Below are 60,948 nucleotides of genomic sequence, written 5' to 3'. Positions count from 1 at the left end.
TTGATCACTTGACAACTACTAATTATAAATTGCACACTACTAGATTAATTTATAGCATGTTATGGCAAGTAGTTATGATTTTCTGGCCATGTGATGGACATACAAATGTTCTAAAGATGAATCTGAACTGGAGGACTACTGCAAAAATGGCACCTCAACACAAAACATTCTGTAGTCTGTTGGACACAAAAATGAATTCATTACAATAGTTGGAATCTATGCAAGTTAACACCTTTATTTAATGTTTTTGCCTTTTCCTAGAAATAAAACAGTAGAGTCTTGGCCAATCTCTTGGCATCTCTTCAATATAAGGTGCAACTATTTACAGAGACTATCCCAACCTTTTTGCAATATGCAGTCATACTGCAATTGCATTCAGCAACAGCCTCCGGGACAGTACATACCCAGCAGTGCAGCTTTCCAGTTTCACAAGTTATTCTACTCTGAGATTGCTGATTAACCAGCCATATGCAATTTTACCTTAAAAAACATCAGTTTGTAGCCATACATGTCATCCTCACTCAGAGAAACCCAGTAAAACTCCTGGTGTATTTAACAGCATTCTTACTATCATGGCAAAGGGGCAGGCTGATCAATAAACATTTTCTGCCATAACAGTACTGTAACAGGTCACTCCCGCCATATTTGCTGAGAGGCAGTTTGGTGTAATGGTTAAGGCAGTAGGCTAGGAACCAGAATTCTAGTCCTGCCTTAGTCATAAGGCAGTTGGGTTAGCTAATCACTTTCTCTCAATCCAGGGAAGGGCATAATGCCAAACTATTTCTGAAAAACCTTGCCAGAAAAACTATAGGAACTTCAGTTCCAGGTAATCTCCAAGAATCAGACATGATCGAATGACAGAAGAAAACATTATAGTACCATTACTTATCTGTTTATTGCATGGGCACATGAACATGTGTACATGCTATTTGCGTGAATATGATTCAAGTTACATAAGTCAAACTACAGACCATTCTTAATAAATACTGATTATTAAACACTGAATTTGCTTTATCCTAGCCTCAGCCTGATGAGGAAATTGGTATATTTTATAGACTAGGTCAGAGATCCGCAACCTTTTGAGCACTAGGGACCAGTTCTGTGGAGAGGTTTTTCTGTGGACTTGTGGGGACATGGTTTCATGTACTGCCTGCATCCCGCAGATGGGGTTTGCTTATTTGCACGGACTGGTGTCGGTCCACAGACCGGGGGTTGGGGATCCTTGGACTTGGATATCTCTATTATCATTACAGTTTAAAACTTTCTAAAGGACATAGTCCATAAAAATGGCAGCATCAAACAATTTGTATGTATTACTCCAGCCAAAGGAAAATTTGAACAAGCAAAGATGCAAAGCATAAATGGGAAGTGAATTGACTCTTTGCACCCAACTGCTTAACTGTAAAGCAGAGATAACTTGGAAGTGGCAAGAAAGAGGGAACATTATGTAATGCCGCTCTGAAAAGAAACCAGGCTATTGAATCTAGGTTATAAGGTAACTACAAAGAGATGATGGGTAGTTAAGCTAGCCTTTGGGTACTGAACAGACCATCTCTGGAGAAGACCCATGCTACTCTGGATAATGGGAGGGGGCTGCCCAGTCCAATCTTGATGTTTGTAGGGTTCTCATAGCTAAATATCATGTTACTCAGAACTGTGCGTACATGCCCCATTTTGGATCATTTGCCTGTAACGTTTATGACCTGTATCTCTGCAAGAAGCCCATATATGTCCTGCTTACTATGGCAAATTGTAACCTTTCTAAGAGATCTCTTAGATAAAATGTGATAAAAAATAAATTGTATCAGTCTCTAAGGGAGAAAAGAAGGTTTATAATTTTATCCTGATCAAACCATCTCCTCATCTTTCACAGACACACTCCTTCCAATAGCACAAGTCCTTTGCGCTTCAGAATAGCAAACAAAAACTTCCGGGATTATTATGTAGCATCTATATTTCTACAGTTACTGACCTTATGATGTTAAATGTGATTGCCAATGGACTTGACATTTGGCACCAAAGTAAGCATTACCATACCAATACACATTGCAATGAGCTGTCACCCACATAAAAGGTATTTCTCAGACCTGTGAAATCTTCCTTGGCCGTAAGAAAAAAACACAACTTGCTGTAGTTGATTTTTGCAACTAAAATGGAAAATTGGGTAGTCATGTGGAAGTTCTTGCCAATAAATACTACAAGTCTTCTATGTCTTTCAGAGGGTGCTATTGCTGTGCTAAAATGGCAACACTCTTTGAAACTGTGGGCCTAGTAAAATGCAGAGCTTCACAAATGCATGATGTTTGATGCTCTGAAGCACATCTACTCAGGGTCCAGAAAACATGCTAGCACCAGTTACATACACAATCCGGGAAGAAGCAAGATTATGCGGAGCTGTCTATTTTAAAACTTTGATCTGTGAGATTATGAACAGGATAGATATAGAGCACAGGAAAAGATGGCTCTTGGGGCTTTATAGAACCTTTGCCTATGTCCCATCCTCCTATTATCCCACACCTTTAATAAAATATTCTATAGCTTAACTATATCTGGAGTGTATCCCAACTCTCATCAACACTACTATTAAAAATAAGCATAACTTTCAGTGTTTGCCCATTCCTATAATAATTGTAATTGCATAGCATATGCTCAGCGTCAAAGAAACTATTCATACTTTCACATTTCATGCTAAGAATAGGCTTTCATAACTCTCAGCAAATAACAAATAAGTATACCTGTTAATCTTGCAAGCACATATTCAGTACTATTGTATGCCGATGGTTTCATTTTTGTTCTATACTTGTCCATATCATTTCCATGCAATATGTGTTCCTCTGTATCCTAGCTTAACAGGGAACAATATTCCTAAAAACGATTTGGTAATTATTCTGAGCCATTCCTATTCAGAGACAATGCAAGAATATGAGAAGAACATGGTTTTTATCAGCAATTTAACTTTGAAAAATTTGATCTAAGAGCTGATCAGCTTGCCTGCATAATATTGTAGACCAGGAGGTCCCCAACCTCCAGGCTGTGGCTAGGCCACAGCTTCTTTGGAACCAGGCCGAGGAAGCAGTCAGTGAGTGAGTGCACGCACACGTGAAGCTGCATTTCTGAAAGTGGCACACGCAGGAAACTATCCCTTCACCCACTCCGTCATCTCTGCTGGTCCACTAAGCCAGAAAGGTTGGGAGACTGTTGTAGACCTTCCAAAATTGAAAGCTATTTTGTGATACAAAATTCTCCAAACCTAAAGGGATTCAGTATTGACCAAAAACACATTTTAAAATTTAATGATCTTTTTAAACTAGGGAAAAAAGACCAACTAAGAGAAAACTTTTCTCTTTTCTTTGGCAATGGATAAACTGGGACTGAAGCTGTTTCTGTAAGAATGAATAACCCCCAAATATTTTATAAGTAATTATGTAAGTTATGAGAATACCAGGTTGTATCCAAACTCATTAAAAATATTGGGTAAACTGAGAAACTTTCCCCCAGTTCCAAATTTAAAATGTTCACCATCGAAAAGTAATGATCATCCAAGAACAGCACAACAGTTATATTGGTGTATCATACATATGTTGATTTCCTCTATAGCATGGAAACATTCTCCCAGAAAAGGATATCTCATTAAGTTCAATTAACAATTGAAGAAATTCTCCCTGCTACAAACTTATTATCTCCCGGTGGCTTCTGATATTTACATTGGATCCAGACCCTGTACATGGTGATTTGTTTTCCTCTGTTCACCTGGAGGCGGCGGTCAACAATATTTTGAATTTTCTCTAAGCCAGCAGTAGAGAATAGTAAATCCAACTCATCTACGATACAAAGGAAAGCATTTGATTTACCTAAGTTTTATTATTTATAGCTGTAAAAAACAAGTTCCAATTAGTTATTAATTGCTACATGGCAATGAAATCTAAAAATATTAATAAAGCTAAGTCATTAAAATTACACCTTTTATGGAAACCACTGTTCCTCAAGACAATTTAGAAGGAATTCCACAGACTATTGAAAGGCTTTTAGAGAGATTGTTGTAGATATTTGGTACCACAGAAATTCCCCTATTTGTCATGGGAAATCATTCAGAAATATGGCCTCAGAAAATAAGAAAATCTGTCAAGCAGTCATGATGGAAAACAAAGGAAGTCATGTAGTTCCATAACTAGGAAGACCAGCTAATTTTAAAGATGACAACTAGTACCCTAACTGATTCTGTAACTGATTCTGTAATGATTCAGAATTATTGTACTGCTCCAATGAGAATGAGCTGTCTATGGGGATTCTCAATTAAAGCTATAAGATCATCCCCTCATCAGGAATGCCTCTCAGTTGCAAGCCTTCCTACCCCATTCTGTACCCTGCACATATTTTATGGATGAAGACTAAAATTTGACCTCAGGAAAAAGATAGCAGAAAAGTAAGTAAAAGTGCATTCATGCAGAGAGCTCCTGACACTACTTTGGCATTGGGCAATTATTCTTTTTTTAAAAATTATTGTTAGTTTGTGAAAAAAAGACAAAAGCAGTGGGATAATATGGAGAAGATACTATTGTCTGGTTGTAACATTTGGGGAACAGGACAGTCTACTTGTATGATAAAAGGTCTGGTAAGAAATACCCTAGATATTTACAGTTGTTCTGCTCTAAAATGCTAATTTAGAGTAATAGTGATCACAGTTTGTCCAATTGGGATATCATGATAAATTAATTACAAAGAAGCAGAGCCTGCTGCATTTTCCTAATGGCTAAACTTACATCTTTTTTTCTGTGAACCAAGACTATGTAAATTAGACTGTTATTTTTAGGAGGTTTTTTTTGTATTTATCTCTTTAATTTTGAGTCTTGTGTATTAGTACTATGATGTCAGCATTTAAAAATATCTAATAGCTAGCTTTTATGGTTGGGTTAGGGTTAGACGTCCTCGGACAAGCGCTGGCTCTTCAGCTTTGAAACGGAGATGAGCACCGGCCCCTAGAGTTGGAAACGACTAGCACGCGTGTGCGGGGGAAGCTTTATTTATTATTTATTTATTTATTTATTTATTTATTTATTTATTTATTTATTTATTTATTTATTTTATTGGATTTGTATACCGCCCTATTCCCATAGGACTCAGGGCGGTTTACAGGGCAGTTAAAACCATGAATACGAAAAATTAAAAACAAATAAAACAATTAAATTAAATTCAAGCCCCAAGAGTAAATCTAAAACCCAGTTAAATTAACAACCCCACAGTCTGGACCAAACAGATCGAAGAGCCAAGTTTTCAGGTCCCGGCGAAATGAGCGAAGGTCGGGGGCAGTCCTAAGTTCTGTGGGTAGTTGGTTCCATAGGGCAGGTGCACCCACAGAGAACGCCCTTCCCCTGGGAATAACCCGCCGGCATTCATTAACCGGCGGTACCCTGAGAAGGCCCTCCCTGTGGGGGCGCACAGGACGATGGGAAGATGATGCCGGCAGCAGGTGTTCCCTTAGATAGTCCGGACCCAAGCCATTTAGGGCTTTATAGGTCATTACCAGCACCTTGAATCTCACCCGGAGGGCAACCGGAAGCCAATGCAGCTCACGGAGAAGAGGTGTTACACGGGAGTATCGGGAAGCTCCCATCAAAACTCGTGCGGCTGAATTCTGCACCAGTTGAAGCCTTCGGATGGTCCTCAAGGGCAGCCCCATGTAGAGGGCATTGCAGTAGTCTAACCGGGAGGTCACGAGCGCATGAGTGACTGTACGTAGAGCATCTCGGTCCAAATAGGGATGCAACTGGCGCACCAGGCGAATCTGGACAAAAGCCCCCCTGATCACGGCTCCTATATGATCTTCAAAACTGAGCCGTGAATCCAGGAGGACGCCCAAGTAGCGAGCCCTATCAACGGGGGGTAATACCTCATCCCCTATTGTTAATGATGGAGAAGGCTGGTCAGCCCGAGATGCCGGTATGAACAGCCACTCAGTCTTGTCAGGATTGAGACGAAGCCTGTTTCTCCCCATCCAAACCCGGACTGCCTCCAGGCAACGGGACATCACAGTGAGGGCATCACTGGGTTGGGTCGGGGTGGAAAGAAAAAGTTGGGTATCATCAGCGTACTGGTGATACCCCACCCCGAAACCACGAATGAGCTCACCCAGCGGCTTCATGTAGATGTTGAACAGGAGGGGAGAGAGGACCGACCCCTGAGGGACTCCACAAACGAGAGATCTTGGGGTGGACCTCTGTCCTTCCGTCAACACCGACTGCGAGCGGCCCAGGAGGTAGGAGAACCACTGTAAAATGGTGCCTCCCACTCCCAGCCCCCTGAGACACCGCAGTAGGATACCATGGTCGATGGTATCAAAAGCTGCTGAGAGGTCTAATAGGACTAGGATAGAGGAACAACCCCTGTCCCGAGCCCGCCAGAGATCATTCACCAGTGCGACCAATGCCGTCTCTGTGCTATGCCCAGGTCTGAAACCCGATTGGTACGGGTCGAGATAATCAGTTTCCTCCAGAAACAGAGGAAGCTGATGCGCTACCACACTCTCAACAACCTTCGCCAAAAAGCGAAGGTTGGAGACAGGACGATAGTTATTCGAAATCGCCGAGTCCAGGGTGGGCTTCTTGAGGAATGGCTTCACCACTGCCTCTTTCAAGGCAGAAGGGAAAACACCCTTGCTCAAAGAAGCAGTTATTACTGCCTGGAACCAGCAGTACCTTTACCTTTATGGTTGGGGACCACACGCTGTAGTTCTATGGAAATATAAGTGTGGTAATATAAATGCTATTTTGAGGCTTTATCGTTTTCAGTTTTTCAAGAAATAAAAAGCTGGAGAGCAAATAAAATGCTTCAGACTTTAGGGCCTAACCTCATACTGATATTTAAGCCTCATTACTGTGTAAAACTGCCATTTGATTACCTTGTGTGAAGAAATAAACTCTGGTTCCATCTCCTTTCACATAGAAATTATCAGCCAGACACTGACCTGAAGAGAGGAATGAGATTTCACTGCAAATGCATTTGTTCCAATTTCCTTCTTTCTCCCACTACCTCCCCACAAAAATTAAAGGCAACAATAACCCATTCACTGTCAAAATACTTCAGCAAAGACAATAGTTTTTTTCTACACTTAGTACACAGTGGTACTTCAGTTCTTGCTGAAGCATTCTTAAATTTATGAACCATATGCAGAAATCTAGTAGCAACAACTAGACAGTGGTCTTTGGATAAAAAAGAGCTCACACAATCTACAACTTATTTCTGATTTCTTTACCCTCAGAAATGCTTGTATGTCTGTCAAATATTGAAAATAACATTAAGCAACTGTTCCTAATTTACTTTCCCACATTGTCAGAAATATTCTGATATGCATTTTGCCAAAGACATAACTTGCTTATTATTATTGGAACAAGACAACCACTTCCTGCATGGCTATAAGTAATTCCTGGTTAAAAGCTAAAAACGTTGCCCATGAAAGAACAAGAAAAGGCAGTTTTTATCAACTAGGACATAGATTTTGATGTTTACTTTGTGTGAATTACTAAATCACTTTCTGAACTTTTTGAAGATCATCACACGTTAGGATTTTGCAGTGCAGTGTCTGTGATTATATCTGCACATATGACATCTATAATTGCATTCATAAAACCTCAAAATTAAATTAAAACTTTCTTTTTTAAAATGTGAAATCTCACAATGGAATATCACAAAATATCAGGGTACACATCTGAAATTCCATGAAATGTTAAAACAGAACACCAGATTTCACTGGACCTGATGATTATAGATTATAGGATTTAATCCCTTTAAAAAAATAGTGCTCATATCACATACTTCTTGCAATCATCATCATGAATCACCATTGGTGCACAAACCATAGAAGTCACTGATATTGGAAACTCCAAAAAAAATGTCATTCATTTGCATACAATAATATCTTTTGAAGAAATTGTTATGCTGCTTTTGTTAATAGAGCAGAGCAAACAGTCCTGTACCTACTCAAACCACTTCGATATTTAGTTTCATGAAAATGGCTAGTATTTCCTTTTAGCAAGATGCAGAGTGATTACAATTTTTAAATATCATATTTTTACCTTTACCCTACCTTTCTTAAAGCGAAGCTGGGCTAGATCAAAACGGCCATAATCTCGCAATAAAATAATTCCACCAGGTTTTAGAAGTTGGCTAAGCCTATTGATCACACATTGCATTCTGGGAAAAAGAGAAAAGACTCAATGCCAATTGAGGCTCAGTACAAAAATTTTATTTAGGAATAGGCTATTGTATCTCTACCCTCCCCAATGCATATTTCTCTGTTAGACAAATACAATGTAACATCATTGTTACATTGGTGGAGCAGTGGGCTAATGCCTCCTTAAGTAACACCAGCTGCCTGCAATTAGTGCAGGTTCGCATCCCACCAGGCTCAAGGTTGACTCAGCCTTCCATCCTTCCGAGGTAGGTAAAATGAGGACCCAGATTGTTGGGGGCAATTAAGCTGACTTTGTAATAATGCCGCTTGGGGTGTGTGTGAAAGCCCTAATAAGCAGGCATATACATAGAATGAAGGCTACTGCTAAGCTTGTAAGCCGCCCTGAGTCTTTGGAGAAGGGCGGGATATAAATGGAATTAAAATAAAAAAAAATCAGTATTTCATACTTTTCTGGAAGAATAGATGAAAGGACGAAGATAAGAACTACCACATCAAGGCTCTCATCTGGCATTGGAAAAGGAATCTGATTCTTGGTCAGGTCATGAACGAAGGCAAAGCAACGAGAGGCATCATATTCTGGATGGGCCTGTATGTTCACACAATTATCTTTCTTATAGCGGTTCTTATTTCACAGAAACCTGTGGAGTAAATTAAGCTAAGAGACAGCAACTTGCCCAAATCCCACCCAGGCAGCTTCAAAGCTGTATCAGGGACTTTCCAGATGTTCCAATCCACACATAAACTTGCTATAGCAAACCACACACACACACACACACACACACACACACACACACAGACTTAACAGGATAAATAGTTCTATTTCACACAGATGCTTATTTTCACAAATGAACAGCATTTTTTTAAAGGGGCTTTTTAAATGAAGAGTTGATGTTCTATGAGAGGAGTCATGAGACAGTAATAAATGGAGCTCACCCTTCTCCTCACTGTTCTTGTTTTTTGTTTACAGGGGTGATGTATTGTTTAAATTTCTCTACTCTTAATATTCAACATAATTATGTTAGGTGACAATAAACATTACACACTTTCATAAATAAAGGAGACTAGCTAAGAAAATTTTAAACAATGACTTCATTTTTTAAAATTACCAGGACAAGATCCACTGCTGTAGTAGAGAAGTCACAACAATACACAAAAAGGCCTGGATCACTGAAATGAAACAGAAGTTTTATCAGGAACACTTTGTTTATAAGGGACAAGCTGCTGCAGAGTATCCAAGATAGCATCTAGAGCACTATTTTCCATTAGAAAGCTGCTAAATATGGCATAAATGAAGATGCCATAACAATTAGGCCCAGCAGGAAGATGAACTTTCAGTTCAAAACTTTACTCCCCAGTCAAGCAGAATTAAATTTTAGCCAGGTCAAATCAAATGACTAGAAACATAACAAAGATGGAGCAAAATGTCCACTGTTGTTGCAAGGACAATTTTTATTTAAATACAGTGATTGGCTTTCCTGCTTTCAGATATATACAAATTATTTCTATTATACAGATATAAACTGTACATAATTTCAGAAGATTAGTCTTCATGTTTGGGAAAAATCTCCTGAACTGGAATTGGATTACTTCAAAATGGATTACTTCAAAATAAGGATATGCATCTAAGTGATCACACAATGCTAGTGATCACACTATGCAATCTATAGGTTTGCATTATTTGTAATTTTTCTTACCTGTTGGTTTGAAGGATAGGAAAGACAGTGTTTCCTGTACCACATCCCACCTGTCAATAAAAGAAACAGGTTTGAATTATTTTGCTGTGATAAAATTAATGTAATAATAAAATTGTTAGCTTTGCGATATTCAAAGACTTTTGTTACTTTCATTTCAAGAGATTACTGTGTTTTCCTTTCTGGAAATAATTTTTATTATCTTCATGTATTGCCATAAACATCTTATTTCTGTGGTCAGCAATTAGGCCTATTTTTTTTAAAGGACTGCACTTGTAAATCAAATGCAACAGATAAAAGCATCTTAATACTCTTTGGAAAAGTCATGCAGTTTCCTTTAAGAACCATCTTTAGTTTAAAAAGTTGCCAGTTATTCATTCCTAAAACTTTTTTCATTCATATTGTACTTTTCAAATGCAAAACACACTATCTGGCAAGGCTCACAGGCAGCACGAATGAAGGCATATAGTAAGTTTTGGAGTAATTATGACTTTGGAAACAAAGAAATACAGGCTTGATCTCTCTCTTAACAGTTACTTAGTGACATCTAACACAAGGAACACACCATCATAATCACTGTCTGATGTTATTGTCTTAGGGCACCTGCAACAGTTAGAAGGTCTATGCAAATTGATGTTGCATTGCATTAAAAGCTATTGTAGAGAGACTAAAGATAGAATTCAAGGTGACATTTTGATTCAAAAGTGAAGGATTATGCTTCAATGCCTTCAGCAATGGACAAACAACTTCACTTTGTCTGGGAAGTAATTAGAAAGGCTAGCAGAAAGCAGAAGTATGTTCTGTGCATGTGCAGAATAAATGTAGACCCTTACAGCAGCCACTTTAATGTGGCTTGGCTGGACTGAGCTTTTAATTAACCACATGGACCTGCTTTAGTTGAAATAAAGTGCCTCTTTGATGCTTTGCATAATAGTAGTAGCCATTCCTCCTGAACAGGGTGCTGAGTTAATTAGGATTGTGCACTGAATGCAGCCTGCCCATCCTTAAATTATGATTTGCAGTGTTGTTACCTCTAATATTCTGTATGTGGCAGATGATCCTGGGAAGTCACTGTTTTTTATTACTTTCTCTTCCTGCAGCTGTGATGCCGTTTTATCTTCTGACTGCAGCTGATAAGTAATGTTGCTATTATCCTTTCTTTCTGTATCCAGCAAGCCTTTATTATTTCCTGTACAAAGTTTATTGTCAGAGTAGCTTCCAAGACTTGAATTTTTGATGTTTTTCACAGTTTCCTTATGCATGCCAGTCTGACCTTGATGATGATTTGGAGCTAGTTCAGGAAATTCAGTGAACAACCAGTGTCGATCTTTAAAAAATCCATTTTCATGGGTTTTATAGAAATCATCCCAATACATGTTGGCATTGATTTCATAAGCATCTTTGAAGAAAGGCAGAGGATAATAAGTCAACAATTCCATTTACAAAAAGAGTCTCACAAATTACATAGCATAATTTAGCAATATCTTAAGTGTAGCAGGAACTCTGCTTTAAATTGCTGCCCTTTCATTTAAGACATTTGCTGTTGTAACTAGTTTCTCATACACCCAAGAAGCACATCCTTCGAAATCAGATAATATCTGAATCTGTTCTCTGAAGTTAAGAGACACTTATGCTAGGAGCTTGCATATTTTTTAAAAATGATATTCTAACTAGGAAACCTGTAATTAATACATTTGTGTCAATCATGGATATCATGAAGTGTTAAGCTACTAATCTGTCCTAATGATTTCACTGGAACTAAAACCAAAATTTTAGATTGAGATCAATATATTTATTACTATCCTTTGTTTTTTACTATATTGTTTCATGTTTGTCTTAATTTTATTAAAAAATCATTTGATAGAAATATATATGGTTCTGTTGAATATATATATTGTATTGTTAGGGTTGTCAGATATAAAAAGAAGCATTTCATTATATAGTCTGAAGTACCTTGCTGATCTTGTGGTACTAACTGCATGCTCTGTTCTTGGACCTTTGATTGTGCAGCAGCTTCCTGCTCTTCAGACCATTCCACATTATCCCTACAAAAAAGAAATGTTAATTCACCACAGTTAATTGTTAAGTATTAAAATCCAATTCTTTAGTACAAAGATAGAAGGCTACAGAAACATCAATAATAGAGGAATGGATTGTAAAGATAGCCTAGTTTGCAGAAATGGCTACATTGACTTGTTTAAGGACGGAACTAGAATTACATTTATAAATTACTGGAAACCCTTTATAGTCATTTTGCTGAAAATGGATAAAAATTAAATTGTTTCAATTGATTAGAAAGGTTTGTTTATGGGACGAAAGGAAGTATATTTTCAATATGGGAGAGTGGAAATGGTAATTTCTAAGAATAACCAATGCAAATAAGACAAAGCTGCTTTAAATACTTTTCTTGCTTTTCTTACTTTTTATTTTTCTTTTACCCTTATATAATTCTTTTCTTTTTTCTAATTCTTCTGTTTCTGCAGTTTTTAAAATCTTGTAAAATCTTTTTAATAAAAACTTCATTAAAAAAATTAAAACTAATTCAGGCCTAATTTTGCATACAGTTGCCATCAAACAAAATAACCAAACATACAAAGGACAAATATTTTTGTACATGTGATGTAGGGAAAGTGGCCAGCGATATCCAAGGCAAAATTTAATGTCACCAGCAATTATATCATGTAAGTATAGCTAATTAAATACAGGTAGACTTTGCTCACATTTAGTGACCACATGAGGTTATAGCAGGATATTAAAAAAGGCTTGCAACCAATCTTTGCATTTACAACAGTTGCAGAATCTTGGGGTCACATAATTGCCATTTATGCTCTCTGCAACTGGCTTGTGACAAGCAGAGTTAATGGGAGACCAAGCAAGTAAAATTGTAAGTTGCAGTTATATAATATTTGCTTAATGATCAAAATGGCAGTGAAGTAGTAAACCCAGGGCTTTTTTTGTCATAGAATGTCCAGAACGGAGTTCCGGCACCTTTTTTGGATGGAACCTTGTAGGGTAGGCAAGGCAGGTTGTATGACCTTTGTGAGTTCCGGCACTTTTTTTTTTCTCGGTAAAACCATCACAATCACATGATTTTCTGCTTAGTGACTGTGACCCTTCACAACAGAGTTACCGTACTGTACTTGTGTTCTGAAATAAGATGTGGCACTGTGTCATGACATCATCTTTTATGTGTCCTCACTTTCACGCCATAAGGAGTAACGGAGTTTTCAGTGAAAGATAAAAATCAGAGCTAAAATAGCTGGTGGCTTGGTGTAGTCATAAGGCTTGATAAAGATGAGAAAAAACAATTAAATACTGTGTATTCATCCCCCCCCCCATTTTTCTCTCATGGAGTCCTTATTCTTGATTACTACTGAAACTAATTCAGCTGAACGTCATGTTCATAAACATAAACTGAACATCATCTCTTTATTTACCATTTCATCTTCCTTTGTTAACTAAGCTTAATATTTCATCCTTTCGATCTGTAGCATTAATATAATAAGGGTGGAGAATAAAACCGATATGCGGTTTTGTTTTACTTTGTGAGATCCTGCGTAGGGAGCTGGCACAGACTATGGAGTAGCTAAAAGGATAAGAAAAGAGATTGCAGAAAGAAGCAGCGCAATCGTTACTTACCAGGCGTTGTGTTGAAAAATCCGAGCCGCATCAGTGAGAAAACGATTCCCAAACTGCTTCCTTTTCTTTTCATCCTGGCTGGGCGCAGCCATAATGTAAAGCTAACACGGCAGACGGGTCAAGAGAATGAACATCTGACCCGGAAGAAGAAGGAGAGGAATTGATTTCTTGTGCTTTCTATAGCTTTTGAAGTTCACGGGAAGGAGAAACGAGATCGCCCAATGCGCGTGCGTGAGATGTTAAGGCTTGGTTTACTTGCTTCCGAAGCGTGCCTTTACTTTAATGCGGAGATTGCCTGCTTCCAGGATTTCTTATTTCAAGTTTTCTTCGAAAATGAATCTTGAGACAGCTTGTCTCCCTAGAGTTTTGTTCCTTTCTAGAAGGAAGGGATATCTGCCCATAGATATTAATGGATCCCGTCTTCTAAAAAGTACTGTATTGGGTTGCAAATAACACTTCCGCAAAACCCGAAAATTGATTTTAACTAAACATCTGACATCTTTACAAGTCAACGAAGAACAACATTTCTGCATACAGCTGAGGTCTAGAAGTCACGAACAAAGTACCAAAAGATCTTGTTTACAACCCAAATGAGAGCATTTTCGTTGGAAATGAATGACAAGTCCATACTTAATCTTTAACTGGCATGGAGGTTTGATCACTCAGAAGTAATAAATATTATTCCTTATGCACAATTTCTATCTTGTCATATGTTTTAAAAAGAATTAAGACACTTGAAGGAGCTGTACACAGATGGTACTACTTAGTCAAATATAATTAATTTTGAAAAAGTTAAGCAGGATTGATTAAATTAGTATTTTGATGAGGAATCCTAGAGACTAGACTGGGAAGTTTTAAAAACAAAACCACCTCTACATTATTGTCCTCCCCCCACCCCCAAAAAAATCCAACATGGAGATATGTTGGATTTTTTTGTGTAAGACTTTACAAGCACAACTGTTCTGTGCACAGAACATGACAACTGGGATAGATGGTCTGTGCCCAAATCAAAACACCCAAGAACTGTTTGACCCCTTTATGAACCAAAACTCAGTTGTTCTGGCAGAACTGATACATACATGGATTGGGATTGTTAGGTAAGAATAGAAAATATCCAGTGATATTGCTGGCAGCTGTAGCAAGGAAAGGCCCTGAGAAAATTGGGGGCCAGAGGAGTATGGTGTGCTGGAAGCTAAATACAGTGATGATATAAAAGAACTTTGATTTTATTTAACTCATAAAAGGAAAGGAAACTCACAATAATAATTTTTGTTTCTGATGAAATTGTTTGAAACTTGCAGAATTTCTGGAACGCAATAGATTGTCCCATAGATTCCTAAAATTGTACATGAAATTATCAAAAGTCCCAACCTTAAAAATGCAGATTGTGCCCTTTGGCTGGATAATGGTCTTGAGTGTTATTCCCCCCCCACCCCATGTGTATGTAAAAATATAAGAAACTCTAATTACACTGTTGGGTTATTATGGCTAGTCACACTCCCTCAACCCAACCTATGTGACACATTTATTGTATTGAAATAAGCAGGACTCCTATATGGGCTACCTCAAGTTGTACAAAAATAAGGATATAAACTTAAACAATCAGCAGATAATTTTATTTTTCAGCTTGAGGGCCCAAGATACATAATGCTTTATCTGACAGCATTCTCAGTCTGCAGTTAACATACAGTAAAATTTCCTTCAATTCAATCATAATTTCTGATAACTTCATGGTCTTCATATAGTTTTTCTGGCAATAATTCAGGTATGTCATTGCCTTCTTGCAGGATTTTTAACCTTTTTATGTTTCTATTTTCCATTCATTTAAAATCATGGTATGCTGCTTCATAACTGCTGATTAAGCCCAACCTTTGTTAGTTGACTAGGGCTGGGGACCTGAGTGAATAAGCCTGTAATAAGGTCAGCTGGATGTCCCAGTTTGCAATGTAGAAATAACTTCATTGGTAAGGTGATTTTGTTGCAAACTTAAAAACAGCACAACTGTCATAAAATTGGATAGGGGTTTTGATCCCAATTTTTCCACTGATTTGTGCACGAATTTCTTCCATTCAGAATCATTATTTTTTTCTTTTTTCCCAGTTGAAACCCAGATTTACCTGTTCAGTAATAATAATAATAATAATAATAATAATAATAATAATAATAATAATAATAATAATAATAATAATAATAATAATAATAATTTAGAAGGGACCTTGGAGGTCATCTAGTCCAACCCCCTGCTCAGGCAGGAAACCTTATACCATTTCAGGCAAATGGCTGTCCAGTCTTTTCTTAAAAACCTCCAGTGTTGGAGCATTCACCACCTCTGTAGGCAGGTTGTTGCTTCTTGTCCTGCTTTCAGGTGCTTTGGAGAATAGAATAGTAAGAATAGAATAGAATAGAATAGAATAGAGAATAGAATGGAGAATAGAATAGAGAATAGTAAGTGTGATCTAGTTATTATTCTTGGTTAAGCATTTAGATCATGTGTTCATAGAGTAGCCAGTATGCCATTCAATAGAATCTACATGCAGTTCAAAAATGACCATTTAATCTACAGCTGCATACTCTAATAATTAATGCTAAATGAATTCAATGGAACATTGTAACAAATAATGGATTAAGCACTGAAGGAGGATATTCTAATTATGACTAATAGCTTTGTAGATGGAGAGGAATCTGTATTGCAAACAGAAAAATTGGATCTAGAAACCTGCAGTGATGCAGGATAATAGCTGATACTTTTCTGTAGAAAATGGTACGGTATTTCAATAACACAATCTACATGTAGAGTACCTGTAGATCTCAAAATGGACAACACTGTAATCACATAGATTATATTTTCTATAGTAGTGGATGGAAAGTTTTGTGCTGACTTGCTGAAACATCAGTTACTAATCACCAAAAATGCATCTGACTGAAAAGAATTACAAAGAGTCCAATTCCAATGAGACGTAAGTTTGAATGTGCCTGAAGAAAATAGATTGAGGTTAGCAACAAATTAAAACCTGGACCTTGTGGACAAGGGAATTGTGAGAGAATTATTGTTAAAAGAGGAAGCTGGAAATTGCATAAGAACAGCCAGAAAGAAATGAATATATTGACTATCAAACAAAACCACAGAAATAGTAAAAGAAAGGAGAGGAGATGTTGGAAAAACTACAAAATTTAATGAAAACTTCCAACAGACAGTACGAGATAAAAATATATATCTGAACTTGGCATGTAGATACACAGAAAATAACAAAATGACAAGAAGCAATATATAGTATTTAGAAAAATTAGGGAAATTATGGAAGCATTTCAACATGAAAACATGCAAGGAATACACAGAAAAACTGCACAAGAAGACCAAGTCAGATGAGATTGTATTCAAGAGGAAAGAATTCTAGGATGAGCTAATAATGCTGAGGAGGAGGTCAGCTGGGCTGTAAACCACCTGACAAAAAGGAAAGTCCAAGAAATAATTCAAATTTCTGAAAAGTACTTAAAAAGAGGCTGGCAAGGAAACAAGATTATAACCCCCCTCTGTCACCAAATAACAAAAGAAAAAAAAGCAGCATGGTCACATATGATGCCTGGATGCAGTGAATGGATTCTGGGCAAAAAGCTGAAAAAGATTGACTCTTGAGTTATAATGGGGAGGAAATTGCTTTATGTTTTTTTGATAATTAAGATCAATATTCAGTACTAGAGGAACTTAAAAGTTAATTGGAACCAATGATGAAACAAAAACATTTCTACTTTGGACACATCATGCTGATGCAACTACGAGCAATATGGTAATGCTGGGGAAGGTGGATAGAAGGAAAAGAGGCTGACAGTGCATGCCCTGCCAAAGTAAAGTAAGCAGACTCTGGTATATGAAAGATTAAATAGAGTTTAGGAAAGATGAATAAAAGGAAAATGCCTTTAAGATATCCTTTTCCGATAATTACAACTGTCTCTGCTTCTAGCTTTGGATTTACTATGGGAGGGATTCTTCCAGATCAGAATTGTAGCTTCTCATCTATGAAAAACTTTACTACATGGTGATAGATTTCTACAAATTCTACATCCAACTAGATTAAAAGACAGAAAAAAGTATGAGTGGTTTCACCTTGGTGGAAGAATTGAAACTGAAATAACACAATGTATCTTTTCTTGCTACCTCCTTGCTCTTTTGAAAATGACACCTAATTTAGGCATTGTTTGCATTAAAAAATTGTACCTTGCAGCACTTAAATTATAAATACATAAAAGCAAGTTTCTAAACCTTAAGTTGTGAAGGAGGCACTAGTGTCTCTGAACTCCAAAGCCAACCTCTCAGATTCCTTCCACATTCAAAAGTGAGGCATGCCACATGGCAGACCTTCCGAGGATCTAGCAATTAAAAATAGCTAGGAAAAGGGTAGAGGAGTGACATAAACCTCTTCCTTCCTACCATTACCATAATAGCTGGCTTTAATTCTGTGGGGGTCCTGCAGTTGCCCAAAGAATCCTCATTCCCTTCCTGCTTGGCCTTCACTATTTATGCTCCTCCCAACTTGGCTGCTTCATGGGTATCCCATACCTGGATGGTATTGTTTTGCTGCCATTTAGTGATGTTTTGCAGCCAAATTTGGGACCCCCAGGCCTAGTTTTTCCCCCCACACTCCTTTACAAGACAGACAAGTGAGAGATGTGCCACCCCATCCTATAACCCTGCTTCCAGTTGAGGGGAAGGCAGGGGAAAGGCTCCTCATCGTTCGTTGATTTTAACTTCTATAGCCTATTCCGCTACACTTTTGACTGGGGCCTTGAGCTGGCGCTAGCATATCTCCTTTGTAAAGATCCAGACGGGCAGTACAATAGTTTGGGAAAAATGTAACTGCCAATAGCTGCCATTTAGTCCCATGAAATTTTGCAGCTCAGAAATGGTACCCCTCTACATCAACTGGGCGGGCTTAAGCTGGAGGGCAAGGGCTGAGCAGCAAGGGAAAAAACCCAGTGATTCCTTGTCCCTTGACTGCCAATGTTACTGCTACCAGAAATGAGGTGCAGAAATATGTAATCAGAAAAGAATGAGCAAAAACCACTGAGCAAGAATTAGCAGATGTAAATTATACGAAAAGGAGCGTGTATTTGTCTTTATTTAAGACAGTGTTTCTCAACTTCAGTAAGTTTTAAATAGAAACATTTTTGGCTCCTAGAATTCTCTAACCAGCAGGGCTGGCTGGGGAATTCTAGGTGTTGAAATCTATTTATCTTAAATTTGCCAAGGTTTAGAAACCCTGACGTAACTACAGATGGCATATATTTGGTGGTACTTAGATTTATATACCACTTCATAGTGCTTTACAGCACTTTCCAAGCAGTTTATAGAGTCAGCATATTCTCAAAGTGTAATCTGGGGTCCTCTAGGGGTCAACAAGACCTTTCAGCAGGGAGTGTGCAAAATCTAAGAAATAATTTAAAATTTCTCAATTATTTCTCATAAATAAACTTGAACTCTTTTAAGATCCACAATATTTTTAAGAATTTAAAGCTTTTTATAGTTAAATTGCTGCTCTATCTCCTCCTTGTTTTAAGTTGGTGATTCTTCCTAAAATAGTTATTCTGTTTCTAAAATTTCTGGGATGGTGTTCTATCCTGATTATAAAAATATTTTATCAGAGAAATTAACAATCCCTGGTATAAGTGCCAATTTGTCCTTCAGAATTGCATCATAATTTGGATAAGATCACACTCTTCATTTTATACGGATATTTCTGGAATGAAGTTTAAATATATATCCAAATATAGAATCTTTTCTATTTGCATCTGTTTTGTTGAATCACCTAGAATAAACGGAATGATGTGCCCTAATTAATGCTGTTTCATAACACACTGTATTTTCAAATATAATATCCTCTATCCATTCATAGTTAGTTCCTTTCCGGATATAATTGCATTGTTACAAACTAAACGTTAACAGTCCTAGCAGTTGAGGGGAAAGAGGGAGGGATAGAAAAGTTCTGGGAAGTCAGGATAGGAAGAGGGTAGTGGAACATGCCAGTCTGGGAGTCCTTTCCTTACTGTAGAGCAGAGGCCTCCAACCTTTTGGGCACCAGGGACCGGTTCTGTGGAGAAAGATTTTTCTGCGGACCAGAGGGAGCGTGGTTTTGTGTACTGCCTGCATCCAGCGGATAGGGCTTCACTTCTTTGCGCAGCCCGGTTGCTGGTATGCCGTGGCCTGGTGCCGATCCACGGACCTGGGGTTGGGGACCCCTGCTGTAGAGAACATTGTGATTAAGGCCCATTGCTGTGGGAACTAAGAAAATGGGCTATTGGACAATGTCATGTTGCTTTATTGGCAGTGGTGGCAGAATTGGCTGAGAAGAGACAGGGAAAGAAAAGCTCTGGGAAGACTGAGGGAGCAAAACAAACTAGCATGGTTATATTTGCTCTGTGAAATCCTTCCCACTGGGTTTTAACTAAAACCTGGAATAATAAAAAGGTTGAGAGTTTAAAACAAAACACATTTCTCATTTATGCGCTCCCTTGAACAAGACATGAATACATTGTTGGCTTTGCACATTGAATGAAGCCATAATATAATTAACTTCTTTTTTCCTTTTTCTTTTTTGCAGAACTTGCTAAATGCCCTTCATGCAACGTGCAAACTTTGTTTCTCTTCTAACAACTTATCTCCTGATGGAACTTATTCCTAGAGAAAGATGGTTATTGAGAGTTGCTTTAAGTTAACTGTTAAAGCTGGGAAAAGAAAGAAGAGAAAAAAGATTGTTAGGAGAATGGAATCTCCTTAAATGTGGATGATAAAGACTTGGGTGCTATCCCAAATCTTTCTTGATTTTCAAGATTGAATACTTTTCACCTGTTTACCTTCCTTGTGCCTGTTAGTGGCACTCAGTAAAAATGAGAATAGAAAGATGACAAGAGAGATGCTTTGCCTCTTCAAGCTTAATTTTTCATTGTATTAGCCAGGGTACAAAGTTGAAACCTTGCACTATGTCTCATAGAAAGTGTGACCTGCATACCAGCCTGAGACTGATCGAGGGAATGCATTCACATAAAAGGAGGAGCGCTGGTTGCAACATCTGGTGTTACTTCTGACTTCTTTTTGATTTCCCACTAGTAGTGATCAGTTTATCTACAGGAGTGGCTGGCTGGACGACTCGTTGGCAAAGTTTCTTATCATATTCCTGAAGTTCTTGGGGTGACACCAGATCCTGCAAGACATTCCATGACCAGGTGTATGTGGAGAAGATCTGGTAGAAGCTGGGGTTGTTTGTCTCCAGCCCAATCTCTCCACCACGTAATCTCTTCCACAACTTCAGAACTTTGTTGCGTTCACGAAGAGCCATAGCTTTCCGATAGGAGCCTGTCACTTTCTTGACCTGAATAGGAAAGCCAGAGAGTATGGATGAGAGATAAATCATCAGAGTAACCTTGGAAAACTTTAAAAATTCCAATTCCCAGTCAAACTGTTGAATTTGGAAAAAGGAGGGTAACTTGAAAGATAATTCTTAGAAATTTTGTTTGAATCCTTTCTAAGTCATATGGTCCTAACTGAGCCCCAGATAGCAATAGTGCTGGGGCATTAGCTGCAAATGCCTTAAGTGCAGGAGGGATAAAGTGTACTTTTCTGGAAAAAATATTTTTAGATAACTGATGCAGATCTTTTTGCACTGTGGAATATGTAGTTCAGGTGGGCATTTCTTCTTCCTGAGCTTGAAAAAAATATTCCTAGATATCTAAAAATCTTAACCTGCCCAAAGCACTACCCTCCTAAGTTTCAGCTTCTCTGTTTTGGCCATTAGAAAAAGTTAGCATGTCTTTTAAATTCAAAAGATTATTCAGGGAGACAGTAAGTAAGAAATTCAGGTAGGCTAATTGTATTGATTTTAGTTCAAATTCTCATTCCTTTTCCTAATAAATTCCTCTATAGATGTGGAAATTTAGCTTTATTGGTTTAAAAAGGCAATTTCTCATTAAAATGTTTTCCAATTAAATGTCTTTCATGGTTTTCTTCCTACAAGGATTGGCTTTTATGTTCTCCAAGTTCTAAATGATCTCCTTTTCTGGTCTTCCTAGAAATGAGCCTAAGGGACAAATCACGGGAAAATAGACTCCCCACCTGCAGAGATTTCAGTGTGTCAGGAGATTCAGCCTGAGTGGTGGTTGACTATCATTATGATCTTTTATTGGGAGTTGAATCCACCAGGATTAGCCTAAGTAACCAGCAGAGATTTCTCATGTATTGAAACAATCCACTTGTATATTTAGTCACTCATATAGTGAAATTTTGACACTAAGGAGAAAACTGCTCATTCAGATTATAATTTATTAAACAAGACTCTTTTCTTAATGTGCTATTTCAACAGCAGTGGGATAATGCCTCCTTAAGTAACACCAGCTGCCTGCAATTAGTGCAGGTTTGCATCCCACCAGGCTCAAGGTTGACTCAGCCTTCCATCAATAAGTTGACTTTGTAAAAATGCTGCTTGGGGCCCCCCGAAAGCCCTAATAAGCAGGTATATACATAGAATGAAGGCTATTGCTAAGCACATTGTGCTTTAGATTGTAAGCCGCCCTGAGTCTTTGGAGAAGGGCGGGATATAAATGGGATTAAAAAAACTCAGTCTTTTACAGTGATATATTAAGCATAACATGATTTACTTAATTTTGGTGTACTGAGTAACAGCAGCCACACAACCACATGCATACAGTTGCAAGAAAAAGTATGTGAACCCTTTGGGATTACGTGGAGTTTTGCATGAATTGGCCATAAAATGCACTCTAAACGTCATGTAAGTCACAACAATAGAAAAACACAGTCTGCTTAAAATAATACTACACAAATATTAGCTGTTGTCATGTTTTAATTGAACATAAGATGGAAACATTCACAGTGCAGGGTGGAAAAAGTATGTGAACCCCTAGCCTAATGACTTCTCCAAGAGCTACTTGGAGCCAGGAGTGAGCCAACCTTGACTCCAATCAGTGTGATGATATTGGATGTGTTGCTGACAGCTGTCCTGCCCTTTAAAAACACCTGTTTTGGGTTTACTGGTCTCAAGAAGCACTGTCTGATGTGAACCATGCCTCGCAGAAAAGAGCTCTCAGAAGACCTACGATCAAGAATTGTTGACTTGCATGAAGCTGGAAAGGGTTACAAAAGTATCTCCAAAAGCCTTGATGTTCATGTGTCCACAGTAAGACAGACTGTCTACAAATGGAGAAAGTTTAGCCCTGTTGCTACTCTCCCTAGGCGTGGTCGTCCTGTAAAAATGACTGCAAGAGCACAGCGCATAATGCTTAATGAGGTAAAGAAGAATCCTAGAATGTCAGCTAAAGACCTACAGAAATCTCTGGCACATGCTAACATTTTTGATGACACATCTACAATAAGGAAAACATTAAACAAGAATGGAGTACATGGGAGGACACCACGGAGGAAGCCATTGCTGTCCAAAAAAATATTGCAGCACGTTTGAAGTTTGCAAAAGAGCACCTGGATGTTCCACAGCACTACTGGCAAAATATACTGTGGACAGATGAAACCAAAATTGAGTTGTTTGGGGAAAACACACAACACTATGTGTGGAGAAAAAAAGGCACAGCACACCAACATCAAAACCTCATCCCCACTGTAAAACATGGCGGAGGGAGCATCATGGTTTGGGGCTGCTTTGCTGCCTGGACGGATTGTTGTCATTGATGGGAAAATGAATTCCAGAGTTTATCAGGACATTTTGCAGGAAAATGACCATCTGTCCGCCAACTGAAGCTCCGCAGAGGATGGGTGATGCAACAGGATAATGACCCAAAGCATACAAGTAATTCAACAAAACAATGGCTTCAACAGAACAGAATACACCTTCTGGAGTGGCCCAGTCAGAGTCCTGACCTCAACCCGATTGAAATGCTGTGGCATGACCTTAAGAGAGCGATTCACACCAGACATCCCAAGAATATTGCTACACTGAAACAGTTTTGTGAAGAGGAGTGGTTCAAAATTACTCCAGATCATTGTGCAGATCTGATCTGCAACTACAGGAAACATTTGGTTGAGGTTATTGCTGCCAAAGGAGGGTCAACCAGTTATTAAGTCCAAAGGTTCACATACGGTACTTTTTCCACCCTGCACTGTGAATGTTTCCATCTTATGTTCAATTAAAACATGACAACAGCTAATGCTTGTGTAGTATTATTTTAAGCAGACTGTGTTTTTCTATTTTTGTGACTTACATGACGTTTAGAGCGCATTTTATGGTCAATTCATGCAAAACTCCACATAATCCCAAAGGGTTCACATACTTTTTCTTGCAACTGTAGCTATTGTGATCTGCTGATCAGGGTTTATAGTTTAGTAACTTACATGTACTTAGTTAATATTTATTCAGTAAACAATGGTTTATTTTATTTGTTAAATTTATTTGCTGCCTATTTTACTATAGGCCTACGCTAGGCAGCTTGCAATAATAAAAAGAAGACAATGAAAGAGTGTAAACAGAACAGAAGTAAAATAATAAAACAATAAAATAAACAGTGAAAAAGAATCATATCAAGAATGCATCAATATGGGTGGAGAGAAAAGCACAAGCAATGATTAAGTGAACTATGCTATATGTGAATTTGACATACAAGATCAGCGCAGATGGATGTATCCTTTAGAAATATGTGAAACTCGAAAAGCTCATACTATATTCCAATTCATATTGTCATTAGAGAGCAATTACTCATTCCTTAAGTCAAAGGCCGCATTGATTTTAATTATAAAATAAGACCAACTAATTTAACTTGGTCCAGCCCAATAAATAGTACCTGTCTCAAAAGAGCTTACCTCTTGTCGGATTCTACTCACGTCATCCATAGTCAAACGCTTCTGACTTAGCTCTGGAGAGAGAGAGAGGGATGGTTTGGAAGCTTTGGCAGATTTTGGCTATGTATAAAACAAAACAAAACAAAACAAAATGTATAACAAAGGTTTCTCAAATCTGAGCAGATCAGTATCACATAAACATACGGAAAAGCTACCAGAAGGATTTAATCATTAAATGAAAATAGGCAATATTTTTGATGTTAGCAGAAATGGAATTGTATACTCACTATTTGCTTTATCCACCTCTTTTTATGGAGGAAATGGTCTTCAAAGGTGGAGATGGGTTCCATCTTCCTTTGCATGTCTAGCTTCTGGACATCCTTTTTTGGCTTCCCTTTCACCAAGACATCCCGATTAGGGATCAAGGGAAAGATAGGCACTTGACTATAGGGACTCTCTGAAGGATTAATGTTTGCTAGGTAAAGCAAAACACAGTCAAATGTCAGGATGCTCTTAGCTGTTGATATCAGTACTCATCAATATCCAAGCCACACTCTAGTGAAAAGCAGAGAAATTGAAGCAGAACACAGCAGAGCACAAGAGAAGCAGATAGCCATTGTAAAAGGCGTAAAAGGAAGCAAGACAGCAAATTTAGCCTTTCCCCCAAAAGCTAATTGGAAATGATTGTATTTCTTTTTCTTTGTGCTTTTCTTCCATACTGTGGCTTTGATTGAAATCACTTCTTACCCAGCTCTTACTAGCTTTTGGAGGAAAAGCTTTGTAAGCACAAGCACAAGTATTCAGTATAAATTATAACAATGCAAAAATGACAAAATGTGCATTTCACAATGCAAATTCAGCTTTTATATGTATGCCCAACATTGTACATGAGAAGGTAAATTATTCCTGCAGATATTATTTTTGTTTACTAGCTAACTGAAGTCCTAGGAATTTGGAAAACCCATAGCAAATGCCCCTCCAACCTGCAGTCCAAAAGGGTGGTGGGAGTACTATAACTTGTATTTGCAGCAATAGAGAAGATTGCATTTGTCCTATTTAATCTGGGCATATATGTTCGACAACTAATAAATTAATTGGTACAAGAAATTTACTGATACAAATCAGTGCAAAAGTATAAAGTCAATATATTTCCCATCCCCTTATTCTATCACATCACTATAATTATTTAGAAAAGTAGAAATTCTTTTTAGCACTAAAATAACTTTTAACAGGCATGTCTAAAACCTTATGAAATATCAGAATGGTTATTTTCCATTAGAATTAATTCCTTTTGTGGAAACAGAAAATAGAGCACAGACTTCTTCCTAATCAAATGCTTTGTGCTTTCCCTTCATTCCTAATCTGGAAAAAAATCTCAGGGAATGTGGTCTCCAATTGTGATATTCTGGGCATTGTCACCACATGAGCGAAATAAATCCAACCAATGGATTTTTTGCTGGCTTCCTGCTTCTATTACACAAATGCTCACCCTTAGGAGAAAAAGGAGAGATGGACAAACCCACTGTTGGACTAATGCAATGCAAAATCTCTAGCACAGTCTGTAATAAAAAGAGTCTTGAAAAGGAAAAGTGTTACTCTCTCGCAATGTCACTCATAAGATACCTAATGTGCCTGGAACTATTTATCAAAGCAGTTTTATAATACCATCCTCTGCATCTACTTTTTTTAATCTCCCCCGCCCCTCAATCATCACCTTTTTTCTAGAGTGCTTTTGCACTAATACATCAATTCTTATATGTATTGTAATTAAGCTTAAATACACATAACTGAGTGGGACATGTATGCTGTTCTCTTCGTTGATCTCCTTGGTGTAGTGGTTAGAATGAGTACTGCAAGCTAGTGGCGTAGTGTGGGTTGTCAGCACCCCGGGCAAGGCAAGTAATTTGCGCCCCCTAACCCGTGGATTTTAGCACTCTCTCCGCACCGCACCGCACGCCTGGCACCCCCCCCTCCACAGTGGGCAGCGACCCGGCGGCTCGGATCGGATTCGCACAGCCAGCACTTCAGTGAGAGAGAGTGAGTGAGCCAGGCAGGGGCAGAGAGCTGCAAGTGCGAGCGTGCCCCCCCAGATGTTGCGCCCGGTGCGGCCGGCCCCCCCTGCACCCCCCACGCTATGCCACTGCTGCAAGCTACTTCTGCTGACTGAAGTTCGGCAGTTCAAATCTCATCAGCTCAAGGTGGAGTCAACCTTCCATCCTTCCAGGGTCGGTAAAATGAGGACCCCGATTTTTGGGGGCAATATGCTGATTCTGTAAACTGCTTAGAGAGGGCTGTAAAGCACTGTGAAGCGGTATATAAGTCTAAGTGCTATTGCTAAGCGCTATTGCTATAACTTATAATTCTTTCAAAGCATGTCTTCTGTGCTATTATATGTAATAAAGCAGTACAAACATACAAGATCAGCGCAGATTATGCTATGTGAACCATTAATAGCAATGAAACAAACCACCAGCTGTGCCTAGGTGTTTCAAGGTAGGAACATGGTGAAGGGCATGATTCCTGCCAAAGTATTTTGCTCCTTGAAAGTTCCACTAAGTTACTCAAGCTCTTGCCTGCCTACTTGGACTTGAGCTTCAATTAAGGCAGAGTGATTGATCAAAACTTAATTATAGTAACAGAGCAGCAAGGCATGCTTTTGTGCAAAAACCCTGAGATTATTAGATATGTTCAATGCATTTTCTCAACTCCACTACAAGATAAAACCAGGGAAATTCCGTGGCTCAGCTTAGAGATTTTTTCCCCAGTGTATGCTCCATCAGATTCTTAACAAGATATAGTTCAACCCTGAAGTTTGCTGCAGTGTGAGTGCTTACCTTGGAGATTTGCCACATACGATTCCAGTTCCTTTTCGTTCATAATGCAGATGCGGGCAGCACCAGCAAAAGCAGCTATCGGGGAAGACTGGCTTTTGGCCAACCTTTCTTTATCAGAATGGTGTTGATCCTGTTTGGCTGACCTGCTATCAGGTGGCCAAGCTCTCTTGCCTGTACAGTCTAGGAACTTTTGGCGATAATAGCTAGAAAACAAGCCAAGGAAAAATTAAAGTGAGCATTGAATAAAACTAAGTAAGACGGTTAAACCATTTGCTTTTTTCCTTGTTGGCTTTATAATCAGAGTTTTTCTCCCTGTCTTTTTAAATCTTGGCCCTCCCTCATTCTCTTTAATGATATTCTGTGCAACTAACCTTTTCTCTTTTGCACATTATACAATATTTTCCTCTCATCTTTTGCAGGACTTTTTTTTTAAAAAATCCAGTCTCTTCATCCTGCAACCATCCTTTTCATATATTTATATATATATCCAATCAGCAAGATTGCATGCATTTTACAGATAGTTCTCAGCATACAACCACAACTGAGACCAGAATTTTCATTGTTAAGCAAGGCAGTTGTTAAATGAGTTAATCTTATGACCTTTTTGCCATGGTTGTTAAGCAAATCACTTGCAGTTGTTAATAACGTGATTGTTAAGGGAATCTAGCTTCCCCAATTGACTGCTTGCCGGAAACCATGTAGAGAGGTCGCAGATCTCAATCACATGATCCTAGGACTCTGCTACTGTTGTAAATATATATTGGTTGCTAATGTATAAGTGAATATTAATTTGACCATGAAGATGTTGCAGCGGTTGTAAGTGCAAGTACCAATTGTACATCATTTTTCCCAGTGCCGTTGTAACTTCAAATAGTCACTAAACGAATGGTTGTAAGTCAAGGGCTATCTGTATAACATAATACTGTTCATCAGATTCATTGCTATTATAGCATAACTTTCTTTATTTGTAAGACAAATGTTCTGCCTCGTGCTTTCTTGTTAAGCTGTGTGGATTTAACTTATTTCATGCTTGAGAAGTTTTCTTTAGTAGCAGCTGTTTTGTATTGCTGCAACAGAAATAAAGCAGAAGATGGTACAGGAATAACTTTATTGAGTTTTTTCCACCTTTAATTTCATTGTATTAAAGTTTTGTAGATTGCAGCTATATTGTTAAAATACGACCCAAAACATGGTCTCTAGAACCTGGGAGTCCCTGGACTCTGGCTGCTGGTGCTGCTGCTGAATGCTAAGTTGGCCTGTAATGAAGCTCACCTCACCCATGATCAGATTATGGATGATAAGGCTGCCCTGGATAGGCACAGGATGAGGGTATTTCCTCTCTCAGAAATATGCCCCCTCCAGGTGTTGAATGTGGCAGAAGTCAATATGAAGTAGGAGTGGTGGTGTGGCTGCTGTTACTCAAAAGTCTCTAGTGGCCTACTACATGCGTAGCTGGACGTAAAGCTCTTTGTAAAGCAGGGACATAGGGATCAGTTGAGCTTGCTGCTTATCTACTTTTCTCCCTGCGGGACAGCTGTGGCCTTGCCTGAGTTCCTGGATTCATGGTGGTGATATTCTCCAGACTGATGGTGCTTCAAATAGCCTTCTGGGCTCAGAGATGGCCTGAAATTCATGGCCACCATGGGAGCCATGGGTTGAGCCCAGCTTATTCATAGAAGGGGCAACACATTGGATCTGGTGTTTGTTGCAGGACAATGGCAATGTGCCCAGGATCCTCGTGTATAGAGGTGGGGGCATGGCAAATGAATCCCTGCAGAGTTGCTATGAAGACTATTCTAGGCATCTGTTAGATTAGGGCCACATCCAGAGCCACATTCAGCCAGGGTGTCATTGCAGCCCAGCCTGTGGCATTAGCGGTGGGATGGTGGGGCATTGACAGTGGTAATGGCAGGGCATTGATGGTGGGGGCAGGACATCAGTGTGATTTTGGCAGAGGGGCAGGTGAGCATCAGTGGAGGCTGGGAAATCGGTGAGAGGAGGTGGGGCAGTGTCAGCAGGGGCGGGGCAGTGGCAACAGTCATCCACAACAGTCTCAGTTTCTCAAGTGGCCTTTGGGAAAATTAGAATATATTAGATAGAGTTGCTCAACTTTAGAGCGGGCAGGTCCAGTGAAGTGACTGAGGCACAATGTAGCTTAATTATTTCAAGATTTTGAGCCAGTCACTTATCGGGTCCTTTTTCTGTAAGCTTGGCCACCTGCAGTCTGGATCTATGCTCTTTCTAGTTAATTAAGTTAATTAAGACCTCTTGAGAAGTGGCATTTGATTGGATCCAAGTGGTGGTAAATGGCTCTTTTGGGGAGGGGTATGGTTCTGCTATCCTTGAAAGAGGTGGTAGTTCACTACCTCACGAAGAAACCATCCATGGACCCTACAGTCTTGGATAACTTTTGCCTGTTCTCTAACCTTTCCTTTTTAGGCAAGATTATTTAGTGGGTGTGGGAAGCCAATGAAGTAGACTATCTAGACCTTTTGCAGTCAGAATTCAAATCAGACCATAGTACTGAGACACCAGTGGTTGTTCTAGAATCTAGATTAAATGTTAATATACAGTATATTGCTAGTTCATGTATGATATGCCGTATGGTAAATAATCACTGGTTGCACTTGTGGATGACCTTGGGAGGTCTTGGCTTAGGGTGATGTGTCCATCTTGGCCCTTCTTGACCTCTTGGCTGCTTCTTGACCATGGAGTATTGCTGAACGGGCTGTAGGGTTTGGGAGTGGCACTGTTTTGCAACATTCTCCTTTCTCTATTGCTGGAACCAGCCGGTGCTGGTGGGGGGAGAAAAGATTCAGCTCTAAGGTCTCAGGGTTGAAGTCTCTCTTGCCTCCTATTTAATATCTATATGAAACTGCTGGGAGAACTCATCTGGCAGCACCAGGTTTCAATATTATCAGCATGACACCTTTTCATTCCTAATTAAACCTAATTCTTTAGTTCGCTGTATATTTTTATCAGTTCTACTCTATAAGATCAGACTACTTTTATTAAACTTATAAATGAGGCCTCCTTTTACTTAGTTTTATAGATACACATTTATTTTTCTTTCTTTCATTTTGTTAGTTAATTCTTAGTGTTCTCACATTCCAGCTTGCATTCTTTCATATATCATGGATGTCCCCATCAAATTATCACTGCCATTCATCAAACTTTGGTTAACTGAGATTTTCACATAATACACAGCAGTAAGTGGAAAGGGAGGAATCTTTAGAAAGGTGAAGAATAATTTGGAAAATGCAAGTGACATTTCAGTGAAGAACATGAATGAAATAGGAATTTCATACTAAATACCTGATGGAGAAGTATGCATTGTCTTTTTTTAACTAATATTTTTACATTTAATAAATAGATTTACGGTATATTGATAACCAATCCTTCTAAGAACAAAAAATAAACCCTCCTAAATTATTATTATTTAGTTATTCATTAACCTTTTCTAATACAAAGAATGCTAGATAATTTACATTAGCTGTAATTGTAAAAAAAGATTCCTCTTGAAATAGTCTTGTATAATTGAGAAGATTTCCAAATTACTGTGAATAAAATGTGATTTAAAACATTTTTCCAAATATTGTCATTGCAGAGAACTCTAAATCTAAATTCTTGTTTATTAAAGTTGTTAGTGACTAAAGTATTATTCCATGCTCTTAAAATTTAAAGACTTCTGAACCCTTTTGTAAGAAGAAACGAGTCTCTGGGTTCATATAAACATGCAAGGAAACATGATTAAGCATAATATATGAATTAGTCTATATGTTTTTGTGCACATGCAGTATGCTTAGGATCTCCTCTTTCTCACCTGACAATAGCCGTAGTACTATGCCTTGGCAGTTTAGATGTTTCCACCAGCTTTGACAAGAGCTCAAAGAACAAGATTCCACGGGCATCAACAGTCTCTGTGTCATCTTTCTTAGGGGCTGTTGGGAAATAGAAGATTTACATCAAGAAATTGCCAGAGTGAGAAAAGAGAAGGCCAACAGCTATGCAGAAGGGCTGGTGGCATAAGACTACCCTCATCTGGGACCACAAATCTGTGTCTTTTTTCCAGAGAAGCATGGAAAGTCCTAACTCCGGGAGTCAATTCACAAGGTTTATTTGACTCTCTAAGAAAGCTAAAGGGAATCTTTTTTTCATTCATCCCAGGATAATTACTGGGTATAAAAGTAAACTACGAAGCAGTTTCCATCATTAGTTCCTTTAATAGATATTGAAGAGCCTGATTTCCTAATCTGAAGTTTAATTTTAGACCTTATCTAAAATGAAATGGAAACCACACTTTCAGCAGGGGGTTGCTTCCATTTTGTAATGAGTGTTTGACTACCTGCATTGCCTCTCTGCTCTCTCTTTTGCTTTCTGCAGTTCAGAGAGAGGACTATGCATTCCAGGTAATGGCAACTGTCAATGATATGGAAAAGGAGAAACCTCTGGTTAAAGGCAGTCAGTGGGTTAGGATGCTGAGCTTGTCGATCAGAAGGTCGGCAGTTTGGCGGGTCGAATCCCGAGTGCCGCGTAACAGAGTGAGCGCCTGTTACGCGTCCCAGCTTCTGCCAACCTAGCAGTTCGAAAGCACGTAAAACTGCAAGTAGAAAAATAGGGACCACTACGGTGGGAAGGTAACAGCGCTCCGTGCGCCTTTGGCGTCTAGTCATGCCGGCCACATGACCACGGAGACGTCCTTGGACAAGCACTGGCTCTTCGGCTTTGAAACGGAGATGAGCACCGGCCCCTAGAGTCGGAAACGACTAGCACGCCTGTGCGGGGGAACCTTTACCTTTACCTTTTAGAGAATACAGGCACCTTATAGCCAATTACACTGGGTGAGAAATGGCAAATTTAGACTGGCTGGAAGATAGCATAGGAAAGTGACAGAGTAAAAGTACTTTTATCAGTCAGTGATATGTAGCTAGGCACTAATCTACCTGCGGAACTTAGTTATGTGTTGATTCCTTAAAAAGTGCTGCTTTCTTGGTTGATTCCTTAGTTACTGTAAGTTCTGCTACTTAGTTTGTGTTTGTGTCAGAAGCACCAAGGTATTTCTGGGTTGAAAGGTTTATCCAGTGACATCACTGTTGCATGAGAAATGCCCAGTTGGGCTCCTTTCATGTCCCTGTATCTAATTTCTGAAAGGGCCTGACAGTGATGAAACATCATCATCCCTAAAAGACGGAGAGCTTGAAGATCAAATATTCTGATGTTCCATGTGGCTAAGCTAGACACTATATCACAGATATTGTCAGGTGCCAAAATTCAGAACCTCATATTAAATTCTAATTAAGAGGATTTGTTGCTCACACATATTTGCAAGAATCTAGTCAACTATCAGCACCAGGCTGGCATTATATAAAAGAGTCAACGGAATTCAAGGGGAGATGGACTTGGATCACTTGTGAGAAGTAATGACTCCAGACTGATTTCTCTTTCAATTCTGCCCCCAGAGTCTGCCTCTTCTTCTCCTATAGATATAAAAGGAGCCAGTTTGTAATTGTGTGTTAAACGGAGAGTGTGAGTTTTAGTCCTCTCTTAGGCATGAAAACCAGCTACTTAACTTTGGCCAGTTATTCTTTCTAATTCCAGCTTACTCACAGCGTTGTGGGAAAAACAGGAGGAGGAAAGTATATTATGTATGTTCTCTATTTTCAGTTATTTGTAAAACATCTAATATGTAAATATTTCTGACCCACACCCACATCCCACATCCCTTCCACCCTTTTACAGAGAGAGAGAGAGGGAGAGGGAGAGGGAGAGAGGGAGAGAGGGAGAGAGGGAGAGAGAGAGAGAGGGGGGGGGGAGAGAGAGATCCCAATTGTATTAAATACTACAGGTTAATTTCTCATGAAAAACCCAAAATGCAGAATCTATATGGGAAATAGGGATCTGTCCTACTAGGTTTTCTTTCTTTCTTCTCACCTACGGCCTGGATGAATCGCTTGGTATCTGTGATGATGTTGAGGAAATCTGTGAAATTTACTTTTCCGTCTCCTGAAAAACAGTTCCCACAAAAGAAAAAAAATCAACAACAAGCAGTTAATAAGCTAAACTGAAAAGGAGCTACTTCCAATTATTCTTACTTCTGGTGGCAACTCAACAATCTTGCCTGAACTATAAAGGTGGTCTTTCAGTTACGACTACCCATTCCAAGTGATCATTCAAAGTTACGATGGCACTGAAAATAGTGATGATCGTTGCAGTGTCTTTGAGGTCACATCTATGACTATCTATGCACTTGGCAACCAGCTCACACTTATGATGGTTGCAGCATCCCGGGGTCATGTGATCACTATATAAGACCTTCCCAGCTGGCTTCTGACAAGCAAGGTCAATGGAGAAGCCAATAGGAATTGTAAATCATGATCACATGATGTCTTGCTCAGCGATTCATTTAATGATCGTGGCAAAAATGGTCATGAAATTGGAGTGTGGTCACATGATGCTTTACTTAATAACTGTATCACTTAATGTGAAATTTTCCAGTCCCCATTGTGTTTATAAATTGAGGATTATCTGTACACTTCACTAATTAGCATGTTATTTCTTATTCCTGTGTATATGGGAATAAGAGTTCTGATTCTGATTCAATGATGTGCTGGACTGGCTGATATCAGCTTGCAAGAGCTGATTATGTTTTCTGGGATTTTGCATGCTGGTTGAGAGCAGAACTCATGAGGATGATGTATCAGTCAACTGTTTGGCAGCTAGTGGTACAATATTGCTAGCGGCAATGAAAACATTGGAATTTTTTGGTTGGGGGGAAGAGAATCAATAGTGAAACATTTACCAATATGCCATTCTTCTAAACCCTTTTATCCACCAGAATATGAAGAGGCTGAAACTTAATTTTATCTAATTCCCTATTTCCAATTGTAGCTAGCTTGTTGCTCCTGAGAAGCCCACATACAACCTATAAAGAGCTTCCATTGTTTGTGTCTAGCATGTGATATATACATGAAATTGTGGTGGTGGTGGGGAGAATAGTAGCTAATAGTTATAAAGCAGAACAAAAAAATCAGGCAGGTTTCTGCAAGGAATTCAAGGAATGATCTGAATGCATCAGCTCTAGAATACAGATTGGACTAGGAAATTGGCTTCATAGGAAGAAGTATAGAATTTATAAAACCTTGGAATAGGAAAAACTATACAACCCTAGTCATAGACTACGTAAGCAGAATCTTGTAAGTCGGGTGTGTTTTTCCTCTCCTACCTCAAAAAGTCAGGGAAGAGTCAGCCTGAATCTCTTCCTAATACTATCTTCCTTCCCAGGACTTCAGGACTACTTCAAGGCCATCTTCCTGATTCTCTGCAATTAGTCTAAGGGTGGATAAGTGGGAGTGTGCCTATCAAAACTAAGATGTAAAACTACAGATAGTCCTCGAATTATGACAATTGAGCCCAACATTTCTTTTGCTAAGTGAGACCTTTGTTAAGTGAGTTTTGCCCCATTTTACAACTTTGCTTGCCATTGTTGTTAAGTGAATCACTGCAGTTTTTAAGTTAGTAACATACAGTAGTTGTTAAATGAATCTGGCTTCCCCACTGACTTTGCTTGTCAGAAGGTTGCAAAAGGGGATCACATGATCCTGGGACACTGCAACCATCATAAGTATGAGTCAGCTACCAAGGATCTGAATTTTGATTATGTGATCATGGGGATGCTGCAGCGGTCGTAAGTGTGAAAAATGGTCATAAGTCACTTTTTCTGAGCAGTTGTAACTTCAAATGGTGGCTAAATGTACTGTTGTAAGTTAAGGACTACCTGAATATGCAAGCTATCTGAATTTTTGCTTTATACAGCTTTTCAACTCTCCCAACTCACAGGCATCCATTGTATATAAGAAATCAAGCACATAAGAAGAAAAAGGGAATAGTTAGTCCTTATTTACTGACTACATCATTCTGCAACTGTTCAGTTACAATAATGCTGAAAAATTAATTTTACAACCATTGCCAGCATTTAGGATCTTTGTAGTATCCATCAATCACATGACTGCAGTTATAGTCAATATGTTTATCCTGTGCCTATTTTTTTTTCTCTCCATGCAGAGCAAGAAAATTGGAAAAAATTACAAGAGAGTAAGCAGGAACATAACAGAGAATACAATGGGCTGTTTACATAATGTGCTCATGGTTGCCTGCACCAATGGACTGCTTTTCTTGCATATTCCATACCTCTCCAATTAATGTTAATACAAACATTAATTTACTTCCTGCTATTTATTTCAGTGTCAAGGTCAGCATTTTAAAGGGCAAGGAAATGATTAGGAGACCTACAAAACAAAGTTGTGAAACTGATTAATTTTGTCAATTTCAAGCCAGAAAACAGTTACGGTGGTGTAATTTCCCACTTAGTGATTTCTTTGTTTAGCAATGGCATTGTTGGTCCTAATTATCACCACTAAATAAGTTCTATCACTGTGCACTTACCATCCATGTCAGCATATATCAGTTCGTCAAGAACTTCCTCCTCTGTTAAGTTGATTCCTAAACTATGGGCTGTGTTCTCTAGGGCTGCCAGATCAAGTATGCCGTCGAGGTCCTTTCTAAATGTATCATAAGCTGTACGGAAGGCTACGCAGAGATACAGAGTGAGAGAGAAAAAGTAGGAGGTGAGACTTAGGAGAAGTGGAAGCAAGAAGGATCAGGTACCTGCTCACCAGTGTTTTTCTATGAATGTACTCTGTTCTTGCATCTGATTCCTAGTCAATCCCATTATACTCTGGGAATTAATGAACTAAAAAAATGCTAGGCCTGATGTGTTCCCTTCCATCATGCTGGACGAATTGTCATAATTATTAGCCATAATTGACTATGCTTTCTGGGAATGATGGGAAATGATGATTAATGTATTTGGAGGGCATGAGATAAGCATTGGATGATTTAAACTAAAGATGCTTCCCTGTTTTCCACAGAACTTTAAATGTAGTTATTTTCTACATTTTGTATTTCATACTACCAGGTTGCATATCCTCCCACTCCAGTCCCAAATTCTGGAAACTATTTTATGAGAAACTTGGCAATTTCTTCTCTAAAACTTAAGCTCGAAGCTTTGTTAGAGACCCCACACACCCACTTCACGATCTGTTTCTGTTGCTCCCCTCTGGGAGAAGGTTTCAAAGTATTTATAGCAGAACTACTAGATTCTGTAATAGCTTTGTTCCTTATGCCATCTTATAAATTTGCAGAATTCTCCCCCCCCCCCCGCCAGGTATATGTACACATTCGAACTAGACTGATGCTTCTTCGTGTATGCACGTGTGTGTGTGTATGTGAGTATATGCATAATGGTGTTTTTTTGAGAGTTGAATGCAACGAAATTTCATTTTAAAATATGCTGATTAGGGTACATTGAAAGCAACAATAAAGTTTCTATTCTATTCTATTCTATTCTATTCTATTCTATTCTATTCTATTCTATTCTATTCTATTCTATTCTATTCTATTCTATTCTATTCTATTCTATTCTATTCTATTCTATTCTATTCTATTCCATTCCATTCCATTCCATTCCATTCCATTCCATTCCATTCCATTCCACTCCACTCCACTCCACTCCACTCCACTCTCCACTCCCTATCCAATCTGATGCTGTTGTTGTAAATTGAAGAAGCCATTCTACTAGAGCAGTGGTTCTCAATATTTTCTTCACCACAGACACCCCCACCTTTAAATTCCTTACAGACTGTATACAGGACCTTGAGAAAATTCAGGTTATACAATTTATAAGCAGGAGAAATACCTTCTAGCTGTTGTTTACTCAGGTTCTTTACTGATTTGGATTTGGCCTCCTCATTGAAAGTCACAGAAGGGAAAACCCTGTCCATTTTTTAAAAAACAACAACATAATACTGATTAATTTTGAAGAACCCCACTGTTTTCTGAAAAAGGGGGAAATACTGGATGAAAAATGCATATGATTCTGGAAAAACTATTGACTACAGTCATTGTTAATAATTAGTGGTATAAGAAAAGCCATCATTCAATGATTTGCTATTAAGATTATTAAAGGCTCTGATTCCTTGAAAGTTTTATTATGAAATATTAGCATGTCATCTAAATACTGATTTGCATACAGTATTCCAAAATAGTATGTGAGATAAATAGGATTAAGCAACAAATAGCCCTTTAAAATTCATCGCTCCAGACCTGAAGAGCCACTACTCAATCACCACTCTGTGTTGACCTACGGCAGGGGTAGGCAACCTTGGCTCTTTTATGACTTGTGGACTTCAACTCCCAGAATTCCTGAGCCAGCATGGCTCAGCTTGGAAACCTCTCCCTTTTCCCTCAGCATGGCTGGCTCAGGAATTCTGGGAGTTGAAGTCCACGAGACATAAAAGAGCCAAGGTTGCCTACCACTGACCTAGGGGGGCATTTCATTAAATATTCATGGTTGTGTTTATCTATCTTCATTTATCTGAGAGATTCTGCACCACCAGCAGCATGTTATTTTTTCTTTTTACTCTTGGAGCTTTGCCCAAAGAGAAGAGGTAAAAACCATAGGCCTCAAATGCTGGCAGACTGCCAGACATTTCAGAAAGTAAAGAATATATTGCTAAAGTATTAAACAAATAAACGCAGTATAACTAGCACCATGTTCTGCTAAACTACATAAATTAATTTCTCAATTGAGTATTCTTCATACCATTTTGATGTTAGTGCTTCTAACATGTAAATTTAACTCAATATATGACTATACATGAAGGAAGAGGAAGATGAAGAAGCCACCCAACTCATACCTTTTTGTTTGTATTTTTGTAGTTTGTATAGACTTTCATTCTATGTAATTCTTAATACAATTATTTGGGGGGGAAATGACACAAAAACAGCGCAATACAAAATATGATAACAAAGAAAACAAACCTGTGTCAGTCATCTCACCAGGAAGGAGTACAGTACAACCAGATTTTCAAACTTTCTTATTATAGCCAATGTCAGTAAAAATAGTTTTAGTCTTCCTGTGGAGTTGATTTCCTGATCTGGTCTATCTAATGAAGTTGACACCTATGATTTGGGGGAATCCTCAAATGATGTGGGAAGAAAAATGAAAGCTTCAGTGAGAGAGAAGAAATTGGATGGACAAATCTTGCTGACCTGTTTGGTGTTTGGAGGAGTGACTTCTCCACCATTCTGGGCAACTTGAACATCTTTGCGTCTGGCATTTTATTTGGATATGTTCCTATGAAGAAAGGAGAATACATCTACTGTCAGGACCAGCAACTCTCTTTCTGTTATTGCATCATCGCCAATTTCTTTGGGCTGAGTCAGTTCCTTCTACCACAGTGACACAGATTTACATTGTCATCTTTATAGGTTTATTACAAGTAGATGATTTTAAAAGCAGAAAAAGGCAAGAATGACCGATAAGGCATATGAATTCATATCAAAGTGGTTTGGTTATCTTTCTCTAAGAGGCTTGAGAATTATAATTTTGAGAACGTATCATTTGTCAGAGATTCCTAGCTACTCTTGACCATAGCCATGCTGGTTTATATTAAAAGCCATGCAAATTTTTTAAAATCACATTTATGATTGAGGCTTTCATGGAAAACAGGCTACAGCATTATATTCACTATATACCAGCAGTGTATGAAAAGGAAGAAAAGCATATAGGGAAAGAGAATATTCAAATCCAGCATTAATACTCCTATATTAAAACTATGCACCCATTTTCTACTGAAGAACATCCAGTCAACTTAATGTGCTGATCTTCATTAGTCCAGGACCATCATAAGACTATAATTGGCAGCACAATCATCTCTGTAGTATGCTGCTCAGTTTGATACCTGCTCTACATACATTTGTATGCACAAATATAAACTGTTTTATTCCCATATTACTATCAGTGCTAGAACAAAGAACAAGCCACAAGACGTGGCTTCTGCACATTTTGTATGGACAGTAACTGAAAGCTTTGTTCTCTTTTTATGGGAATCAACAGTGAATCCAAAAGTACCAAGAGGCTCTTTTTTCCTCTCTGAAAAGTACCTGAAAACAGTCCCCTCTGCAACAATTTGGTTTCTGAAATATAAATCATAAATATAAATCATAAATCATGAGCCTTGGTGGAGCAGTGGGCTAATGCCTCCTTAAGTAACACCAGCTGCCTGCAATTAGTGCAGGTTCGCATCCCACCAGGCTCAAGGTTGACTCAGCCTTCCATCCTTCCGAGGTAGGTAAAATGAGGACCCAGATTGTTGGGGGCAATTAAGCTGACTTTGTAATAATGCCGCTTGGGGGGGGCGAAAGCCCTAATAAGCAGGCATATACATAGAATGAAGGCTACTGCTAAGCTTGTAAGCCGCCCTGAGTCTTCGGAGAAGGGCAGGATATAAATGGAACTAAAATAAAATAAATAAATAAATAAATAAATAAATAAATAAATAAATAAAATATATCATTATCCTTAATGATCTTATATTAAACATGCATGACCAGTCAAGCAATGATGCTTAGAAATGCATATTTAATTCCTGTTTAACTTTCTCTCATGCAAAAGTGTGTAGGACTGCCTTCTGTTCACATAATCACAGAAGTCCAACAACAACAGTCAACTAATTTTGGAAATTGTCTCTTTCTGATGTCATCAAACCCCATATCCTATGAACTTCCTATTCTATCCTTCCTGACTTCCCTCCTGGAAGAACAACACATCCTTTAAATTTCTGAATGTCCTCTGCAGTCTTCTCCAACTTGATTACCTCCGCATGTTTTTGAGTAAAACCCATCATACCCGCCAGCAAGATAAATGACTGCAGATTAAGGATGATGATGTCTGTATTCTAACACATCCAGACCATATCAGATTGAAGAAGAATGTTCTGGAGGAGACACATGACATAACTCCTAAAACATTCTCTTTTCATATAACTTCTTACCATGGGACAGTGATCCTTTAACTTTATAGGATTAAAAGTTGAAAACTTGCTTGTGGTCAGGACATTATGACCTATAACTGTCTTTCATGTACCCTGGACAACCAGTAACCCTAGTAATAATAAGGATCTTAAAACGCATAAACTGACTATTTATACAGAGCTCATAGGCATCCAGGAAGGAGGATGGTTTAATAAGCAGCTTGGCTAATAAAAGGATAGCCACGACCAAGTGGGCAGATTAATGTCAATCCATAATCAAAGTTACTGACTATAAGAATATTCTTCATTGATTCCCAAGGATATTGGAGGCCATGAGCTATTAAAGACACATCTTTTAGGACTCCAGGCAAGTAACTTGAAGCTAAAAGAACCCTTGTATTTTCCTTGGCCAAGAATATCCCTGCTACTCACTCCTTGGACAAAGAATGGAGAATCTTAAAGACTTGGTACTGCATATTTTGTTACCTCCTCATTAGTTTGTAAACTTTTGATCTGTTTTCCTTTGTATGCATGAATTTATATGGTGTAGAATGAAGCAATGGGCAGCATTATGCCCCCCCCCCAGCGTGCCACATATAACACTGCTGTTGAACAAGCTACACTGATTACTAATTTGCTTCCAAGCCCAATTCAAGGTGTTGGTTATTACCTTTAAAGCTGTATTTAGCAAAGCAATGTAATCTTTTATTTGCTTTGGAGTTAGGAAACGCTTTTGTTCTTGCCATGTGACAGTGTAAAGCAGGGGTGTCAAACTCATAACGTCATGTGACGTGCTGCGACGTATTGCAACTTTTTTTCCATTGCCAGCAATGGGGTGGCACAGTTTTGCCATGACGCATCTGGCCCATGGTCCGGCAGTTTGACACCCCTGGTGTAAAGGCTTTCTTCTTGGTAGTGAAAGTAATCTGATTTGATTTACATCTACACAGGACTACTACAAGGACTTTATATTTTACTAGTTTTTAAAAGAGCTTTGCTTGTTTATTTTGGTTCTCTATATATTTTTGGTCTCTTTTTTTTCTAAAGAGCCTTGGTGGAGCAGTGGGCTAATGCCTCCTTAAGTAACACCAGCTGCCTGCAATTAGTGCAGGTTCGCATCCCACCAGGCTCAAGGTTGACTCAGCCTTCCATCCTTCCGAGGTAGGAAAAATGAGGACCCAGATTGTTGGGGGCAATAAGCTGACTTTGTAAAAATGCCGCTGGGGGGGGGGCGGTGAAAGCCCTAATAAGCAGGTATATACATAGAATGAAGGCTATTGCTAAGCACATTGTGTTTAGATTGTAAGCTGCCCTGAGTCTTCGGAGAACGGCGGGATATAAATGGGATTAAAAAAATATTTTATCTTTCCTTTCTGTTTATGCTCTATCATGGGAAATATTATCTTAAATTTTCCTGCAGACATTTTGTTACATAACATCTACTTCTTTTGTCCTTGAGAGGAATTGCCTTTATTTTGTTGTGAAAGCCCAGCTATAAAAAAAATTGAACTACATTAAAAACGGAAACAATAATAAATAATTTCATGCAAAGGTTAACTTGAACTTGGGTCTTCCAGTTTCTAAACCAATATCAACTACTACACACTTTCTATAAATGTATCCTGTTGAACTCTTCTCTAACAACTTATGCTAGCAGTGAATTCAGGGATGTGTTTAGGGATCAGCATCTTTGGGTATTTGTTCAGGGCCATGTTAATTTTGGCATGTTAGGCTGCATCACAGGAAATTTTGACTGCTCCTCCATGTAATCCAGATACCTAAATCCAACTCAAAAAAGATTAATTTTCTGATTGCTAAAGATTCTTGTACTTGAGGAAAGTCATTCACCATATATCTTTCATGCACTTCTCCCTCAACAGGCAAAGCAAATTAAATATCCATGTTTTGGGGGAAGGGCTATTCTCAGAATTAATCTTGCCGAAAAAGAAAAGGACAATTCCACAAAGAAACATTACTGAAGAACCATAACATGTCAACATAACACAGAAGAAGAAAAAATTAAAAAGTAAAGGTCAATTCAAGAATGCTCAATTTTCTTGTTACAGGAGCTCATTATGCCACACGGGAAAAAAAACCCCATAGACAGAAAAATGCCTTCCATCAAAAGAATGGTGATAGGAAGTTTTAATACTGAGATAATTGATCCCCTCTGGATGCTGAAAAGTGGAATATTAAAATATATAAGGAAAAAGTCAGTGATAATATACTCTGAGGTTACTTCATGACTCTTAGACTAATTGATTAACTTAACTCCTAAATACCAAGGAGTTTTCAATTTAGCTCAGTTTAATTACTAGCGGTAATTCAAAAGGGAAATAAGGACTTGTACACTAATAGGTCCAGGGAAGTAGGGATGGTGACTAATATTTTCTTGTTTTACTGAATTGTGAACTTTATAGAAATCTAAAAGTACAAGATATTCAAGAAAATATTTCATTTTTTGAAATATTTTTGTTAAGGGCTTAAGATATGGCTAAATGTGCGTGGATGCTAAATTATTATCCCTATATATGCAATATATATTGTTTTCCTGATTGTCTATTACTAGACTATGGTGGTAATGCTTTGTTGTTGTTGTTAGTTGCGAAGTCGTGTCTGACCCATCGCGACCCTATGGACAATGTTCCTCCAGGCCTTCCTGTCCTCTACCATCTTCTGGAGTCCAGTTAAGCTCACGCCTACTGCTTCAGTGACTCCATCCAGCCACCTCATTCTCTGTCGTCCCCTTCTTCTATTGCCCTCAATCTTTCCCAGCATTAGGCTCTTCTCCAGTGAGTCCTTCCTCCTCATTAGGTGGCCAAAGTATTTGAGTTTTAGCTTCAGGATCTGGCCTTCTAAAGAGCAGTCAGGGTTGATCTCCTCTAGGACTGACCAGTTTGATCGCCTTGCAGTCCAAGGGACTCGCAGGAGTCTTCTCCAGCACCAGAGTTCAAAGGCCTCAATTCTTTTGCGCTCAGCCTTTCTTATGGTCCAACTTTCACTGCCATACATTGCAACTGGGAAGACCATAGCCTTGACTATACGCACTTTTGTTGACAGGGTGATGTCTCTGCTTTTTAGTGTGCTGTCTAGATTTGCCATGGCTTTCCTCCCTAGGAGCAAGCGTCTTTTAATTTCTTGACTACAGTCCCCATCTGCAGTGATCTTGGAGCCCAGGAAAATAAAATCTGTCACTACCTCCATTTCTTCCCCATCTATTTGCCAGGAATTAAGAGGGCCGGATGCCATGATCTTAGTTTTCTTAATGTTTAGTTTCAACCCAACTTTTGCACTCTCCTTCTTCACTCGCAACAAGAGACTCTTCAGTTCCTCTTCACTTTCTGCCATTAGAGTGGTATCATCTGCATATCTTAGGTTGTTGATATTTCTTCCAGCAATCTTAATTCCAACTTTTGATTCATCTAGCCCTGCCTTTCTCATGATGTGCTCTGCATATAAGTTAAATAGGCAAGGCGACAGTATACAGCCTTGCCGGACTCCTTTCCCAATTTTGAACCAATCAGTGGTTCCGTGTCCAGTTCTCACTGTTGCTTCTTGGCCCGCATATAGGTTTCTCAAGAGACAAATAAGATGTTCTGGTACTCCCATCTCTTTAAGAACTTGCCACAGTTTGTTATGATCCACACAATCAAAGGCTTTAGCATAGTCAATGAAGCAGAAGTAGATGTTTTTCTGGAACTCTCTAGCTTTTTCCATGATCCAGCGTATGTTGGCAATTTGATCTCTAGTTCCTCTGCCTCTTCGAAATCCTGCCTGTACTTCTGGTAGTTCTCGATCCACATACTGCTGGAGTCTAGCTTGTAGGATTTTAAGCATAACTTTACTAGCATGAGAAATGAGTGCAATGGTGCGATAGTTTGAACATTCTTTGGCACTGCCTTTCTTTGGAATTGGAATGTAAACTGATCTTTTCCAATCCTGTGGCCACTGTTGAGTTTTCCAAATTTGCTGGCAAATTGAGTGTAGCACTTTTACTGCATCGTCTTTTAAGATTTTGAATAGCTCAGCTGGAATACTGTCACCTCCACTAGCTTTGTTGTTGCTCAGCTTTTCTAAGGCCCACTTCACTTCACATTCTAGGATGTCTGGCTCGAGGTCAGTGACCACCTCATTGTGATTATCAGGGACGTTAAGCTCATTCTTGTATAGTTCTTCTGTGTAATTTTGCCATCTCTTCTTAATCTCTTCTGCCTCTGTTAGGTCCCTGCCATTTTGGTCCTTTATCATGCCCATTTTTGCATTGAACGTTCCCTTCATCTCTCCAATTTTCTTGAAAAGATCTCTGGTCCTCCCTATTCTATTGTTTTCTTCTATTTCTTTGCACTGTTCATTTAAGAAGGCATTCTTATCTCTTCTAGCTATTCTCTGGAATTCTGCATTCAATTGGGCGTATCTTTCTTTTTCTCCCTTGCCTTTTGCTTCCCTCCTTTCCTCAGCTATTTGCAAAGCTTCCTCAGACAGCCATTTTGCTTTCTTGCATTTCTTTTTCTTTGGGATGGTTTTGGTTGCTACCTCTTGTACAATGTTGCGAACCTCTGTCCATAGTTCTTCAGGCACCCTGTCTATCAGATCTAATTCCTTAAATCTATTTGTCACCTCTACTGTATATTCAACAGGGATATGATTTAATTCATACCTGACTGGCCTAGTGCTTTTCCCTACTTTCTTCAGTTTAAGCTTAAACTTTGCAACAAGAAGCTCATGGTCTGAGCCACAGTCAGCTCCTGGTCTTGTTTTTATTGACTGTATAGAGCTTCTCCATCTTTGGCTGCAGAGTACATAGTCAATCTGATTTCTGTGTTGACCGTCTGGTGATGTCCATGTGTAGAGCCGTCTCTTGGGTTGTTGGAAAAGGGTGTTTGCTATGACCATCGTATTCTCTTGACAAAATTCTATCAGCCTGTGCCCTGCTTCATTTTGTACTCCAAGGCCAAACTTGCCTGTTATTCCGGTTATCTTTTGGCTTCCTACTTTAGCATTCCAATCCCCCATGATGATAAGGACATCATTTTTTGGTGTTAGTTCTATAAGGTGCTGTAGGGCTTCATAGAACCGGTCAATTTCATCCTCTTCAGCACCGGTGGTTGGGGCATAGACTTGGACTACTGTGATATTGAATGGTTTGCCTTGGATTCGAACTGAGATCATTCTGTCATTTTGAGGATTGTATCCCAGTATTGCTTTTCCTACTCTTTTATTGACTATGAAGGCTACTCCATTTCTTCTGAGGGATTCTTGCCCGCAGTAGTATACCTGATGGTCATCTGAATTAAATTCACCCATTCCTGTCCATTTTAGTTCGCTGATACCTAAGATGTCAATGTTCAGTCTTGTCATCTCTTGTTTGACCACGTCCAGCTTTCCTTGATTCATGGATCTTACATTCCAGGTTCCTATGGAGAAAAAATCTTTACAGCATCGGACTTTCCTTTCACTACCAGACATATCCACAGCTGAGCGTCCTTTCGGCTTTGGCCCAGTCGCTTCATTCTTTCTGGCGCTACTAGTACTAGCCCTCTGCTCTTCCCCAGTAGCATATTGGACGCCTTCCGACCTGAGGGGCTCATCTTCCAGCGTCATATCGTTTTGCCTTTTGGTACTGTCCATAGGGTTTTATGGCAAAGATACTGGAGTGGGTTGCCATTTCCTTCTCCAGTGGATCACGTTTTGTCAGAACTCTCTGCTATGACCTGTCCGTCTTGGGTGGCCCTGTTGTGACTCAGGGCCAGCCTGTGGGTCCGGCAGCCGGCTCAGATGTCTCGGATGACTCAGATGAGGGGGAGGAGGAGTGTGTGGAAGACGAACCGGCTGATGATGGTTTGGAGGCTTCGCAGAGCCCCCAGCCGGGGCCCTCTTCTCAGCTGCGTGAGCCCGATAGTGCGGAGGATGATGACCCACAGCTGGCCCTGTTCAAGGACGCCCGACGCAGGAGGCAGTCGAGCAGGACCAAACAGAGAAAGGCTGTGGGACTCCTCGGGAGGAGGCACAGGGAGGCCACGCCCTGATCTCTAAATAAAAGGAGTGTTTGGGGAAGGGCTGGTTGCTGAAAGCAACCCTTCCGTTTGAGGATTCAAGTTCCGGTGTTTTTGTTTCTTGTTCTGTTATTTGAATGATAAATCTTGGCAGACGCTTTCCAGCCTTAGACGCTCTCCAGTCTCTACTGTTTGAACAGGGGTTTGCCTTATTGCAAGGCCGGTAGCAGGCTGGTTCAGAACAGTTTGCTTTCAGCCTCCCACCCCTTACTACTACGATGGAGCAGCTTCGTGCCGAGAATGCTCAGCTCACCCAGCAACTCACTTTGCTGGCAGCTCAGGTGGCTCAACTGCAAGCTCAGGTACATGCTGCACCCCCACCCAGGAGGAAATGTCAGATAGCTATGCCGGATAAATTTGCTGGCAATCCAGAACTGTTTCCTGCCTTCCTGGGACAATGCCAGCTTTTTATCAGCGTGAGAGCAGCTGATTTTCCCACTGACCGGGATAAGGTGGGATTCGTGTTAAGCCTTCTGTCGGGGGATGCAGCTCGTTGGGGCACGCCTCTGCTGGCACAACCTAGCCCTTTGTTGGATAATTTTGGGGGGTTTTGTGACCATATGCGCCTCATGTACGAGGACCCAATTAAGGCGCAGACTGCCACCCGACGCCTGAAAGCTCTGAGGCAGGGTCAGCGCCCCCAACAGGCCTATATCAGCGATTTCCGGCTGCTTAGCCAGGATTCCGCCTGGAATGAGGCTGCGCTCGTGGATGCCTTCCAGGATGGCTTGTCGGAGGAGATGTTGGATGAGCTGGCCCGCGTGGACATTCCCTCAGACCTGAATGGGCTGATCCATCTTTGTCTGCGGATCGATGCCCGGCTGCAGCAGCGAAAGAGTCGCCGTGCCACCCCACAGACCCCTGCCGCCCCTGTTGAGCGTGAGCCCCCAGTCCAGAGGGAGGAGCCAATGGAGCTGGGTGCCGCCAGGTCCCGTCTATCGGTGACGGAAATGGACAGACGACGATCGGGGGGGTTGTGTTTTTACTGTGGGGACCCTGGACATTTGGCTGCTTCTTGCCCAAAGAAGCGTCAGCGGGCATCAGTGACCAAGTCTGCCCCGAGAAAGTCCCCTACTTTGCTGTCGGGAAACGGCCCGAGCCCGATCTAGACGGTGTGATAGATCGGGCGACGCACAACGACCACACCGAGCGACGCCGTTCCGACGGTGCCTGTGAACCTCCACGCCATTTGATTTTGGAGGCACGTCTGATCCTTCCTGGCAAGCCAGAGGGGATTCCGGTCCATGCCTTAATTGACTCTGGGGCTACCACAAACTTTATGGACTCGGCCTTTGTGGCCAAATGGGCTGTTCCCCAGTGTCCGGTGGATCCGCCCATGCTAGTGGAGACTATCGATGGTCGAGTGCTCCTGTCCGGGCCTATTACGGCCGCCACGCAACCAGTGTGTATGGCCATCAGTTCCCATGTGGAGGCCATCCAGTTCTACATCACTTCGGATCTGCACTTCCCCGTGGTCTTGGGACTGGCGTGGCTCCGGGCGCATGATCCACAGATCTATTGGTCTCAGAACTTGGTCACCTTCCCAAGTTTGCAGTGCGTGGACCACACCCGCCATATCTGTGCCGGCCAGGTGGAGGGTTCCCCAGGGGTTTCCTTGCCTCCCGAACTGTCCGACTTTGCTGATGTGTTCAGCGAGTCAGAGGCGGATCAATTACCCCCGCACAGGCCCTATGACTGCTCCATTGTTCTAGTCCCTGATGCGCCTCTCCCAGTGGGGCGTTTGTACTCCATGTCGGAGCCCGAGTTGGCTGCATTGCGGGACTTCCTGACAAAGAATTTGGCTCGTGGTTTCATCCGGCCCTCGTCCTCGCCAGTGTCTGCGCCCGTGCTCTTCGTCAAAAAGAAGTCGGGTGAGTTACGGCTTTGCTGTGACTACCGGAAACTCAACGCAATCACGGTGCGTAACCGCTACCCGCTGCCCCTCATCCCCGAGCTCTTGGACCGACTCCGGGAGGCTAAGATCTTCACGAAACTGGACCTGCGTGGAGCTTACAACCTCGTCAGGGTTCGGCCGGGTGATGAGTGGAAGACGGCGTTTGGTACTCGCTATGGACATTTCGAGTACACGGTGATGCCGTTTGGCCTGACCAACGCCCCCGCGGTGTTTCAGCATTTTATGAACGACATCTTTCGGGATCTGTTGGACCAGTTTGTCGTGATTTACCTGGACGACATCCTGATTTACTCCCCGTCGCGTGAAGCGCATCATCAGCATCTCCGTCAGGTCCTGCAGCGCCTCCGGAAACATCGGCTGTTTGCCAAGTTGGAGAAGTGCCAGTTCTACCAGGTGACCATCGATTTCCTGGGTCACCGCATTTCTCCTGAGGGCATCGCCATGGAGCCGAGTAAAGTTGAGTCGTTGCAGAGTTGGCAATCCCCGCGTCGCGTGAAGGATGTTCAGCGACTTCTTGGATTTGCCAACTACTATCGAACATTCATCCCTGGCTTTGCTGCCTTGACAGCCCCCCTCACCCGGCTCCTGCAGAAGAAGACTCGGTTCCAGTGGAACGCCCCCGAACAACAGGCGTTCCAGGCTTTGAAGGACGCCTTCATGAAGGAGCCCATCTTGAAGCATCCCGACCCGCAACGGCCGTTTGTTGTGGAGGCGGACGCCTCCGACATTGCCATTGGGGCCGTGTTACTCCAGGCAACGACGCCCAGCGGTACCCTTTTCCCTTGCGCATATCACTCTCGGAAATTGAACCCCTCGGAGCGCAACTATACCATCTGGGAGAAGGAGCTGCTGGCCATCAAGGCGGCGTTCGAGGCTTGGAGGCATCATCTGGAGGGGGCGCGGCATCAAATCGAGGTCCGGACGGACCACAAGAATCTGGAAAGCCTGCAGACCGCTCGGAATTTGAACCAACGCCAGATCCGGTGGTCCCTTTTCTTTGCGAGGTTTGACTTCCGGGTGCGGTACATACCAAGCGGGCACAATCAGAGAGCGGATGCTCTGTCCAGGAAGCCCGAATACACCCGAGTGGAAGACAAGCTTCCGCCCAGGACAGTGATCCCCGTCGAGTCTTTTGCTGCGGTGCGGGAGCCGGTTGATATACGGGCTCGGATCCGGGAGGCGCAGCAGCAGGAGGCGTGGGTGGCTCAGCGGAAGGAAGAGGTGGGGCCAGATTCGCCTTGGTCGGTCATGGATGGACTTCTGTATTATCGTGACCGGCTCTATGTTCCGGGAGGGCCACTCAGGGGACTCGTCCTCAGCCAGTGTCATGATAACCCGGCTGCGGGGCATTTTGGCCTGTTCAAGACTCTGAACCTGGTCTCCCGTACCTTCTGGTGGCCCCGAGTCCGACACGACGTCCAGTCTTATGTCACCTCCTGCATCCCATGCAGGCAGGCCAAGTCAGCGACAGGGGCCCCGCCTGGTTTACTGCAGCCTTTGCCAACACCGAAGAGACCCTGGGGGGCTGTGTCCATGGACTTTTTGACGGATCTACCCCCATCCTCCGGCTTCACGACAGTGTTTGTGGTGGTGGACATGCTGACCAAGATGGCGCACTTCATCCCCTGTCGCGGCTTACCGTCAGCTCGCGCCACTAGTCGCATGTTCATCCAACAGGTGTTTCGGCTGCACGGCCTTCCCGATAGAGTCGTCTCCGATAGGGGGGCCCAGTTTACAGCCCGCTTCTGGCAGGAGTTGATGCGTGCGTTGGACATTAAGCTTTGCCTCTCGTCCGCGCATCATCCTCAAACTGACGGGGGTACCGAGAAGGTCATCGGTATCTTAGAGCAGTATCTGCGCTGCTACGTTAACCTGCAGCAGGACAATTGGGTGGACTATTTGGCCATAGCCGAGTTTGCCTTTAACAACTCGCAGCACACCTCCACGCAGATGACACCGTTCTTGGCCAATGTGGGTTATCACCCCCGGTTTTTCCCCCTTTCTCCCGTGGACTCACCGGAGCCGGCAGCGAACGACTTCATGGCGGAGTTACAGGCGATCCATCGGTTGGTGCGACGGCAGCTGGAGAAGGCCAAGGCCGACTACAAGAGGTTCGCCGATCGGTCGAGAAGGGATACGCCTCCACTATCGGTGGGGGATCGGGTCTGGCTGTCCACCAGGAACCTACCATCCACACGGCCGGCGAGGAAGCTGGACCACCGTTATCTTGGACCGTTCCCAGTCGAGGCTGTCATCAATCCGGTCGCCTATCGTTTAACTCTGCCACGTTCCCTGCGCGTGCACCCCGTCTTCCATCGGTCCTTGTTGGTCCCCGAACAACCGGCTTGTCCACTTCGCCAAGCGGAACCTCCCCCATCAGGACCTCGTGATGGAGGCAGCACCCCTGAGTACGAGGTCGCCAGCATCAGGGACTCCCGTTGGCTGAAAGGTCGCTTCCAGTACCTGATCGAGTGGAAAGGGTACGGGCCGGAGGACTTCACATGGGAAGACGCGACCGCCGTTCATGCCCCTGCGTTGGTGACTGCTTTTCACGAACAATTCCCATCCCGACCGCATCCGGATCGGCAGCCCCGGGGGAAGGGCCCTGCGGTGCGGGATAGTGTTGTGACTCAGGGCCAGCCTGTGGGTCCGGCAGCCGGCTCAGATGTCTCGGATGACTCAGATGAGGGGGAGGAGGAGTGTGTGGAAGACGAACCGGCTGATGATGGTTTGGAGGCTTCGCAGAGCCCCCAGCCGGGGCCCTCTTCTCAGCTGCGTGAGCCCGATAGTGCGGAGGATGATGACCCACAGCTGGCCCTGTTCAAGGACGCCCGACGCAGGAGGCAGTCGAGCAGGACCAAACAGAGAAAGGCTGTGGGACTCCTCGGGAGGAGGCACAGGGAGGCCACGCCCTGATCTCTAAATAAAAGGAGTGTTTGGGGAAGGGCTGGTTGCTGAAAGCAACCCTTCCGTTTGAGGATTCAAGTTCCGGTGTTTTTGTTTCTTGTTCTGTTATTTGAGTGATAAATCTTGGCAGACGCTTTCCAGCCTTAGACGCTCTCCAGTCTCTACTGTTTGAACAGGGGTTTGCCTTATTGCAAGGCCGGTAGCAGGCTGGTTCAGAACAGGCCCTGCATGGCATAGCTCATAGCTTCATTGAATTACGCAAGCCCCTTCGCCACGACAAGGCAGTAATCCATGAAGGGGGGTAATGCTTAGAATACCTGATTAGTAGTAGCAACACTGCAGGCTGGGAAACTGTTCTTAAAAACCTCCACTTCAACTGTTCTGTCCTAGCTGCATCGTCCAAAGGCAAACTTACCTTCAATGTTACAGAAGGTGCAACTGTCACCGCAAATATTTGTAAAGTCTGTTAAATATGGAGTTCCATCCTCTGAAAAAGAAAAATGGCAAGTAAAAAAAATGATATTCAAATGCTTATTGCAGAGAAAAAAAATAAAGCTAACTTCTAGATGAAACCCCAAAATGGCTAATATTCCCTCATGAGAAGACTCATAGTTGTTTGTTCACAAATATAATGTTTACCTTACAGGTTTGTTTCCTCAGGAAACATTATAATAGTAAACAGCAATTAAAATAAATAATAACCAGAATATCTAAAATTCATATTGAAATAATAATTTTAAGTCTGGCTTTAGAGTGGATTCTGGGGTAAAGCAGCCTTTGCCAAGGGATGAAAAGAGAGAATATGATGATGTTTGATCATTTGGATCTCTCACTGATTTTGAATACCATTGATCAAAGAAGTCTTCTAGAACAGGGCTTTTCAACCTTTTCACAGATTGTACCACTCCAAAGTCTCAAAAACTCATATTGTGTGTTTGGTTAACTGTTATATGAAGTTTCTCAGAGATTTTTTTCTGTCACCAGCATTTTCTGTGATTGAGATGAAACTGCCAGGTGAGGTCATCAGGAAATTTGAGATTTATGTAAATTATCACAACTCAATAATAATAGTTGTCAAGGTACATTCTTAAAGATTTACATTAATATAATTAATGTTATTTTCTGGAGGCTCGCTAACTGTTCCATAAAGCTTCCTGAAGGGGTTTTGAAAATGAGAGTGATACTGGCTGGAACTTATTTACTCACAATATACTGCTCAGTAGAAGGTATAGAGCAAGCACTATTTTGGACTATAGATGTAATCTGAGAACGACTTGGTCTCTCAATTCCATTAGAATGGTAAACAAATATGTCAAGCCACCCCCACCCCCCAAACCTATGGATGATTAAACATTTAGACTTTCTATGCAACATAAAAATATAACATTTTTTGGAAGATGAATTTAAAAAATGCCAATTACATTGTCTAATGAGTTTATAACCACAAGATACTTTTACCATTAAACTTTGTTATCTTCAACATACCCTGCTCTTCTTCCGGGGTTAGGAAGATTTCTGAATTTTCTGAGGTGTCGTCCAAGCTGTCAACATCCTCTAGTTCTTCTTTAGTTAAAAACAGTAATTAATATTGATCTTTTTCCAGAAATAATCTATTATATCAGAAATAATCCCAGTAGTTGTTCATTTTATTTCATAGCAATAATTATTATCCCAGCTTTGCAGATGGAGAACTGATGTAACACAATGCAGAAAAAAAACAACGGCAAACCACTTCTGTATTTTTGCCCCAAACCCTGCATGGATGTGTTCATAAAGATTCATTCAAGGGAATCTTGTTCTTTCTTTTCCTTTTTCTTTACAATCAACAGTAAATCTTGTATCTACTAAGTCAGCAACTCAGTAGGTTGGCCCCTAACATGCCTGCATTAAGTCTTTCTGGCTTTTTTTTGTCTGACTTACTTTTAGCTACCTTAAGATACCTGCAGCGCCCATGAAGTTGGTTTTTCATGTCCTTTTCTATAGTTGGCTCTTCTATTATAATCAAACAAGCTTTAGCCCTGGAGCATCCATTTGACTAACAAGAACTCCAAATTTCACTTCAACATTTATCTGTTGCCTTCCCATTATTTCCAGAAAGGCTTAAAACTCACCTTGACTACTGAGGAGGTCATCAACTGCCCACATGAAGTCCTTCAAATTCACAGTCATATCCTCTATAAGTTTAAAAAAATTAGACTTGACAATAAAAATGTTCCCATGAAGATGCTTTTATTTTATTAATAATTGACAATCATTTCCACATTAATTTGATTTTGTTTATAGCTGCTTTCTTCTCTGGAAAATTTCATTGTTCTCTATCAATAAGTTAGCAGTATAAAAATATGGACACCACCTTTCAATTGGAAAAAAGTATAGAAAGTTGAGCGAGGTAAGAGTGTCTGCAAAATTTGGTAAAATAACTCAAGATGGCAGCCACAATGTTCTAATACAACTTTCACCTGGTTTTTTTTAATGTATATTGATCCCCTGAGCTGGTTGATGGTGAATGAAGCATTCCACCAGTTTGATTAATAGAAATAACCCAGAAAAAGTCTAGACAGCTGGTATAGAAATGCAGCATTAAGGTTCAAATTATGTATCAAATAAAATCCATCCATTTTCCCCTTGTATTTTTAACATTTCAGAATAACCCTGGCTAGATAGTGTCTGAGAGATATGAAAACAGTAGGTTAAGAGTTGATTAACTTTCCCCCTTTTTGTGGGTTTCTTAAAGGTTCAAGGTAATTATTTGCAAGCTGCTTTTCTACATGGGAGAAAAGATAGGATGATTCTGTGGAAGCCTAGAAAGGGGATGAGACATTGGCTTTTCTATATGTCTGGTACTTACTGTTAAAGGTTGTCCTTTTTAGAGCCTCCTTAATCTCCTGCTCTGTTAGATAAAGGCCCATATCGGCTAGGATGGAGTCCAATGTATTGACATCTACTCTTTTGTCTATTAGAAGAGAAATATGTAGTGGGCATGTACTGAATCCCAAATAATGTCATCAGTTTAATTGAACATATTTCCATAAATTTTGCTATTCATTCTTGTGCCATTTCAATGCCATTTCCTTTTTTTTATTTAACTAATTAATTCAATTTAGGTGCCTCCCAATTCCAAATCAGCTCTGGAAAGCTCTTAATATAGTAAACAAAATAAAAGTGGGATAGAAACAAAACAAAACAAAAAGAAAACACAATAGAAACAGACAAGAGGGGATTTAGCCAGTCGGTATAGAAACATAAACAAAAAAGCAGATCCAAGAGATTCCATCCACTCTACTCCAAGACTTCTGACAAGATCTGGGAGAACACTAGATCTTCAAGGCCTTCTATCCTTCAGCAGGATAGAAGCCACATCAATCTCATTCCACAGAGCAGATACCACAACAAAGAAAGCATGTTTTCTGGGTCCTGATAGACGGCACTGCTTAATCAATAGGACACAGAGCATACCAATTCTCCCAATTTGTACTGGTTGGGCAAAACCCATGAAAGATAATCTCTTAAACAACTTGGTCCTGTGCCATATAACACTATATAGATAATATTGTGCCTCAGAACGGAGACTCTGACAAAGCTGGAACTTCAGAAGATATCAAGCCAGAAAATCACCTCAGGCTGATCAAATTCAAGAACCATTAGAATAGCTGGAGCAGTTCATTGATGATGGCTTCAAGCTCTTGGACTTGGTGAACTGAGCACAGAGCAGAGCAAAGACACTGAATGGGATTCCTTGCTGAGCAAGGAAGTAGTTCCCCTAATTAAAGACAGCTGGCTACAGCCTGATTTAAGAGGCAGCCCTTATCTATGCTTCTCTGTTGGAAACCACTGTTTGATCTCTTGCTCTGGTATGTCATTCCTGTGCATTCTGCTCATGAATCTTGAAATTCAAACCTTTGGACTGGCTGACAAACCTGGCATGGCTCTCTGAACTTTGGATTAGATTTTGACTTCTTTTCCACACGTTCCTGTTCAAAGCAAAACTACCCAGGCAAGCTGTCTTTCCCAGAGACTCTGTTTTGATTTATGTTCCTTTCCTAATCTGCCAGTTATCTACTCAGCCTTGAGTAAATTCTATTCTCACTTAGCAAATGTTTGTATATGAATTTGAAACCTGAAACAGGACAGGTAATAACCAGCACCTTGTATCTCAGGTGGAAGTCTGCTGACCAGTGGCTGCCATCCCCACGGCCCTGCATTTTGGTCTAGTGAAGCTTTCTAATGGTCTTAAAGAGTAGCCTTATGTAGATCACATTGCAGTAGTGGAACTGTGCGATGACAAGGGCATGAGTGAAGCAATTTAGTCAAATCTTGGCTTTCTGAATTAAATTATGTTAGTTCAAAGAACTGAATTGAATTGCTTGCCTCCAAACTGATCTGGGTAATTTTGATGCTTCTCTGTACATAAAGAAATGACTTCCTAATTGACTTTCAAATACAAATCAAATTGACCTATTTTAACAAGTGAGCTTGACTGCCCAAATGGGATCAGAGTTATTTTCTAAATCAGAGTTGGACTGTTTTTCTAAATCAGATCAACTATTGAAATAAATTTTACATTATTTGCTCAGGTCAGGGTTGAACTCCACAGGAGTAATTGGCCCATATTCTTTCTCCCCTAGGAAAGGCGTCAAGAATTTCTTCTTTATCTGAGCCTTTCAATTAGCTGCAATTGCAACAAAATTGGGAGGGTTGTCCGATTCTTGCCAATTTCATGTTACCTATACTACTGGAACATTCATTGTACAGAAGCATTTTAGACATAAAACAAAACTACCTTTTTCCTCTCATCCTTTTGATTCTAATTTCAACTTCAAGTAGCTTTTTTAAAGAGACCACACCACATTTCTCTTTTTTAAAGAGAGAAATAAAAACTTTGTGGAAAATTAGAAAGTAAAATATAGTTTGGGCATAGATAACTTGTTTGCTGCTTTCAGCCTTCAGCATGATCCTGAAACTTTAGACCCATGTTATCATATATAGTATCATAAAAATATTGTATATTATAATTTGTTTTAATTGAAATAGTCGCACAAATGTGAAATGTTTTAACAAAAAATCTTAATATATCTTTAGTGTTATGATTCTTCGTTCAGTTTTATGCTTCAACTTACCTTTATGCTGGTTCCTCAAAAGGGCATTTACACTTCTCATAAATGCTTGCTTGTCCACCATCCCATCATCTGCAAGAAAGAAACCGAGAGAAGGGATAAAACGAAACATTCTAAGATCAAAGCACCAAAAAGCAAGACAAGAAATAACGGTTGGAAACTAACCAAGGAGAGAAGCAACCTAGAACTAAGGAGATTTTCCTAAAGGTGGGAGCAATTAACCAATGGAATAGATTGCATTCAGAAGTTGTGGGTGTTTCATCACTGAAGGCTTTCAAAAAGAGACTGGACAAACATTTGTCTGATGTGATATGAAGTCTCCTGCTCAAGCAGGGGGTGGGACTAGAAGACCTCCAAGGTCCCAACTCTCTTATTCTATGTTCTATCAACTGAATTGTCTGCAGTTTCAGGTGAGAATTATAAAATAGAGTGAAGAAGAGGAGACAAGTGAAAGTAGACCTATGTGTTTGAGATGGAAGAGAATAAAATTTAGTTCACTAGTACAAATTACTAAGTGTCTAAGAAGTGGTTAGGCAGAAACAGAAGCAGCTCCTTATAGAAAAGGATCTGTGCTACTTTAGCGCACAGTAAACTCTTGAGCTGAACTCAACAATATGATAATGTAAAAATTGCATTAATTGTTCCAAAAATGGAAATGAACAATTGGGAATAAGTATAGGACAATAAGTAAAAACTAAGAAGCAAGATACTATACTATATCAAAAAGGTCAAGGATAGAGCAAGCAATTCCTGAATTGAATCAATGACCCCTCTGTACTCACCCTTAAATAAAATTCAGACTTAGTTTGCATGAATATTTTTATAATCCTTACTCGGAGCTTGACAGTTGTCATACAAATAAATGCAATATGGTCTTTCATCGTGGTTTTTTCCCCCTTAGTCATAATGGACTATGGATTGATATTTTCATTTTGTGAATTTCCATACTTCCATACTTCCTTTCAAAAGACTACATTTAGATAGTGGCCAAATTATATACATTGCAAATTCTCAAATAGGCATAAAGTGTTTCATTTTCTTGCAAGGATTTGGTAGTTTACCTGGGTGAATTACAGCACAAGTACTTTAGCTCTCCTCTAAAGTCTTCACTTTTTGTAAAAGCATAAGAATTATTTGGTGGAATAAAACCAAAGGTTAGATACCAACTATTCTGTTTAAATGAACCAAGAAACCAACCATCTATAGAAATGTGTTTAAATGCTTCATATAGTTGTCTGTTGGTTAAACATATTCCCATTTCTTCCAAGACTTCATCCAAGTTATCAATATCAACTTTATTTTCTGCAAAAGAAAAAAAATATTAAAGCAATAAAAGAAAATGTCCTATTAATTTTTAATTTTTTGAGACTTCTGGCCTAAACCTCTTTAAACTGAGGATGTTTTTCTTTCTAGGGTGCTTACTGTAAACAGAATATTTGCATGTGCACATAACCCACATCTGAACAGCTCCCATTAAGGGATTGCAGAGCTCATTGTGATTCTAGTCTTGACTCTGACACCAGGTTAGATTGTAGCTGCTCAGAAAATAGCGTCATTGTTCCTTAAAAGAGAAATAAACATAGCATTTCCTGATAATTACACAAGAAGTGAAAATCAGTGAAATTCTGAAAACTTTGAACACAATTGTTCATGGGAAAGGCATGAGAATGGGACAATTTGGAAATGAAAGTTATTTGCTTATGTGTGCATGTATTTGTGTGCAGGAATATAGACAGTCAGTGCATTACTTTAAAAGCACTATTTACTACAGAAAAAGAAAGTTCAAGGTTTTTTTTTAATTTTCAAATTCTATTGGAGTAGTAGGTCACCTCCACAAGGCTTTTTTTTTGCAGAATGACAAATTTTTGACAGAAAGGAGAAGGTATTGGTTTCCTCAGAAGATGTACCACAGAAGATGGCTAATTTGAGGGACAATCTTAAAGAGCAGCCCCGTGTAGAGTATATTATAATAATCCATTCAGGTAGGGCGTTTTGTGTCATAGAACGCCTTTTTTGGATGGAACCTTGTAAGGTAGGCAAGGCGGGTTGTATGACGTGTGTGAGTTCTGGCACTTTTTTTTTTTACACAAAAAAGCATTGCATTCAGGAGATGATTAGGGCATGAGTAACTGGGAGCATTGTAATAATGCCGCTGGGGGGGGGGCGAAAGCCCTAATAAGCAGGCATATACATAGAATGAAGGCTACTGCTAAGCTTGTAAGCCGCCCTGAGTCTTCGGAGAAGGGCGGGATATAAATGGAATTAAAATACAAAATAAATAAAATGTTCCAGATATGGGCTCAACTGGCACACAGCACGAAGAGAATATACTTGAGAATATCATGGATAGATAGGAAAACAAAGCAATTATAGAAACAGATCAGTTAAATCAGAATCTTCTCAGAGATCTATGTGGCTCCCACCTTGATTATGTTAAAAGCTTAAAAAGTCTTTGAGAATCTAACTTCCTCCTCAGTCATGGATTAGAGTAGAATTTTTGTTTTTGCTTTATTATTTATTTATTCTGGTTAAGGAAACGTTACAATACTGTGTTCCACTTTTTGATTTGGATTTATCAAAAAGAGCATTGTTGGTTTACATGGATCTGAGTATGTGCATGAATGTATTATTTCCCTCCCTGAGCTTGCCCCTTTTTAATCACCCTCATTTTTGCTACCTTTTGCCTATGCATTTACTATTATTTGGGTGATCATTGGAGCTATTTTCTCTCTCTTTGGCTCTTCTAAGCCTTCATTCTTTTTGGCTGCAAGAAAGAAGGAAAACATGAGGACAAGAAGATCCAGATCATAGGAATTGAAGAGACAGAGAGAGGGGAGAAAGAAAGGGGAAGAGAGGGAGGGAGGGAGAATAACTGAATGGAATGGAAATCCAGGACATTTTTTGAAGTATTTGGAATGCTAGGCAAGTTTCAGAAGAAAGGAATCACCTAGAATACATACCACTGTATAGTGGAGAAGTAGAAAATCACATTCGTTCATACCTTCATGCATAGAATAAAACATTTACTTTTTCATAGCAAAGAGTATACAGCAAAGAGGGATAAACTCTTTTCCACCTTACCTCTTTGAGTTTAATCCCAGTTCCAACCAGAAGTTAATGGAGTTAGGTTGAAGTACCCCATAAAAGAACAAGGAAGTATGGTATGAAAGGAAAGGTCACAGATCTTTCCACTCACATGTCCTGTTAGTTGTCAAAATAGCCACAAATCCTATGCAACATTGCAGGCACATTTATGTGTTGTTATTGTTTTGACTCTTTTTTTCATATTCATGAAATGGCTCACATTTTATCATGCAACTGCACATTTGGGTCTGGTTTAGACATGTATATAGATTTATTCTTTACATGACTTGATTTAACTGAAAAACATTGTGTCTGCCTGCAGTGGGTCTACTTCAGCAAGTATCACTGCAGTCATCGAGCCATAAAATATGCATTCTTTGAAAATTAGTGGATCAGAGGAAAGCTGTGGATATAATTTACTTCAGTAAGGCATTTGATAAAGTAGATCACAACCTACTACTTGATAAGATAGAAAAATGTGGGTTAGACAGCATCAACACCAGATGGATTCGTAGCTGGCTGACCGCCCGTACTCAGAATGTGGTCCTCAATGGAACCACATCTACATGGAAGGAAGTGTGTAGTGGGGTGCCCCAGGGCTCTGTCCTGGGCCCAGTGCTCTTCAACATCTTCATCAACGATTTGGACGAGGGGATAGATGGCAAACTCATCAAATTTGCAGACGACACCAAGCTGGCAGGAATAGCCAACACTCTAGAAGACAGGCTTAAGATACAGGAGGATCTGGACAGACTTGAACACTGGGCGCTATCTAACAAAATGAAATTCAGTGGTGAAAAAGTATGGTTCTACATTTAGGCAAGAAAAAATGTACAAGTATAGTATAGCGGGTACCTTTCTCAATAGTAGTAACTCGGAGTCCTAGTGGACAATCACTTAAATATGAGCCAGCAGTGTGCTGCAGCTGCCAAAAAAGCCAACACAGTGCTAGGTTGCATTAAAAGAGGGATAGAATCAAGATCATGTGAAGCATTAATACCACTTTACAATGTCTTGGAATACTGCATCCAGTTTTGGTCACCACAATGTAAAAAAGATGTTGAGACTGTAGAAAGAGTACAGAGAAGAGCAACAAAGATGATTAGGGGACTGGAGGCTAAAATATATAAGGAACGGCTGCTGGAATTGGATATGTCTAGTTTAATGAAGATAAGGACGAGGGGGGACATGACAGCAGTGTTCCAATATCTCAGGGGCTGCCACAAAGAAGAGGGAGTCAAGCTATTTTCCAAAGCGCTTGAGGGCAGGACAAGAAGCAACGGATGGAAACTAGTCAAGGAGAGAAGCAACCTAGAACTAAGGAGAAACTTCCTGACAGTTAGAACAACTAACCAGTGGAACAACCTGCCTCCAGAAGTGGTGAATGCTCCAACACTGGAAGTTTTTAAGAAGAGAATAGACAGCCATTTGTCCGAAATGTTATAGGGTTTCCTGCCTGAGCAGTGGGTTAAGCTAGATGACCTCCAAGGTCCATTACCACCACTGCCACCACCACCACCACCATCATCATTATTATTATTAGGAGGAAAGCAATATTTGAAATAAAAAGGTTACAGCCAGTGTAAATCCCTGTTTTGGTCAAAGGCAACATAAGAGTGTAAGAAGAGTTTAAGAGCGGGTCCAAAAAAAGCATGTAATATATTTGTATGTTGGCTTTCAGCTTACCATCTGGAGGTGACCCTTGAATCTCATGAACTGCCTTGAAAAAGTTAGAGAGGTTTACTGTCCCATCAACTGTAAGGGAAAAAAAGGGGGAAAAAGTAGCAGTAGCAAAATGTTGTTCTCACAATTCTTGCACTGATTTATAATGGCTGACAATGAAAAGAGTTTAGAAACATTTT

General features: G+C 40.2%; 2 protein-coding genes and 1 long non-coding RNA gene across 3 annotated transcripts; all 3 read right to left on the bottom strand.

Moving 5' to 3' along the window:
- Positions 1-215: 215 nt before the first annotated feature.
- Positions 216-13,655, bottom strand: LOC308677745 (tRNA N(3)-cytidine methyltransferase METTL2-like). Its single transcript, XM_081344416.1, has 9 exons — positions 13,519-13,655; positions 11,833-11,924; positions 10,911-11,278; positions 9,883-9,932; positions 9,295-9,355; positions 8,635-8,774; positions 8,081-8,187; positions 6,896-6,961; positions 216-3,821 (listed from the first exon to the last, which is right to left on the bottom strand). Exons 1-9 carry the CDS (start codon positions 13,608-13,610, stop codon positions 3,637-3,639), a joined length of 1,161 nt encoding a protein of 386 aa, XP_081200542.1. The 5' UTR covers positions 13,611-13,655; the 3' UTR covers positions 216-3,636.
- A 6,480-nt stretch (positions 13,656-20,135) lies between these two features.
- On the bottom strand, positions 20,136-53,033 carry LOC308678961 (EF-hand calcium-binding domain-containing protein 3-like; the record flags this gene model as incomplete). Its single annotated transcript, XM_081346192.1, has 12 exons — positions 20,136-20,879; positions 24,329-24,427; positions 24,595-24,782; positions 27,142-27,344; positions 30,965-31,082; positions 33,073-33,144; positions 35,584-35,727; positions 36,896-36,972; positions 38,251-38,335; positions 51,304-51,375; positions 52,374-52,451; positions 53,000-53,033. The coding sequence occupies 12 exons, from the start codon at positions 53,031-53,033 to the stop codon at positions 20,586-20,588; spliced, it is 1,464 nt and encodes a 487-aa protein (XP_081202318.1). The 3' UTR covers positions 20,136-20,585.
- Positions 53,034-53,052: 19 nt separating this feature from the next.
- On the bottom strand, positions 53,053-56,041 carry LOC308677076. The gene is made up of 3 exons (XR_014028415.1): positions 56,006-56,041; positions 53,737-53,841; positions 53,053-53,062 (listed from the first exon to the last, which is right to left on the bottom strand). It is a non-coding gene; the product is annotated as an uncharacterized lncRNA (long non-coding RNA).
- Positions 56,042-60,948: the final 4,907 nt, after the last annotated feature.

Source organism: Vipera berus, assembly GCF_964194415.1.
Source record: "Vipera berus genome assembly, chromosome: Z".
Lineage (NCBI taxonomy): Eukaryota > Metazoa > Chordata > Lepidosauria > Squamata > Viperidae > Vipera > Vipera berus.
Note: the sequence above shows the minus strand (reverse complement) of the source record. Positions and strands in the feature narration are given on the sequence as shown.

Excerpts from the sequence above, each read along its gene's own strand:
- LOC308677745 (XM_081344416.1), bottom strand. The coding sequence starts at position 13,610 with ATGGCTGCGCCCAGCCAGGATGAAAAGAAAAGGAAGCAGTTTGGGAAT. Across the intron at positions 9,933-10,910 it reads CCACATACAGAATATTAGAG|GTGGGATGTGGTACAGGAAA; the intron begins GTAACAACACTG and ends TTTTATTGACAG. Across the intron at positions 8,775-9,294 it reads CAGCAGTGGATCTTGTCCTG|GCCCATCCAGAATATGATGC; the intron begins GTAATTTTAAAA and ends GTGAACATACAG.